Source organism: Chlamydotis macqueenii, chromosome 2 (genome assembly GCF_036417535.1).
Source record: "Chlamydotis macqueenii isolate bChlMac1 chromosome 2, bChlMac1.mat, whole genome shotgun sequence".
NCBI lineage: Eukaryota > Metazoa > Chordata > Aves > Otidiformes > Otididae > Chlamydotis > Chlamydotis macqueenii.
Window position 1 is genome coordinate 54,936,544 of NC_141557.1, and position 72,089 is coordinate 55,008,632.

At 39.5% G+C, this 72,089-nt stretch overlaps 3 protein-coding genes across 3 annotated transcripts in view; 2 read left to right on the forward strand and 1 right to left on the reverse strand.

The window, feature by feature from the left end:
• Window positions 1-20,409: 20,409 nt before the first annotated feature.
• Window positions 20,410-24,285, forward strand: YAE1 (YAE1 maturation factor of ABCE1). Its single transcript, XM_010122042.2, has 4 exons — window positions 20,410-20,518; window positions 20,965-21,278; window positions 22,878-22,999; window positions 23,443-24,285. Exons 2-4 carry the CDS (start codon window positions 21,039-21,041, stop codon window positions 23,870-23,872), a joined length of 792 nt encoding a protein of 263 aa, XP_010120344.2. The 5' UTR covers window positions 20,410-20,518; window positions 20,965-21,038; the 3' UTR covers window positions 23,873-24,285.
• Window positions 24,286-24,438: 153 nt separating this feature from the next.
• Window positions 24,439-42,730, reverse strand: LOC147601663 (mediator of RNA polymerase II transcription subunit 1-like). The gene is made up of 17 exons (XM_086741473.1): window positions 42,715-42,730; window positions 39,287-39,390; window positions 38,081-38,186; window positions 37,694-37,748; window positions 37,098-37,230; window positions 35,993-36,021; window positions 33,725-33,796; window positions 33,551-33,625; window positions 32,464-32,534; window positions 31,596-31,661; window positions 31,016-31,124; window positions 30,164-30,288; window positions 29,690-29,802; window positions 27,750-27,945; window positions 27,315-27,410; window positions 26,776-26,884; window positions 24,439-25,706 (listed from the first exon to the last, which is right to left on the reverse strand). Exons 1-17 carry the CDS (start codon window positions 42,728-42,730, stop codon window positions 25,346-25,348), a joined length of 1,836 nt encoding a protein of 611 aa, XP_086597599.1. The 3' UTR covers window positions 24,439-25,345.
• Window positions 42,731-69,634: 26,904 nt separating this feature from the next.
• The window catches only part of RALA (RAS like proto-oncogene A), a 9,986-nt gene continuing 7,531 nt past the window's right edge, over window positions 69,635-72,089 (forward strand). Inside the window, exons 1-2 of the mRNA XM_010119010.2 lie at window positions 69,635-69,791; window positions 70,577-70,785. Coding sequence (XP_010117312.1) covers window positions 69,678-69,791; window positions 70,577-70,785 — 323 coding nt within the window. The 5' untranslated portion in view covers window positions 69,635-69,677. The remainder of the gene's footprint in view (window positions 69,792-70,576; window positions 70,786-72,089) is intronic.

Here is a 72,089-nt window from a genome sequence, read left to right on the forward strand (position 1 = left end):
AAGTATGGGAAAAAAGGAAGACTTTAAAAAACTATCTTACAGCCAGTATATTTAGGCTCAACCCTATGGGTCAAACACTATTGTGGCTGTTCTGTGGCAAAAAGGGCCTAGCCCCTTGAGCAATGTGGATCTGGGCCACTCTCCTCTGCATGGCTGGTGGGCCAGGGAGGCTGGGCAATGTGAGGCCAGTGCCCTGGGCAATGTAAAGCTGCAGAGTTGGAGGCCCCTCTAGGCTACACAGATGAGCCCCATTTACGTCCTGTGGGGTGGTGGAACTCCTGCCACTTTGGTGACCTGCAACCAGAGGGCAGCCACTGCCTCAATATCCGTTTTAGTGAGACTTAGTCCATTTTAGTGAGATTTAACCTGAACTATAAAGGCACACTTAATTTCTTGCAGTTTCACAGGCTCCTTGTCATGTGTCTGTGCCTATTACTATTTTGTAAGTCACTGAGATGATCTTTGTTTCCTAAATGACAGCAGAAGTTTTTTTTTCTCTCCTTCCATCTATGCACATAAGAAGACACAAAAGAGGCACGATTCTCCTCCTCCACTGCAAATCATTCTCTACAGAGAATCACTCTTCAGTCATTTCCCACTCTTAATACAGCACTTGTATAAAGACAACTCGGCATCTGATCCCCAGCAGTACAGGATGCAATTTCATATTCCACACAGCTCTCTTCTACTCTGCAAGTACGTATGCAGCACACACACATGACTCACTGATGTTTTCACATCAGAAATCTTCTCTCCTTTCAGTGGTAATGGGTCCAACCCAATCCCCAGTGCCTAGTGCGTTGTTGCTTTGAACCTGAACAAACCAGGAGGAAAAACAGAGCCCTATACATCACTGTACATAAAACAGGTGTGTCCTTTTGCACCTAAAGCAACAGAACTTTATTAGGAAGCTGTCAGATTCAGGAGATTACAGCTGCATAGGTCAGTGGGAGAGAGCAGCAGTAATAAAGAAGACAGATGATCTGCAATACTCTTGATTCTCACTGCTATACCAATGGAGGTGCAAGTGCTTCTACCATACCTGGAGAGGCTAATACCTTTGTCCTGGAGGTATTGCCTGGATGTGGAGTTACACTGCCCTAGACAATGGCACTGTGGGGTGTAGGTGAGGACAAATGTGCCCATTAAAGTCTCTCTGTCCCACAGAACTTCCTCATCCTTTGTGGTGCAGCAAGGACCTTTTTGCTGCTATAAAACACTACATGTAAAAAAAAAAAAGTGTCATAGCAAGCATTATGTGGTCACTTACTGCTAAGATCAACCTCTTTTATGCTCAGTTAGAACATCTTTTGCTATCCCAAGAGTTCTGAGACACACACTGTAATCAAAGACTATTGCAAAAAACTTCTCCTTTAATAATGATCTTCCTTCCTTTTTTCTGCTGTCCTAACATGAGGGAAGTGACATTTTTCCTTAATAAGAAGGATTGGAAGGGCTGAAGCAAACCAGTTCCCAGCACCATAGCATACTGCTGCTGCTGTTTCAGTGGAAGTTTTGTCTCATTGACAGTTGCTGTCACTAGCATCAATAATTTAAAGCCACAGACACTGTGAAGTTGTAAATAATTTAAAAAATATAATTCATGTCCATTCTTATTGCTGCAGCTCAGTCAGGATCCAAACTTTTTTATACTTGTATTTATAGAATCATAGAATGGTTAGGGTTGGAAGGGACCTTCAAAGGTCATCTAGTCCAACCCCCCTGCAAGGAGCAGGGACATCCCTGACTAGGTCAGGTTGCTCAGAGCCTCATCCAGCCTGGCCTTGAACGTTTCCAGAGATGGGGCCTCCACCACCTTTCTGGGCAACCTGTTCCAGTGTTCTATAACTCGCATCGTAAAAAAATTTTTTCCTAATTTCTAATCTAAATCTACCCCCCTCTATTTTAAAACCATTACCTCTCGTCCTATCGCAACAGGCCCTACTAAACAGCCTTTCCCCATCTTTCTTGTAGGCCCCCTTAAGGTACTGGAAGACCGCTATCAGGTCTCCCGGGAGCCTCCTCTTCTGCAGGCTGAACAGCCCCAACTCTCTCAGCCTGTCCTCATAAGAGAGGTCCTTTATACTAAGGAGCACACAAAATAGCAGCCTGCAGCAGTTTCTTCAAAACAGCTCTTATTATTTTTATCTAGTTAACATTTCAACATTATGTTCTTGAGGGCAGAGACTCTGGCACACTGTAGCATATTGGAACAGTAGGTTCTGAAATTCTTTCTGTTAAAAGGCTCCCTAGAAGAATGGGAGCACCTTTAAGTCATGGAAAACCCTTAAATAAATAATAATTTGACAAAAAAAAAAAAAACAAACCCAGAGTTCTTGCTGCTTGCCAGAATGTTATATAAAAATATATTGAGTCAAAGTATGATTGAGATGTGCTGCGCCTAACAATTCTTCCTCCAATAAACATTAAAACAAACAAAAACTACAAAAAAAAAAAAAAAAAGACATCTCTCATTCTAAAGTTACCCAGGACTTAGAAGAGCTCTACAGGATTTTTTTTTCACTCTTCATGGAATAAGAAATAATGCTGGTTGCAAAGAAACCTTGTAAAGTTTTCCTTAAGGACAATGTTCTAACAAGCACCCTTTCCAATGACTTCAGGTTTCTTTCCTGATATGAAGCATTCATAAATCAGATGCTAATTAGTTACCTGACTTTAAAAGAGATGCGGCTGGGTAAGTCTCCTGAGTGACAGGTGCCTTTGAAGCACAGACATTCCAGTACTATTGAGAAATATTGAGGGATTGCTTCTTGTTTTGTAAAAGGAAACATCAGGAATCAGTGCAGGTGTTGCTCATGAGAATATTCCTGTCAACAATGTAATTTACATGCATTAATATTTTTTGCCTGTATGGGTAAGATTGCTTTACTGAGTAAGGCTGTTGAACTCAATTACTGATACGCCGCTTTTTCTGATGAAGATCATGAAAGTCTTCTGATATGGGCCTCATAGGGTTCAGGAAAGGTTTTTCTTATTTACTTTTTTTGTTTATTGTTTTCCTTCTCTTTTATAAAAGGAAGAAAAAGTTGTGAATTTTTCTAAACATTGACGCTATTGCTTTAATAGGCTATTCTGTGGGGGAAAAAAAAAACCCTTGTCTCTGGCAGAAGTCTTTGTTGCATCTCTTTTCAGTCGCAACAGTAAGTTTCAGAGCCTGCAAAAGAAAAAGTGGCTTGTGTGCTGACTAGCTCTAAAAAAGGTAAATTAAAATAGTTGCAAGGGCACAAGAAATCCCTAGATACAGAAAGGAAGAAAAAAAAAATATATTCAAAGTCTCTAAAGAAGATTCAGTCTTTATTTTCTACAAACTTTTTCCAAACTCTTTTCATTCCACTTGCTCTCCCAGCAGCCTATGTAGAAAGCTGTCCCTTGTCACCAGTAACATCTCCATCCTAAAGAAGGGTTGCCCTAGACTCTACCTAGTGGGATCAGATTAGATGATGGGGGATGTCTAGATATAATTTATTAGTTTTGCTCATTTTTTAAAACAATCTATGTTCTCTGTTGCTCTTCCTGCAATTTAATCCGTTGTGTGGCCTACTCTAACTAGGCTGTTGTAACTCATGCAAAATTCAGACATAGTTTTAGGTACAGAAACATTCAGTAAGATTCACATTATCCAGCCTTCCAGCTTATTTTTTTAATGCATTCAGACTTCCCTCAAGCAACTGGAAATCTTCCTAGTTATTTCAATGTATTGGATCAAGCTTTTGTGTTTGGTTTATGTGAGCAAATGCAGGTTTACCTCTGGAGCTAATAGTCTTGAGCACCTTTAGAGTCAATGGAGGAAAAATGGACACTTCTAGGCAACAAATAGCTGTGTCAAAAATAATGCCTTTAAATTGTCTATTTCTACCCAATAGCTATAAGGGGACCCAAGGATGACTTCTTCAGATGTGTAAATATCTACAAAGAAGAAACATAAAGTTATGTGAAATGAGTCATATTGTGTTCCTGTCATTCTGAAGGACATGGAGATCTTCCAAGGAACAGAACAAAAAACATGGTTTAGACGCAGCCTTCAAACATAGGCAGAGCACAGTATGATTCCTGGTGTCACTCACACTTCAACAGCAGATGGACAGGCAAGACCTCTTCATTCAGCCAGTAGTAGTCGGTAGTATGAAAAATAAAACTCTCTACAAATCTCAGACTTCTCTATATCAGAATGATTAGACAACTTTGTGGGTGCACCCAGAACTGACCTCAGATCTTCAAAACTTAAACTAACACATTTTTCCATTGGAAATTGTGGATAGTGTCCTCATTTCTTGCTGGTTTAGAATTACAGAACTGATTCTGAGCAGCTTTTGCTGCCTTTGTCTTCAATAGCAATTCAAGCATGGTGCCAGCTGCACAAATCACAGTAAGCTTCAGGCACCACTTTCTTACCAGACAATCCACCAACAGATTGAAATAGGAGACCACAAGGTAAACCCCACCCAGTTTCTTCTACTAGCACATAATGTCTGGCAGACATACACTACTATCTGTGAGGGAGGTGTCTTAGAAAACAGACAAAACTATCATCATCTCTTAGCACACGTCACTCTGTGTGTTACAGCTGACTAAGGGTTAAGAGTCTGGAGTAAATGCATGGTGAAGTAAATGCATCACTATGTAATGTGATCAGCAATAAGACCGTTACAGAGCATGAACTTCCAAGCTTCATTTAGACTACTTAAGGGTTTTTAAATATTTGGATTAGAAAGGAAATATCCAGGTATTGAAACTGGATTTGAAAATCTACTGTAAACATCCCTCAGTGCTTCCAAATGCAGCCTTTAGCTTCTTACAGCTACAGAAAAGCTAAATCCTTTATTTGACGTAGCAAGGGTAAATAATAATGTTGAGTGAAAGAAGCCATACAGCTCCAAGAAAAACTGAGTGAGATCTCTAGTTGCATCCTAAAACTCTTGCACAAGATTGTATCATTATCTGGAAATACATGAGTAAATTAATATATAAATCCATGTGTAACAGAAAGGTCTAGGGTCTGCAGTATATATTTGATAGGCCTTTTTGATTTAGAATTACTAAAGCCTGGTTTCATGCTGCAATAACTAGAAATCATTAAATTAGATCTTTCTGTAAATGAATGTCTACAGCAATAAGCCTAGAAATCTTTTACTAAGTTATCTAGTAAACCAGAAGAGGGGTTCATGGTTCTAACCAAGGATTCCATTTTTACCACCTTCAGTTCTACATCGTAAGTCAGATGTTTTTCAAATTACATCAAATATTTTTTTACCATTTCTCCTCACCTTTGAAGAGAAAAGAAGACTCAAGACAGAAAGTTACCAATTCTAACTAACTACATGGCTAAATCTTCCTTAAGTTATCATCCTTGTTGCACTGCACATTCATGTATTGGATATAGAACTTTCTTTTTCTAGTCAAATTTTTCAGATAGTTATTAAAGGGAAAGCTTTAAACTGACATTCCCAAAACTGTTCCGAAGTGCTCACTCTTTTACATGTTTTACAAATGTCCAAGGCTCCACCACCTCTGTCCTTGATGAACTAGAATTCCAACTGAAACTTCCACTGGAGGAAATTATACTCTTTCTAGAAATCACAGTAGCTGAGCACTGTTCAAGCAGAATAGGTGTTGAACTCTGTTGACAAAGTTGTTTGTATAGCAGCAGTAGATTAAATAACATTTATGCAAGCAGTCTATTAATGTGATTTCAGATGCTACTGTATCTTATCGCTAATGTGAAACTGGCCTAGTTTTACCCCATGTGACTTTGTATATTCACCTTGAATGTCATGTTGGGACTTCATTGTTCGTTTCCGCTGCAGCTGGAGAGAACTTGACATCTTCGGTGGACCAGTGTCCTCCTGGCAATGCTTGAACATTGTATTGATTATACAGGGTGACAAGATTTTTAATTTAGGTGTTCAGGAAAGGGCTTGACGTTAGCCTGGGTAAATCTAAGCTTTGTTGTCCTTAACAACATGTAGGCAACATAGTATGAAAATTGGTATTTGATACTACTAGGTTCCTTAGATGTTTTCCTAGTATTCACTGTAGCTTCATCCTGTGGCCTTGTTACAGCTACAGCCCACCACTCCACTGCCTCAAAGGGAGGAGGAACATGCTGCTCTTTCAGTCTTTTCAGTCACTTCTGACTCTTATCTGAGAGTGACAGATATTAAGAATAAGCAAGAGTGAGAGGGTTGAACAGTGGTATCAAGACAGGCAAGTTCAGATTTGGAGGCCGCAGGATAAGACTAGAGAAAAATGGTTTTTCATCTGAGAAACCTGAGAAACTTCACCTTTGGAGGCAGAGAATGTGCAGTGAAATCCTTTACATTTTATATACACTGGAATAGTTTCTCCACTTCCAAAGCTTCAATAAATAATAGTACTTACTTAGCAAGACCATTGCTTTTCGGAAAGTTATTTCATGTAAGTAGACTTATATTTATCTATTTCATCCATATTCTGACTATGACACCTACAGGTCAGAGGAGAGCTAAGCAAAAGAGTGAAGATTATTTTTAGGAAAAAAAAAAACCACTTTTTTGCCCATTCCATTGCAAGAAAATATATTTATGTTTATATACCACTTACATTACTGAGCTAATAACAGTACTAAATTCACATGCTTTTCTTTTTTTCTTTTAATTTAAAGGGAAGCAAACCACTGCTTTGGTAAATCTCTCCAAGAACATCTTTGAAGGCATAACTGTAGATTAGTGAGAAAGAACTTTACAAAAGAATCGTGTCATTACTGAGAAGTCTATTCACTCTGAATAGCTACATTGTTCCATATAAGAATGCACAGATATGAAAATATAGTGGTGTTCACCAATCACTCTTGAAAAATTACTGCCTGAAGACAGTTGTGACAGTTTTTATCTTCCTCAAATTGAAAGCGGTCAGGAAAAAAGAGAATGTTTGTAACAGGGCAAGAGATGCTGTAATTTCTGTTTGCCACCGGGTCATACGAAAACAATGAAATTGAGTTGCCTTGGGCTGGTGAGACACGGTGCCCAACCCAGCTGTGATTACAGCTTCAGTAGAGACTCTACAAAATGAAAACTTGTTCAGGAGAAGAACACATGGGAAGGGAGGAAAGGTGTCAATACAGAATCAAGAAACAGAAAAGGCATGGTAAAATTCTATCTGCGGAAAGTCAGAGATATCTTTTCAGAAATGTCACCAGTCTTTTTGCTGTGAGCTCCTTAAACTTGTGTTACATTACTGGGGAAACTACTTGGATAATACAGTACACATAAAAGCTAGAATAGAAAAGATAAACTTGAATTAACACCAACCACTATCTGCTTTTCAGCTCTTAAAAATGTCCAGTATAGACATACTACTGTCTTAATCAGTCATCAGAGCTGCAATCCATACTCCAGATACACCAACACTTTTGTTCTTTTTCTTGTGCATGGCAAAATATCTGGTGTCTGTTTCCAGGGTTTGCAAATCTCCCAATCTTTGCTTGCTTTGTCCTCCCACTCTTCCTTTCACAGAAGCATTTTTGATTCTTCCTAGGTACCCCTGAGTACTTCCTAATGAGAAGAACTATATCCTGGGTGAGAAAATATGAAGTTTATTTTAACCTACTCTGTGAAAGACGTGGAGACTCCAGCCAAAGCTCTATTTATTTTAGAGAAAGTCTTCTAACCATGACTGCTGTTAATATTGCCATTACCAAGTGACTTAGGGAGACAGATTTAGAGGTTATTTATTATCTTTCACTACCAACTCCACCTACCATCTCCTTTGGTCACTCTGGATTTAATTCAGTTTAGCATAAAACAATTTTTCTCTCACAGTATATACCAAGCTATTGGTACCACCACCTCCTATTCTTCACTGCTAAACTTTAACAAAGTGCTGTAAATAATTCTTGTTTGCATTGTCTTTGTTTCAGACAATGATCTATGGTCCCAAACTCAATTTATTTTAGTTTTCTTTCAGGTTCATGTCTCAAGACTTATGGATTCACAGTTGAAGGAAAATAATTCAGTTAGCTTCATGACAGAAACAGAAGGACTTATGGAGTTAGTATTTGTGCATCATGGATTTATCTAAGGCTAATCTCTGTTTTTATTCTCCTTATATATATTTATGGAACTGTATTAGTTATATTTTCATTTAACTTTGCATGAAGAGCATATCTGATTATTAGCTGAATTTTGCAAGATTAACAGACCCAGGATTTTTTTTTTTATGCCAGTTTCTACATTTGTACATGGAAGGATTATCAGGGTATCTTACAGCAAGATGTCCTTATGCTGGAAATTTGTCAAAAGCTTTTCTGATATCTACTGTGGGAAAACACTTCCTTGAGGATGTATGACCTAACTCCTGTTCATAAAGCTTCAGCCATTAAAGACTGAAAAGTCTATTCCATTATCTGAAATTATGAAAGATTTTTCATGGGTTCCAAAATGTTGTGTGCCTTTCCTATGCCAGGAAGGGATTCAAGAAAGGGTGCAGGGCAAGATCAATATCACCCAAACAAACACCACCATAATATCAGTGTCCCTCCCTGGAAGCCAGGGGCCAAGATTTGTTTCTCACACAAGAAGCCAACTTGTAACATTGATCTCTGCAACACCCAACAGTGAGGACTGAACCTGGGCCCAGTGGATCTAACACGAACCAGTCTACTACTCTGAGGACATGGGACTGAAAGGGTTAAGTAGATATTGCTGCTTATACTGCTCCAATATTATGCTTATAATACAATGTTAGGCACTCTGGGCTTCTCCATGTAAACGTCTCGGGCAATGAGATTTTAATGGCTTGTTTAGAAGAAAAGAAGTCTTGCTACTAAAAAAGTTTTCTTAGAAACTGACCTACTTTACCTTTTTTCCCAACTTTAAAATCCCAAATTCAAGGCTAGGACTACAGCAAGATAGGAATTTTGGTTAAAGATCTTATCCTTAGAACCAAAATCTACATCACTTCAGGCTTTTCTCTCAAACAACTATTTGTTATCATAATCTACTTTGATTACCCTTAGCAATCTCTTGTCTTCTGTGAGGTTTAATATTGCTCAATTTCTTCTTTCACTTATAGAGCATCTTCATCATGCAGACACTCAAATTTGAGATTAAAAAAAAATTCCTAAGAAATACTATGATGAATAAAGACCATCTGCTAGGCATAAACATAAATGAGATGCAAACCAAAAATCTCAGTAAACACTGAATCACCATCAATCTAGTACCCATGCAAAGTCCCAAAACAACAGAATTATTTTGCAGTGAGTAATGTCTTGCCAGTGGGGTACTATGCACAGTGTGATTAATTTTCACAGTCTAATAAGTTCCCCCCAACAAAAAAAAAAAGCCAGTCCAAATTTATTTTGCAGCATCAGTCTTAAATTTCATTCATTCATTTACACTAAAGTACATTTGTTGTGATTTTTATCTATGCCACTATGTCGGGAAACGTGTTTCACATGCGTACACAAATTCTTGTTATTTTAGCTTCAGAATGTGTAAAGTTCCTTGCTTTCTGTTACAGAGGGGGAAAATGCATACAGCAGGAAGATAGTGACATGGTTAAGGTCAGGCCACTACTTCTGATCCAACAAAGGAACAACACATCAGTTACCCACAAAGATTCGACTGAAGGTTCTTTTTGTCACAGATCTAAAATGCCGCTGAACAACCCACACCTTACAACCCAACATGGAGGGCTCGCCTGTGCCCTGCGCTTGGCTGGGGCACATGGGTTGAAATCCTTGCCTACTGACTCAATGAGCTGTTCAATCAATGTCAGCAAAGCCAAAGTTTCACCGAAGGACCAGGCTTTGCTATCACATCCTGCTCCCCTGCTGTAGAAACAGGGCATTACAATTGCTGAAGGGATTACCTGGACTTCTTGCAAATCTGCTAACATCTAGCTGAAGGCAAAGAGACAACATTCTGGTACCTCCTGTGTACTCTCCTCTCAGGAGAAAGATTTAGAAGCCAGCAGCTAATCTGCCAAAGAAAGGGTTTATTCTCACTTCAAGGAATCTTTCTTTTTTCCATTCCTGATTCAGTGTTCTTCCATTTTCTCTTAATACTAACAAATGCAAAGAAAAATTTCAAAATCAAGAGTTTAAACCAAAGAAAGCCCATGAAAGTCCCCTTTCAAGTGTTTACAGAAAGAATAGGGGAATGGATATAATTTCAGGAGCATTTCAAATTACAGATAATTTTAAATTATTTATTGATATTTAATGAATGAGTGATACATGCTGTTACATTATTTAGGAGCAGTGTGCTCTTTTGAAGGGCTTTAGATTCCATAGATATTTTACACAGTACCTCTACTTTCCTTTTTTTTTTTTTTAATTACGAAATACTTAGGAAATGTCCACTGAATGGAGCAGAAACTGAGCATCTACCATCTACCTCACCTTTGTGACTGAGTTCAGCTACTTTGGATCTACTGACTCCTAACCAGGATTTGTCCCATGAACAGGAGAGACCTACCGGAAAGACAGGTTTTGGGGGATCTTTTTCCCACACAGTCTGCACTATGCTAAAAAGAGCATTAGGATCGTTGTGTGTCCAGTATTGAAAAATATCTGCTGTAGCACAGTACTCCCTAATATGTTACCATATCCTTCCCCCAATACTTTTCCCCAGGAATTGCATTAACATGGAGCCTACACCCTATGTACTATGTCCCCTCTCATATCATTCCTCCTGTTCTCTACAGGTAATCTTTGTTCTTATTGCCCCAAGTGAGGCAAGATTTTACCAAATTTGCCTCCTTGCTCTCTATTTTACACCACTTCAGTTGTTCTACCTTAATTTCAAACACTTTTTGGGCCCCGTTCTTGCAGAAGGACTAGTGGGTACCAGTGACCCTTCACCATTCTGAGCAGCTTATTTTCCCTCTCATCACTGCCTACATATTTGCACGTTGCATGCCACTCATGCACATGCTCCCCAGTCTCTGATTAGAGCTGGTTGGGTCATTCTTACAAATCATGCATTACAGGAACTCTCATCCTTTAGTGTTAAAATAAATTATTCATGTTCTTTACAAAATGAGCAGTTTTATTGCTGCTGATTAAACAATATGCCTAAAATACATTGTTTGCAATATTTTTTTGCCCATCAATCATTTCATGAATTATTCAGAAACATTTGCATCATGATGTCTCTGGTACTGGTTATTTGGAGTCAAGGAGACAGATAAATATTCTCTTAACATAGTCTCCCTCAACAGAGACTTGGACTGAGAGATGGGGGAGGTGGCGTGGGCTGCTTGCTATGGGTGTTGTGGGAAATACCAGAAGTTTTGTTTTTTTTTTTTATTTTTTTTTAAAAAAAGGAAGGTAAAATAAAAATACTAAGAGTAGATGCTTGTGATTCTAACTACAGTGTGACTTCTTTCTTTCCCCTTCCTTCTAGAGAGGGAAGGTTCTGCAGTTCAGTAATGAATTTGCTGTACACTGAATCCAGACTGAATCTCCAGGAGAGGGAGACAATGAATAGGCCATTCGGAAGGATTGAACGCTGATGTCAATAAAACCGAAACCATGAAATAAATGAGGGCTTTCAGCGGTTGTTCTTCACAGGCACTTCAGTTTGGTATGCAAGGGAATGCTGCTGTTTTATTGCAATAGTAAATTTCAGAGCACAGAGAGAGAGAGAGAATATTGGCATTTCAATCAGGGCAGCTTCACACACACATGTGCGCAGCCCACTCAACTCTGTGTTGAAAGCTTTATGAAAGAAAGCCTGTAGGATATCCAAGAGATTACTTACAAGATTCTAAGGGATGGATTTTTATGAAATCCTTATAACACAGCCTGGTGCCCTTGCTGAAGTGAATTTGAAATATGCCCCCGAGCTCCTCAGAGTCTGCAGAAAATGCTCATGGGTATCAGGGTATACATGCATACCTACATTTATTACAGCAAACAGACATACTCTTGTTTGAAATACAAAGAATAAGGTGTCAATCTTTGAGATTTTAAAAAATCAATGGTGTTTGTAGGGGCTACTATTAATTTTCATTGCCCCATCAGTCATTCAGGAAACAAGGTTTGTCTGTGTTGCTTTAGCTCATGAAAAGAGAAAACAGCCATTGCACAGGAATATGGGGGTAGAAGTGACAGACAAAACAAGGTTTTACATTTTCAAGTAATCACAGACTACACCATTTCATGCCTTAATATATTCTGAGAATTTTCTTGAGAAGCTAATATTGCATGAGGATAAAATGTAGTCCTCAGCACATTAGTAAAATATTTATACACTACTTTATTTCTTGCTAGAAAAAAGGGACCTATTCCAGATATACTAAGATGATTCTCAGAGGACCTGCAGATTTTCCTTGGCCAAATTATTAAATCATAGTCTCTCTGATAAACTGGAAATGCCTTTGCCAAACATTGTGATAAAGGGTGCTCCTCAATACAGTATGATAGTTCACAAAAAAAAAAAAGAAAAAAAAAAAAGTTACGTTATCCAGTGTCCTGGTTTTGGCAGGGATGGAGTTAATTTTTCCTCTCAGTAGCTGGTATGTTTTGGATTTTGTGTGTGAAGAATGTTCATAAACACCCTGATGATACCAGTTGTTGTGAATGAGACCAAGGACACCGTCCTGCTTTCCAAGTCTTGCTAATTTGCAGATGCAGGAAGCTGGGAGAAAGACAGACAGCATAATTGATCCAAACTGGCCAAAGAGAGTATTCCATGCCATAAACGTCATGCTCAGTATATAAGCGGGGGCAGGCGAGGGTGGGTATCTGCCTTCCTGGCATCCATCCTTCCTGCTTGTTTTTGCTGGCATTGTTCCCCCTACCTTGCTGGCTCCCTTTTGCTCCTTTGCTTGCTGCTCGGTTTTCTTTCCGTGATCACTGCTCGGGACGGGCTGTATCGGTCATTGGGACATCGGGTGGTGAGAAAACACATATTGTTCACTTTGTATATTTGTAATATCCTTATATTGTAGTTTTCCCTTTTATTTTAGTAAATTGTCTTCATCTCAACCCACGAGTTCTCCTTCCTTCCCAGTTCTCTCCCGCATCCCCCTGGGGAGGGGGAGAGTGAGCGAGAAACTGTGTGGTGATTTGGGCTAAACCATCACATCCAGGAAAAAAAAAACTAAAATGTGAAATCTTCATAAAGTTCTGGGAACAGAACAGACAGTTAATTTCAGTTTATATCATGTTTATAAATAACAGGAATAGACCCTGATACTAATATTCCACAGACTGGTGATACTCTAAAACCTTACAAAATACGAAGTGATCAGTTTGCAATTGCTACAGAGTTAAAATTATAACACAGTTCCCATTTTGAGATGTATTTTTCACTTCAGTTGAACTATCCAACCAAAGCTGTTGCTGTGAGATAGGTTTCTCAGAGGAATTTGTATGTGTATGAGAGTTAAAAAAAGAAACAAGTGAAATCTGGATTTAGAAATAAATAAAATTGGTGCCCCTTTCTATAGAGAGCTTTTTGCTATCTCTGTGCACAAATTGCCTCAAATCAGCTTCCCTCACACTTCATCTCCTGTAACTTAGGCTGCCTGTCACATTGGCATGGAATTTGATTCCCAGCCTTCAGGTGGTGGTGAATTAATTCTGATTTTGCTACGTAATTGCTGCATTACTTGTAAAATTGTTTAGTCACAACTAGCCATCTGATGCATTGAGTCAGTGGCAAAATACAATAGTTTTGTGAAGCTGTGACCTCATTTATTTCACAAAGTGGAAGGATAGTTCATAGCTCTTTTTTTCTAGTTCTTTGAAGAACTTTGAAGCTCTATTGCTATTTAAAATACAAGCCAAGCCTGCCTAACGTATCCCACTGAGCCACTCTACTTAACACAGCTTTTGGATGAGCAAAGAAAGGCGGCTTTGGACTTTGAATGTATTATATAATTACTCTGAAGTTGAGACCTGAGCTTGTAACATGACCACTGTGGTTCCAGTTTTCTTAAAGAGCTAGCAAGTCTTCTGCTGCTGAAAATTTGATGAGAAAGTTCACCTTCTCTCTGCGATCTTGCACGCTGAGAACTGTATTACTCCGAGTGCAAACCCACAGAAATCAATAACTACCTGAATAGCAATGTGCTTCTTGGCATAAATCAGGGTGACTGATACTGAGCACAATAATTCAATGAAAAGTACCTAGTGTTACTTGTTTAGATGGTAGTTTATTGTTGGGTCAGATGAACTGCATTTGTTTGTTCCTGAGCAAAATACAATGGCAAAGTATAGGCAGGTAACTGCATGTAAATGTATACAGTTAAGTCCTGTGAAATAAATTTCGAGTAACTATGAGTAGCCACGTTCAGTCTTTTCCAGACTAATGAGTAATATTCGAGACATACCACATGCAATGATTCATTTTGTTTAAATGTAAAGTTCCCTGTTCTGTTAGCTGCATGGCACCTGCAGTCGCTATTGAAGTTAGCACCTTACACTGACATGGATGATAATTGTGAAAGATGAGCATATCTGTACTTGCAGGTCTGAGAAAGTAATCCAGGAAAGCGGTAAGATCAGATTCAAGGGAAGGCAGGAGAATAAATTCCTGAGCGTTTAGCTATGTGCCATCACCTCGAGGTGGCTGAGCATATCTCGGAGCTGGAGCTGTAAGCAAAGTGATACTTGGTCTCCCAGTGTTGGTTAAGAGGCTAGGACTAAGAATGGGAGAAAGTCATTAGAAGGAAAAGTCACTGCCCAACTGCTCTGCCAAGGGCAGTGCAGTAACACCTAACACCCCAACTGGCTGCAGCAGCAGTTGTAAGGTAAAAATGGGCAAACAGGGCATAAATATTTTGCCATGCCCAGCAATATGCTGTCCTGTGCAATTTCTTTGCCTCACCTAGCAGGGCTCTCCTCAGAGAGCTCTGGTTGCAGTTTACAGGTGACAATGGCTCTACAGGGGACTGTAACTCCCTATGGGAGGGAGCCAGCCCCAGAGTATAGCTGGGTCCTGAGAGGCCCAGTGATGCCAGCTCACTTTCTTCCACAGCCAAGGGTATGAATTGCCCAGCAGCCTTTGTGTTAGCACAGCCAAACAACCAATTAAATGCTGCAGAGATGGCATACATGCTGTACAGGAATTGTTCACAATCCATATGCAATTCAAAAGCCACCGTTTAACTACCCTTGTCATAACTTCAACCTTTCTGAAGCTGTGCATTCTCACTGAAACAAGTGTTTCCTCACGGTTTCAGGTGCCAAAGAAATCTGTGCACTCCACAAGTTTTATGCCTTCTAGCAGTTCTATTCACTTCAGACAATTGGATCAGCATTGTACAGCTGCTATTCCTGCAGTTTTTCATCATTTACCTGAGTTTATACACGGGATAAAACAGAGAGGGCAATTCGTCTCTTAGGAAAAAAGGAAAAGAGCTGGCATTTCTCTCCCGTTGAAGCAATGCAACTGTGATAAAAACTGTGATTTGAATAGAGATGGAATTCGCCAGGGAAATTAAGTAGAATAAAGCATTTTCCTTGGACTGATTACATTTACAGTAATTATTTGCATATTATGATCAATTATTTTACAAACAAAAAGGCCAATTCTGCAGCAAAAGATGTAACCAATAGGGTAGAAAAACCTTACTGAAGGATATCTGAGTCACTTGATTTACCTATATCATCTGATTTACTGATGATATAAAACCAGTCAGATTCATCACTGATATTACAATTTCAGTAGGAACATGATTCAGCTAGAGAATTAAAATGTAGAATTTATGACATTTTCTTGTCCTTATTGACATAACCTTTTTCTGTTCATGTGGATTTTCACACTGTAAAAAGCTCACTGTCAACAGATTGAAGGCAATTAATAATATTCCTTCCTTGCTTCTCTGTTGCATATTCTAAAAATAATAGTGTAGTCCCATATTACACTCTGTTCTGTCAGCATTAATCTTGAGCTGGAATGCGTATATAACTCATTTTGATCTCAGCCATACCATCTTTTTTGCAATGTTAGAGTTGTTATTGCAGTTCCAGAATGAAATATGGACTACATCTGGGGACAACAAATTTCACTCATTTAAGGAGCAAATCAAGGAAAATGACAGATGGAGGGGAAGTGCGTTAGTGTTAATAAACTGTACCTGCTACTCTGTTTAGTAAGCAACAGTTCAGAGTATAGTTTTACAGACCGCAAGCCTGGCTTCCCTGGGGATGTTCAAAGCAAGCCTGAAGAAAGCAGGGTAAAAAAATAATATTCCTTTGCTTAACCACTTCCACTTACAATTCAGTACAAGCCAAACTGCTGGCAGCCCATGGAATATTCAGGAAAGGTTTCTTATTTTGCTAGGATCTGAAATAGTAATGATTCTGCAAGTAGGAAAACTGCCCTGTTGTAATATTTAACTATCAAAGTTCTGTGCTTTGGTAATACAGGGGAAAGAAGAGGCAGAAAACTATCCTTTCCCTTGAAAACACTTGTGTGAGATGGCAAAATGATTGTTAAGATTCCTCTGGTGCTTTGAAGTGAATATTAGACATTTACCCTTGATATATTCATAAATTTGTAGCTCTTTTCCATATTCTTCCATTTTCTTCTGACGCTAAATGAGGCATTTTGACCTAAGGTGTTGCATACTATTATTGCATGTTATTAAAGAAGAGAGAAGTGATTTCACAAAAATAGGGAAGTGATTCCTATGTATTACTTACCTTCATCACAAGAGGGTGATAGGGCTTTACTAGTGAAGTGCCTTAATATCCTGAATGAGAGATGTTATAGGAAAACACAGAAATGTATGTTTATTACCATGCCCTGGTAATAATCATTGATCCTAGAGGCTTATTTTAACCCTCTTGTTTAATTTAGGGTCATTATAGTCTCCTGGGCTGTGAGCTGTAATATTTAAAACCTTATTAAGCCTGTGACCTTGCAGTTAACCTGTTAGCTCACTCTTTCCTTCTCTGTGGTAGGTCTGGAAGCAAAGCATTTAAGCACTGAAGGTCACTGTGTTATTATTGCAACATTCAGCCAGCAGTAGACAACCCCACCACCTCTCACCTGAAGGAAAAATGAACAGAGAGCCAAGATCAGGAAAGAGATGTAGACTGCATGTGACCATGAGTATGTCTATCTTGTTGCTGTTGTAGGCAGTCCTACCAATGCCGTTATTCACCATATTCCAGGGAAACAGCCTAGAATCTGACCAGGCAGTCAAGCTGGAAAAGACTACAGACCTGACCACAGGCAGAACATGCATTTTGTGAGGGAATTATGGTTTCAGGCTCTCCAGAAAATTTGTGCAATGTTTGATGACAATGCATATACCATCTTTATTAAATATTAGTAGTTTTCATTCACCTCACATTTCAATAGATTACTCTTTTCCATTATGTGTTAGTCTTGTTTACTCCAGAGAACAAGTGAACAGTGATTTAAGTGTTCTTGAAATTAATCCAAATATAATTTAAGACCTGTGATTTCTTTAAAAGGATTATATTACTCACAAAATTAGATCCCATGTAGGTACATGGCAATAAGGATTGTATAAGTGGAGAATAACTTACGGTGTAAATAGTCCTCTGCCCTGGGCCCTTCACAAGCCTTAGCTCAACTCTGCCAGAGACAGCAGTACACAGCAACAGAAATTTATCTAGTGAGAATGTGATCATCCTGCCCCACAGAGTAGAGTAGCCCATACACAGCACAAGTCCTGGCTATGGTAATCAACCACCTTACAAAAAAAGAAAACAACCTTGAAACCTTGAGGCATCTTTGTGCATTATGACAAAATCCATTGGCTGCTCCTGTCAGTTTGTGTTTGAGGCGTTAATAAATGAAAGACAAGAGTGTGTAATAATGACCTGAACAGGAGCAATCCTTTATCTGAAGCATTACGTACAGTAATAAAGGTGTAAAGGAGCAGCTGATGCCACTATGTTCATATATTTTACTTTTTGTGATCACTCATGGCTGATTGCTCAACGGCAAACCTTACCACTAAGATGAAGCTGACAGGAATCCTTTGTAATGATCTCCTCCAATTCCCTTGGTAGTCCTAAGCTCTGCATAACCGTGTACTGGCCCGTCTGGAACCTCTCCCCAGTACTGCAGGTGTGCAAGGAATAACTGCTGAGCCAAGCATGTTCATAGCTCATTTACCTTTGGTATAACACATACCATAAGCCTAGAATTAGCCAGTTTTTAATCTTAGATATGGCAGTGACAAATTTTACAATGGGTCACAAATCAAGTACTACTCTGTTTTTCACATTTTCTTTATCCTGCAAAAATGCCAGAACTATTTTTTAGCCTATGAAATACTGTTCTCATGCTTTGATCCTTTGGCATGTATCATTACAAAGCATCACCACAGTGTGCAGACACTGCTTTATTTAGAACAGACATAGGTGTGGAAAACATCCACACCCTGAGGGACTACACTTTACGCTCAAGCCCTGCCAGCAGCCCTGTCAAGGACATCAGCATGCAATCAACTTGTCTTCAAGTTGCAACTGCTCTTCATAACCCAGCAATTTTGCTCTATGTATACATATGATTCAACAAATTATCCACCCACAACTACTAAGAGAAAGGGGTGGGAATATGAGATTTCTTCATTGTTTCTTGTGGTTATAAGAACTTATCTTAAACAAACATTTGTGTGGAATTATCAACTTTGGTAAATGTAAGACATTTAAATTGAGATAGTGTGAATTTGTGAAATTCATGGTGAGCCTGAGCCGTGACCTGTGTATTTTTTTCCAGAAGAGCAAGAGGCTGAGGGGACTGTCACGCTCCGATTTCAGGTGGGAGGAAGGCCCCCTTGCATTCTAGCCGACCTTAGACGAATCTGGGAGGCTAGGGGCAGCTAGACCAACCTCACACACACCGGAGCATGGTTTTGTTCGTATTTCTCGGGAACAGAATTAAGACTCAAAACGGAGTCAAGCGCCAGGTAACTTTATTAACCTGACAAGAAGTTCGCAAATGCAAGAGAAAGGAGGGAAAGAAAGGAAAGAGGGAAAAGAGTTTCAGTTGCAATAGCTACCACCACGGAGCTGCGGCGTCCCGACAGTCCAGTTGACTCGGTGGGGGAAACGTTCCGTCCGATGTTGGTCATTTCTGTCCTTTCATCGTTCGCCTTATCCACGTCACATATTCCAAGAGTGCGTTTGCTTGGCCGCACCCCTCACCTGGCGGTGATACGCCTGCCCAATACCGTCTCTGGGCCCCTCTGTTTTTCTGGCCTGGGTCTGGGCGCATACGTAGGGGTAAGGCTAAATTTTCCAGAATCAGCTCTGCATTCAGGTTTGTGGGAAAATAGGAGGAAAAAACAGGAAGCTTCCAGTCCTGTGGCTTGACTGGCTTGCAAGATAAGGGAATCATCTTGCAGGAAAAAACAGGAAGACTCCAGTCCTATGGTTTGACTGATGTACCATTGTTTAGGTGATGGTTTGACGCTTCGACAATGTTGAGACAAACATTCGACACAGTCTCTCACAGGGACAAAGTGCAAGACGATAAGCAAAGGGTTAACCTAGGTTTTGTAGTGCCATTATGACCGGTCATGAGTTTCTGTTGCTAGAAGGCTTTTTTGTGACTTTGCATTTGTGCATGCAGGCTATTTCCAGCATTGTTGCCTCTTTAAAAAAAAAAATGGCAGAGCTAGCTAAATAAGCCTCTACCAGACAGGAGGTGGAAGTGACAGAACTGGGCTAGGAAATCAGCATTCATGGACATATGTAGTAACTGCTAAGGAACAAATACGCACACTCCCAACGATCCACAGCCTCACAGCAACTACTCTTCCCCGCCCCAGCCCCCAGCCTCCCCCGCGGGCTCCCACTCTTCGGCGGGGAGGAGGGCCCACCGGCCCGGCCGTCCTGTCCCGCCTCCTTGAGGAGGATGCGAGGCTGGGCCCATACTCAAGATGGCCGCCCACCTCCAGTGTCTTAGACGGGCTTTGAAGCCATGGGGCTGCTAGTTAAGATGGCGGCTGTTTACCTGTCGCCTCCGCGGAGATTGCCCTCAGCCAATGTGGCCTGTCGCTCCCCTATTGCTTCCGACAGCAGCGAAGCCAGTTTGCCCTCAGCCAAGATGGCGTCCCACAGCGAGCGGCGGAGTGGCGTGGCCCGGCGGCTGTGGTGAGTAGACGGAGCGCGGGGCTGAGCGAGCAGCCGGGAGCGCTGAGGGGCGGGGAGGCTGCGCCTGCAGCCCGGCTGGGGCGAAGGAAGGCTCCCCGCAGCGCGGCGGCTTGTGGGGAGCTGGGTGCCTGCCGACCTGAGCGGCCGGCCGTGAAATGGCGGGTCGCAGCCTGGCTGGTGCCGGTGCCGCGGTGGGGGACCTGTGGTTTGGGCGGGGTGTGGGGACGGTGGGGTTCACCTCTGGCCCGCCGCAGGGAGGGAAGCTGTAGACTGCGAGGCTCCGGCCGGTTGTGTGGCAGGAAAAGCAGCGTGGGCGGGTGCGGGATGGCTCTTAAGGCCTTCAGTTCTCTAAGACGGCTGGTCCCTCTGCAAGAAACAGCACTTGAGGGTTGTAAGAATTTCCATCGGTGCAATGAACTGGTTGTGAGTGGCCTCTTAAGGTTTTCTTCAGTGGAAAAGATTAAATAGTCCAAATATCTCTTTCCTCTGGGGTAGAACTAGCTAATTTTTTATTCAAAATATAAAGGAGTATTTCTAGTCAGTATTTATAAGATGGTTAAGTATTTGGCGTAACCAGGAAACTGAAAATCGCTGTGAAAGTCCTTGTCAGTTATTAACTCTGCAGGCAGTTACCTATGTGTGTAACTTCATGCGCCGCGTGGAGGCTACGTGGGGTGTTCGTCAGCTGCTATCAGAGTCAAGTCATAAAGTTGTTTCTGCCTGCTGTTCGTGTATTAGCAACTTTTAGAAATGCTCCTTTGATGTGTGTATGTGCATCACTGCCATAAGAAGGGAAGAAACTACTGTGCTGTCCCGTAAATTACAGAAGTTGCTTTACTAGTGATGCTCTGACGGTCTTCTCTTGACAGATGTACCCTGATGGTAAACAGCATCCGTTTTACACGTGAAAACGAATCTACAGGATGAATAATCAATTCCATACATGACTTTTCAGAATTCACATCTTTTGCCTGTATTTCTAATCTGGCACTTAGCCAGAGGGACTTTACAGAGTTCTCTGTATTTTTTTTTACCACATAGAGAGGCCATAGTCATCATTACTGTTATGGCCTGGGTACGAGTTGCAGTAAGCCAATCCAGCGAGGATATATTTGATGAAGATGCAGATGAGATGTATCTACTACAGAAAGAATGGAATAGCACCATGAAAAAAAGATTGAAGGTATTTCTATAATAATTATTAAATAGTCTTTTTAATAATTTCAGATTTACTGATAAATACCTTGATATACATACGGCTCATTTAAAGGGAAAACTAAGAGTGGCTGCTTAAAAGTTACTGTGGCTTAGTTTCTTCTGAACGTCCAGAGAATTTACCAGGGATTTATGGAAACTCTATCCTAGTAGAGTATCAGAGCAAAGTACTGTTTTACCAAAAGACATTGGTTCTCTCTGTACAGCCATGTGCATTTGTAAAAGGCAGTGCTAAATTCTGATGTGAGCTATTTGCTTTATGCTTTTAGGTATACCACTAGTAAATGTAGGGCAACACAGCTAAGCAGTGCTAATAAAGACATATGAGGTGTTTGAGGTTTTAAATAGAGTTTTTCATCAGTCAGATTTAAGATGTGTGACTCTATGTGGAACCATAATTGGCTGTTGCGGTCTGGGTAGTTCTGTGGTTTATTTATTCTCCTAGTGAAACATGTATTTTATGAAAGCAGGTTTCCACAGCCTTTCCCTCCCTAGAATTCTATGGGGAACAAAACAAAGTAGGTAAACCCAGATTACTTCAACAGATACATTGTCGTTCAGAGTGGGGCCAGTAGTAGGGCTCGTCTGCTCACGGGTGAATAGTGTTTGGCTGAAGAGCACAAATGGAAGCTGTTGCATAGGCTGTTGATGAGGAAAGGTATTACAACAGAGCTATTGTGTTATTGTCCAAGGAAAAGTTTCCTGCATCTGAGTGCCTTGAAAAGACTTGTTTTCTTAAAGGGCTGTTTAGTGTTTTTACACAAATCCCTCTGGTATTTTAGGAGTAGATACTGCAAAATCATATAATGTTAGAGGTTGGAGCTGGTATGTTGGGCAAAATAAAGAAACATTCTTGTTCCCGGCTATTTCTCTAGCAAGGCCACCAGTTTTCTTCTCTCATGAGCAAATCAAAGTTTTCACTCTTAAAATTTGCAGTTTTGGTGTGAAAAAAAAAGTTAAGAATTATTCTACATTGCATGGTAATGTGATTTGAATGTAAAGAAATTAATTTGCATTATACTAGCTGTTTCTTACAGAAAGCAATCACAATGTTATGTGTATATGTGACTCACTCCCATCACCATCTTTTTTTTCCTCTGTAACTTGAATTGAGTAAGTGAGATCCAGCAAATAGAGTAGCAAGGCTCAATAATTAGTTTTGGGAAAACAGGTACATGGATTACAGATAGGAGAGTACCTCTGCTAAATGGGAGGTTTTGCAGTCTATTTATTTTTAAATGTTTAGAAAACTGTATGAGGTTATTCTTCAAGGAATTTTTCATAAGGGAGTTGGTAATCACAAAACCGATCATGTTTTCCTGCAGATTTGTGTTATTTTTTGATGTTTCTAAAAATACTTTTTTTCATTTTCTGACCTCTCTGGGGATCATTTTGGAAAAGAAGTGCATGTTTTGGTTGAGCAATGGGGGTGCAGCTGGGAGGGATGTACAAACCTAGAAGCTGTAATTTAAGAGACTGAATAGTTGTCTAAACTTTTTTATTAAGAAATTGTCATAGGTCAAATTTTTCACATTGTAAACAACCTGTTTCACTGCTTCTATTATAGGAAGGCTATAGGGATGGAATTGAGGCTGGAAAAGAGCTTGCACTCCAGGAAGGCTTCAATCAAGGTTATAGACATGGTGCTGAGCTGATGGTTACTTGTGGCCAATTGAGAGGAACCTTGAAGTAAGTTACAAACTTTTTAAGGTCACGTGCATGCGGAAGGTGTGTATGGAGGGAGCACGCATGCAGTTTTTGGTTTAGGTTTTTTGCAGGGGGAGCAGGCAGGTTGTGAGGTGTTGTTTAAATTAAAGAGTGCAGTGTAAACATATCCAAAGTGAGCAACCTGAGAATTCTCAAGTCTTGAATATAGGGAATTGCTTATCTGCATGTACAGTGATCATTCCTGAAAATCCTCCTTCAGTTGCTCTTAAAAAAATTATCTGAATCTACATTTTCAAGCTTAAGATTCAGTTGTGCTGCTTGAATTTCCCAGAAAATGTGATTGAAACATATATGCATTTATATGGTATAGAGACTTTGTCACATTGCTGTCTCCCTTCAGGCACTGGAAGTCTGTGTAGATACATGTAATCACTTCTTTGTTGTTGTTGTTCTTCACTTTTCAGTGCTCTCTTATCCTGGTGTCATCTTAATGGATGTGATTCTGCCTTAAGTAAGATAAATGATCTTCTCAATGCAATTGGAAAGCATGAAGATGATGTGCTTAAGTATCTGAATTCTACTGAACAACAGCCACATCTTGAACACCTCTTCGATTCTGTTGAGGACATGGACCTTAATCATACAGCTCCAGCTAGAACAGAGTACAGTGAAGTTACCACTGGAAAACACAAAGACCTTGGGAGCTCCAGTGAAAACATTTATAGAAATAATGGTGAGGTTGGTTCCTTGCAGTTTGGGTGCAGCAAGGCAAAACTCTGTGCAGATCCTGAAAGGTCAACCCTTGCTTGGATTAAAGAGGAGACTATTTGGCTAGTAGAGCAACTCAGCTTACCCCTGGATATACTCCATCACATGCAGCAACTGGAACATTAAATATCATGAGACAAAAATTGTCGTAACTGGATTTGATTTTCAGTTTGTGGACCACGTACAGGCTGTTCATCACTTATGGCTGGTGCTATGGACAAGCAGAACAAGCTGCTGTTGATGATATGCTAACTCTATGCAAAATAGAACAGGAGTTACTGCTGATTTCTAGAGTCCTGTGACTCTTAGTCACTGTATAAAAAGTAGGATTTTTTCACCTTTTGTCAAATTCTGCCTCTTAACTTTTGTAACTGTTATGTAGTGCACTTTCACAGTTAAACTCTCATTTTTTTCTATTTATTTCACTTTTGCTGAAAACACACCATTCTCTGTAAATGCAGAGTTACTGACAATTCCATTGTTTTACTGTTAGACCATCTAATTCTTAGACCACAGTAAACAGTTTTCATTCTAATGAACTTCCTTATGTTATTTTTGTTTTCATTTTGCTAGTCCCTCTAGCTTGAACTCTCTCTTATTCCCATAGTGTTTTTCCCAAACTCTTCAAGGAAGCCAGGCTTATTCACCTTCTCTTAGAAACACCTTTGTCAGCCACACATGCATATTTCCGACAACTTCATATTTCTGTGCCAACATGCTGCACTTGACTCCTTTTCCTGTTGCTTGCCTTAATTGTAGCTGCAAATTGCTCTGGTCAGGAAGTTTTTTCTTTGTGAATGCCTCTCTCTGTTTTACACTAATTAAACTAACTTACAGTAAGTTAGGAGTTTACTTTTAAGTTGCTTGTAAGTTTCCTTCATGTCTGAGACAAAGCAGGTCTAGAGAAACAAACTGAAGTTTTGAACAGCCCAGTTAACTATACTTAAAAATTAAATCACAAAACAGTTTTACACTTTGGAGCCAGAAAAAAGCTAAGGCAAAACTACTTGATTTTCAGATATTAAGTGCACAACTTACTTCTTTACTAAAGACTCAGTTATCCTGTCCACAGAGTTGGTAGACTAAGTTCAGCTGCCATTCAGTACTACTTCTGCATTAGGGGAAAACAGAACTGCAATTAAGAGTCTCTTCTTGAACTTGTTTCTGAAATAGTGGACAAATAGGGCTGTCTGCATTAATTACGCATGTACAAGGTTGTTCAAACAACTTTTTCTCAATTTATTTAATATAACGCTGACATGGATAACATAACATATACACTTGTAGAAAAGTAATGTTATAGCCTGTATCACATATGTTAGACAGAAGTTTCTTCCACACTGTGGTAGAATGTGATCCAGGCAAAAATAAAGGTTACTACAGCAGTATTAGACTTTGAAAATTTGGAAGTTTAAGAATGCAAATTCAAGAGTATTACTTCATATGTGTTTAACAGCATGCAAAGAGGAAACTTCATTCACAAATTACTAAGTAAACAGTGAGCTTGCCAAGTTCTCTCTAACTACTTCTACAAAAGCAATCTACATCAGGGAAAATATTTTCATTCTTGTTTGATTATCAAACAACAGATTGTGTGTTTTACTTATCTGTCATAACAGCTTCCATACTAGCTGTGGAATTACTTTCCTCTACTGTGCACAAAGTTTCCATGCTTACTGTGGGGTTACTTTTTTCCATGTTACCACCCAGAGTTTCAGATTTGACTGTGGAGAGATTTTCTTCCGGGCTGTCTGTAACACTTGTCTTGTCTGTCACAACCAAATCTTGCTGACCAGCCACTGAAAGACCTTCTTCAGGACTATTAGAATCCATAATTTGCTTACATGGTGGTTCAGGTTTTTGTTTAATGTCTGCTTTTATGTCTTGTGTTTCACTCTCAGCTTTCGCCTTAGCAGCATTCCTGAAAATAGCTCTCATGACAACTGGGACTGACATGCAACTGAAGGAGGAAATGAAACATTAGTCACAATTAGACTTCATCCATTCCTTGATGTACTTTTTTAAAAGTGTGTTTGACACCTGAACGATACATGTGGTGAAAAACAGCATTGCCTGCTTGCATCTTTTTGCCTTTTACAACTTAATAGGCATTACATAACTACAGTATAACTGCATGTACTGGAAACATATGTTGACACAAGAAAATCAAGTGCTGGATCTTTGAGATTAGCAGTGCAAAGAAGTTTTGCTAGAAAAAGTGAGAGGGTTTGGTAAAAAAAAAAAAAAGTCGTAAGGGTGCTTTGTAACTTTCATGTTTTGTATAAGACAGTACAGAGCATACCTACTCTAAAACACTGTCTACACTGGAGGAGCTTTCCCCCCACTACTTGCATTTCCAACAATAGAGTTAACCTAGTTCCTGGAATAGTATCTAGTATCCTGTGACTTAAGACAGGGCAGGCTAATTAAACAGGCCCAAAATCCAGCCTGCATTGATCTTGCTGTCATCAAATAGACAATAGTTAAATACTAGCTTATGCCAAATGAATTAGTGCTTTCAGTCCTTTCTCTAACATATGTTCATATATCGCAGCAACTTGGCTCTCCTGGAATTTGTTTCAGAAAACAAGCTAGATAGTGGTGTAGACATGCCATATATACCTCACTTTCTGAAAAGAAGCACTGATTAGTATTAGGCAGATGCAGAAAAAGGCCTTTCCATGCTATTCTAAGTTACACCAGTCATGAGACTGTCATCAGCTAGAATGTTCAGAAAAGCATGTTTACAAAAGAAAAAAAAAGTGCCTTTATAGAAGGTAAACATTTCTGAATTTGAGAGTTTTGCCTGCTAAACATGCTTTCTACTAGAAGGAAACATTTCCATCACTATTAATGTTTAAAATTTTTGAAAGATTGCGTTACTTAAGACACTTATTCTCACTATTATAACTTTTTACTAAAGTGAAGTTTTCTCGTTGCTGAGTTTATGGCATTGTGAATGCATGTGATATTTCCATTAAATAGAAATCTGAGGTTCATTCCAACTGTTATGAAATAAAACTACTTACCGCTTCATAGCTCTTGTTATAAAGTCATCACTAGAATTTAGAGTTGGATCTTGAGGATTTAAATGAAGGTGACATTGGATTTCTCTGGAGGTTATAACATCAATTGCCACTAAGAAAGAACAGAATGTAAGTATTTAAAAATAAACATTTTTATAAGCATTGGAAACCATCCTTTCATTCTGATGCTTCAAGAGAGGTAAGACTGAAGTCAATGCAAAGGGACTTGCAGCAATGCTCTTGCATAAGCCTTGCTTTTTCCTAGTATAATTAAATCAGAAATAGAAGTTACAATTTACTAATTAACTGCAGGCCAAGTCAGAATAGAACTTTAACATTTACTTTGTTTTATGCTGAATACTGAAGACTTTTTAGTAAGCAATTAATATACAAGTGCTACTTGTGTTTTTCAGTGTTTGCACACCATTGAGAATAGTCCTTAGAACATATTTGTAACAAAGAAGCATAGTGCAAGAGCCTAGGTAGAAGCAAGGCCCTTGTCAGCCCAATAAGGAGGACAGTATAGATTATTTCACACATACCACAAGCTAAGTTCTCTTTCACAGGATGAAGGAAGAAGACAGAAAAGCTGGTGTTCTTGTATGGTACCACTTCAAAGTAAAGCAGTTCTGAATCATCTAGAAATAAAATTACTGTTTAGTCATACCCACCCATTGAACTTAGACTCTTTTTGGCTGAATCACATGCCAGAATTTTAAAATTACTGATACATTAGAATCTAATTATTAATTACTTTGGCAATTTATTTTATGCTTATAGAAATGTCAGGCCTAGGAGATTAAAAAAAAATCAAAATCAGTGTAATACTAGAATTAAGGGATTTTTTTATTATTATTATTTAAAGTACTCCACAAGTAATGACAGCTTTGGCAAGGGAGCAGTAAATCTGTTAACACCCTGCTTAGAAGCTAGTTTCTCTCTAATACTCTGCCATTACTTCCAACCACACTATTTACCTTCATTTATATGCTTCTCAGAGATACAGCTGCTAATAAGAGTGTTATATGCTACTTGATGTCGAAGAATCTCTATTACAGCAGGCACACACTTCGGATGGCTAAATGGGATTTTACTGACGAAGGCTCCTGCTAAATCTGATTTTTCTGAGCCCCTGCTTATGAAGTAACAGTGCTTTGGGCAATCTGGAAGAGACTGAACAACAAATATGGTGATATTTCATGCACTGAAAACAAGAAAGTAAAGCTTGATGTTATCAGGCAACTGCAGAATCTGACAGCAAAAATAATGTTGGAAGATACACTTCCAGCATGTCCACTACATCTCTGCATTTCAGTAGAAATATAATCCTTAGAGGAAGCTAAATGAAATCCACTCTTCCCTTCCAAATGCATCCAAATTAGGCAACTATACCCAGAGCCAAGTGGTTGGGAGTTCAAGCGCTACCAGTTCTAACTACTCTTAAGAACCTTGTAGGCTGTAGAAATATTAACGACCAAGATCTTCTCTCAGAATATCATAGTAGTGCTGCTTGACAGTTGTACAAATAGGATAGCAGTTTTTCCTCAAAGCTCTTGAGGGCATCATATGTTGTTCCTCCCTCCATCCCTATTGCTTTTTTTTTGGAGAACCATGTTTGCCTGGAATATCTCCTGATGATTCATTTGAAGAGGAGAAGATGAGAGAAAAGTTTGCCACATGTCCAAGTTGACAGTGATTCTATGACAAAATTAGAAGTGCAGTATTGTGTAATCTGCTTCAGGATGCCAAATGGGAACTGTCACCTTAAGAACAGGGCAGTTAATTAGCAGATGTACATTAATAAAAGCTGAAGAGCAGAATAAAGAGCTTTTCCTCATGTGTTCATGGAGCAAAAGGGTTTCCCCTACACTCCTTTCAAGGTTAGAATTAAATTTAGTAGTTTCTCTCTAAAAATTAAATCTTTAAACACTGAAGCAAAACAATCTCCCAGCAAGTACTAATATTTTAGGGAATTGCTGAAGAGTTACAGAACCTTTTGTATGTATCTAATGGAAATGAAAAAATTAATCCCATCTTATGTGTTTGATAGAGGAGAGCTTTGCTGAGCCTCATTTTAGCATGGTGTAAACTTATTACTACTTTCTGAACCACCACCTCAAAGACCAAGAACTGCGTAGGCAATGAGGTCTGCTAACACTGCTAGTAGAAAAGAAAGAAGTGTCCTCTTCTTTTGTTACTGTGAATTGCAAAATTAATGTTGCCTAGCAAAAAAAAAAAAAAAGTAGCTCTTTCAAGCTTGTCTTATAGTTGCCCTTGTACATAAGTATGACAGAAAGCACCTTAGCCACTATTTTCTGTTATAAAACTTTTCCTCTACATCTAACTCAGCCTAAATTATTTTTTTTTAATAAAACAGTTACTAAAAGAGAAGCAGTCTGTTACATAGGCTCTAGACAGTAATTGATATTGCTGTTCTAACACTATACATTTTCCTTCCTGCCATTTCCTTTAAAAGGAATCAGTATTCTCAGTATTATCTCATCAATAAATCTTTTTTTTTTTGTGAAAACAACGTGACATGCAGCATGATAAAGACCTTGAGAAATCTAGGTAAGTACCATCTCAGGACTTGCTCCTCACACCAGCCAGTAAGTTTCCTTTTTTAAGGCATTAATGATAAAGTTCTGAGCAATTTTTCGAAGAGTAAATATTTGGGTTACACAGAGATAAATTAGTATGACTTCAGCAGCCATACACACAGTGTTTCATTAATGAGGATGAGAAGCTCACTTACATGGAAGGCTCTAATTTTGTAAGTAAACTTCAATTATTTGCTAAAGAGTATTTAAATACTATTGGGATTCTGTGAAGTCTGCATTGCTTGCTTATGGGAAAATTAATTCAGTGTATATTTTGCACAAGGCCAGAGTGTGTGTCAAACACACATTATACTCACCACAAAGAAACAGGATTTATGTGTAGACAAGTCTTCACTGCATTTTTCTTCAACGGTAGACTGAACAATCAGTTCATGTAGAGGAGCTAGTTTCAAGCCAGTAATCTGAATTCCTGAAACCAGGTGATTTTTTTTGAATTAGCATTTAGGTTATGACTATACATGAAAGCTAATATTAAAAACAAAACCAATGTTTGGAAAAGGCAAAAACATTTATCTCCTTTCTTATTCTCTTTTTTACTAATGGGAATTTGAGGTAGAACATTTAACAGCTTTGCCTGTAATTGTCATATCTTTCTTAGAACTTATGTTTTGCACTGATTGCTAAAATGTTACACTTGGGCTGACAGAACAGAACATCTTCTGCCCCAGAAACCAGTTTTTCCTCTTACAACATTAACACAGGGAAATAAAAAGCAAATAAGCAATGCATAGTGGCAGAAGTACTTAGTCTTAAAAACAACTATAACATGCCCGTGAGCCTCTGTATCTCTTCAATACTGGATGAGGACATAGGAATAGGCTGGTGAAACTTCAACACAAAAAAAGCTGGCAAATCCATGCTGAGTTCATCAGTCAATGGCAAAAAAGCAGAGTTGCTGGAAAGAAAAAAAGAAATCATAATGAAAGCTTATTACAGAAACTGACATAACAAGGACTTGTAATGCAAGGCCACTATCAAGTCCCTAGTTGTTTACTACATTCCATACTTTTTCTGTCCTGAGAAAAATCTTGCTTTATAAGCCCAACTATATACTTTAACATTTAAAAAAAAAGTTAATGTGGAGACTGGCTGAAAGGTAGAGTGAGCCACCAGAAATTGAGGAACAGCACACAAGGATGTTTGCTATAACTCATTCTATAGTTATATATTTTGGAGACTGACTTCAGACTTTCCCTCCAGCCTAGCATCAAAGTAGAGAGATGAGATGTCAGTATCCATGGTGGGATGATAAACTCTTCCATATAGTTAAGGTGTAATATCCCTCAATATATGTTTTATTTATTCTGAAACTATGCAGGAGTTGCTTGTTGAAAGCTAGGAAGTTACATTATATGATTCCAGTGGCTCCTTCTGGCTTCAAATCTATAAATAAATCCATAGTTCAATGCAATTGAGACAGTTAAATATAAAACACAATAACTTTAAAGTTCATTTGGGAAATCTTAAAAAGCCACAGGTTATAGAGGGTGTAGCTATGAATCCTAATGCCATCAATAAAACAGAGCTTCCTGTTTTAGTAGAGGCTAAATGTAAGTTATGCTGAGGTTAGTGCCAATGACTTGTAAATCCATTTCTGTATGGAGAAGTGCCCAGAGCCTTACCCATCCTCTCCAGCTTGAGAATCTATAAGCAGTGGAGAAAGAGGAAGTTTGTGAAGCGTATCTGTGCCTTCAATATTTACAACTGTTTTTGTTCCACATACCTGGGAACCTGAGGGAGAAAGAGAACTGCATTATTTTCCTCATGGAAGTGTAGATTAATCCTATGCATAAAAACCACACAATAGTAAGGTCTTTTAAAAGTCAGGTCCAACTGACAGCCACAGTGGCTTGGGCAGCAAGGAGAAGCCTGCATAGACCACACCCAAAAGGCCACAGTTGCCCAGTGCTGATAGCAGCAATAGCTTTTGGGACATGCATGTCCCAAACAGATCAAACAAGTACCAGTCATTTTCATGCTGGCTAGGCAGTTATTTTGTTTCATATCATTCTCACTTCAACTTGGGTGAACAGCTAAGAAATGGGACAGTAGTTGCTTGATGTACATTATAGTTGTGCTACAGTGCATCACATAAATCATTCTGCAAAACTATAATTTTATTTCTGAGTTTCATTAATTAACTTTGCTTAATGGAACAGGTAGTGCTGAAAAAAGTTATCACATTAGTTATTTCTGCTTTACCAGGATTTAGTTCTGCTTCCAAAACTTGATAGGGAGAAATGTAAAATTCAATGCTCATAGGAGTTCCTGAGGAATAAAAAAGGTTACTACACATGTCAGTAGAGGAAATATGTTAGCCATCTTGACACAAAGGGAAAAAAAAAAAAAAACAAAACCCAAGAGCAGTGGAGATTGGCAAAAGGGGATTCCTTATATAATTACAGCTCTTATTACAGTATATGTTCAAATCACAACATTTTCTTAGTCAGCATTTAACAGCTAAACCCTTAGTGTATAAAGTCACAGACATCTTATCTTTTCAATCTCTTGCACAATAATCTGTTGCTGAGCCTTAAAAATACTAGCTGAACTGCTAGTTTTGAGTGACTAGTCTGAAATTGAAGGGAAAGTTGTAATACTTGCATAAAGGACACTCACATCAACCTGTTCAACAGGATAGCAGTAGCATGTATTAGAAGTACTTTTACAAACTATAACACATTAACAGTTAAAACTCACTTCTGACAGTGTAGATGAGCAAAAAACTTATCAACTGACTGCATTTGCCTTTTAGGCAACATGAATTCTCAGCTACTACCACTGTCATCTCACAGTCACTCCCAAACTGTGGTTTCCCACATAACCTCAGAATATCACCAGCTTTGCTTTCAGGCTGCCTAAAAGTCAATGTTGTAGTAACTGATAAATCTCCTGGCCTCTTTGTATTTTCTCCTTCTGTATGTCTGTACACTGAGAAAACAGACACAGTAAGTCCCTACAGCATGTTTTATTTATAATGGAGAATCTTTACTGTAAACAAATATCAACTCAGTATGGTTTTTTATTACAATTCTTTGAATTTATGAAGGAGGAAAAAAAAAAAAATCACCTCCAGTTCTTGGCACCAGGTGTCCTACTTTTCCATGAAGTACTTCAGTAACTCTGTTTACATCCTGTGTTCTAGTTCAAAACACATCTTGATTAGTGTTTCCTGAGTTGCAGTGCTAGCTAAGCTAAAGTAAAGGATAATTTGCACCCTTAATCAAAGGGAGACTATGCTTTCTTGGAACTAGATTGTGTCTCTGTTTGTTATGACAGCTTCCAAAACATCATCATTTCACTCATGCATTGCTCCTAGGACTTGAGCTTCCAGTTTCATCCCTGTATCTGAGCCATTTCACGTTGCAATTTGATGTGCTATTTACCAGAAATGAAGTGGGATAAAAATATTGGAGTGGCAGGTTGAGTAAAGAGTGAGGAAATAACCTGGATAAACTAACACAAACAGAGTTAGTATGCTTCATAAGGGAACACTGTACAAAAAATAAGCCAAAGAGTATGCTTCAAGTTACAGAAGGTCATGCTTGCCCAGAGTACTTAATAGGCAAGATATCAAAAAAAGATGCTTCAAAAATCCAGAAGGAAAGCACCGCACTTAACTCTGATTTTCTGAAAAGAATGAGAATCATTGTACAATTACCAGAGGGTTTAGGAAAAATCTGTTCCCCATCTATCTGTAATCCTACTCTTTGAAAGGAGAAATGAGAAAAGGAAGGATAGGAGGAAAGCTAAGATCCACTGTCCCTGATCTAAAACCTGAGCAGAAGATGAGATACCAAATAGCAAAACCCCAAAAAGTATATTTTGCTTCTGCCACAGAGAGAGCAAAACATGACTGCTGACATTCAGATGCACTGTTTTCTCCTAGTGGGTGGTCACATGCACAGACACTCAAGCTCTACAACCAACCAGTTCCCCAGCAAGTCTCTTAGATAAAGCACAGGAGTTCAGTAGATCGTCTTGTTTGGCATGCCTGGGGTTGGCAAACTGTAGAAAGGCTTCAAGCTTTCTAGTGGGAGAAAACTCATTAGCCTTCCACATCCTGCTCTGTAATTAGATCAGGTAACTTGGTTTTTTTAGTGAAATGATGGGGTGGGGGAGGAGGGAAAGGAAGAAAGAGGTAGACTTCAAGTTACCTGTCTAGAAGATACATTGAATAAAGATCTTTTTCAAGGGCCTGCAAAGCAAAGTATCCTTTAGCCTTCATTTCACTGAGGGAGAAAGAAGAGAAAGCATCAATTTTTTTTTGTAAGTAAACAAAAGCTAGGCTATGGATTTTAAAAGTTTTTCAAGTAAAAAATAGTTATAACCTGTTTCCTGGAATTTGATACATATTTGAGAGGTCTTCTAGAATCTTTCCAAAGGCATCATAGTTCTCCATCCTACCAAAAAGAAACAATTGCTATCACATTCCTAAATGAGATGAATAATAAGTCTTTTATATTTAACTTGCTAGAAAAAGCACCATTTCAGAGTGACATAGGCCCCCCTCCTTATCAGATCTGGCAAGTAACAGTACTGCTTTTAAGTTTTCTTAGAAGATACCAGGAAATATGAATCCTTGGCTCTGTTGCAAAAAGCAGTATAATTATAGCTGACATTGGTTAACTATGCACTACTGAAAGCAATAGATGTGCATGATGCACAAATTTGACAGGTCATCAGCTGCAAAGCACTTTTATTTATGTTCCAATGAAGCCAGTCATGGAGTGACACTTCCCTAATACAATCCACTTGTACATTGTTCTTTTCATCAAAATATCAAGGATTGTATTAATATTGCACTTCACGGCACCACGTGAGGAAGATCTTAAATACAATTGACAGATACATCAAAAAAGAACAGGGGACAAGTGACTTGCATAAGTTTGTGAAGGAATGGTTCAGACTGCTCAAAACTCAGAATTCCTGCAGATTTTGACTACCTGTGGTAGCCCGGATCTCTGCCTGAACTAACCCACCAGTTATTTACTCAACTGCTTAAGTGGATTTTACAAGCCTTACTAAACTTTCTAGTGCTGCAGTCACACAGAGAGCTGTACTTAAGGCGACATATCTTCCCTTCTCATGTACTTGTTGGCTGCAATGTGGATCAGCAAAGAGACCAAATAAGCCTGCCTGCCTTTCACATTGGGACAGATCCTTTACAAACAGAAACCTAAACAAGTCACTCAGCTCTTCCATGACTCTTTCCAGCTGGACGAGTGGGGAAGCAGGGAAAAAGGAGACAAGCAGGCATGACAGACACAGCACCAGCCTATGAACCAGCTGGCTGGTTCATCATTATTTCATAGTTACTTTGAGTCTTACAGGAAACATTACACAAACTGCCTTATGACCAAATAAAAAACTACAACAATAGGTGTAGAAGGTATACTTGCACTTCATGCCAAATCCTAACAAAAACAGGAAGTAGCAGACAAGTAGTGCCAATGTTAACTATACACTATCACTCAAAGCCAAACTGCTGGCAGTTAACATTCATTGGGAGTCAAAAACCTAGGAAAATGCAAGTTAAAGCTTTTAGACATAGCTGTTTACCCCTATATAGCTAATATAACTTGATTTCTGAGGAAAGAGAGGGCTGGAAAAACTGATGATGCATCACAGGTCCAACTAAAAGAGAAATTAAATATGCAAGGAAAATGATTATTCTTTCTCTCTTTACCTTCCCTTTCAACTGTTCTGCCAAGGTATTTAAATAAGAATCCAATTTCTGAAATATACTTATTATTAGTAAAACCATGGACCTTGATCATATTGGCTGGAGAACTTCTAAATGGGCTTTTAAGGTGATGGCCTGACCTGGAATAGCAACTATCCAGCAGAACAAAATGTGGTAAAAAAAAATATTAGTGCCCTACTGCTACATGAGAAAAATAAAGTAACATCTCCACCTACACATTGGCAGAGAAAAACAGGCCATGTGATATCACCTTGCTCTCACTGCTGCGACTAAAGCCTGAAGGACATGTAGTCAAGACATTTCTGTAAGGACAGTACGAAGACTACTTAGTATTTGAGGGAAGGGTAGAAGTAATATCTGGTTTGGATCTGTAAATCTGCCAGTTCTGAATTGTCATCATCAGTCTATTTCCATGATTATGGGTCCTATTTCTATAATTCTTGCAATCAACACAAATGCCAGTATTCAAAAGCTGTGTTCAATTGGCAGCTAGAGCCAAGGTACTGGGAACTACTCTTCCCCCTCGCTCCATTGAAGTGGATGCAATTTAGCTGTTTTCAATAAAATGACTTGAGAAATAAGTAATGCCTGGAGTATCTTTTCAAAATCATATTTGCTGCAGTTTTAGCCTTGAATTTGAAAATTGGAAGTGCATAATAAGTTACAACAACCACCAAACTCCAATATGGAGCACTAGAACCAACTTTCCACATAAAATAAAACCCAAAAAGGTGTCAGTTCTTCTGTTTTCTAAATTTATATTTTTTTTCTTTTTCTCATCAGTTCTTACACTGAAACCATTCGAGTGTTGACTTCTCCACAACATTCAGAGAAACATAAGACTCCAGAATTCCTTCCCATTCAAGAAGAGACTCTGTACATTATTCTTTACCTTAAATACTGCGCCAAGTCATCACAAACCTACAGGAATAAGAGAGCAGTTACATGTTTCTTACCATCCTTTCTGAAACATCTCTTGCAAACATTTCATTGGTAATAAGATTGTTCCCTATTACTTCTAATTAGCTGAACGGTTAGCTTAAAAAAATCCAACCAACAAAAACCACACTAACATTACAATAGCTAAAACATAATATGAATACAATAATTAGAAGAACAAAGGCTCTGTGCAAGAGGGTAAAATTAACAGAAATAGCTTGTTGGTAAATTCTTCCCAGAAAAAAAAAAAAAAAACACGCCTCTCTGCCAGTTTTTCTTTTATTAGCAGTTACTGTGCTAAAATTCTCTGGATATGCATTTCTATCCTATTAATATTGTCCAGCACTCACAGATCAAGAGCCCTGTGCTGGTTAAACAGAACAACTTGAAATTCCTGGGCTGACTGCAACTGAAAAAGAGGGGTTAAATTAACTCCAAATTAATGCCACAATTTGTATGCTTACTGATAAAAATCAGAGTTTATGCTTCCCACCCACCTGCAACAGCTTGTTATATATTTGATCTGAAAGATTGTCTGTAATACTGAACAAATGCAGAACATGGTATGTGAACTGCAGAGTAATATTTTACCAATATCTTAATGAGAAATTTTGCAAGGAAAACATCTCCATTAGTAGGAATGCATATACTCCTAAAGCAGGTAGAAGGAAAAATAGATCTTGTAACAGCTTCAAGACATCCACTGGGAATATATAGTGCATGATACCTTGGTAGAAAAATATTTTAAGACCCTGTTATCTACTGTATATTGATAAGTTGAAGTGTGAGAATACAAATATTTATGCAGGGTACTAAAAATTCTTGGAAGGTGAGCATGTCAGCTGAGTTTTACCTTAATATTTAGTGCTACAGTACTTAATATCTGTAACAGAGTTGTAAGTTTGGGTGAGATTCAGGTACATAAAGAGGTAGCTAGTGTCACGTACATGTTGGCAGTTGTGACAAGACCAAAAGGAAGCCAAAGATTTTCTGACATGGCAGCTGGAGGCCAGGTGGGAGACTACAGGGAGGTGAGAGACAAAGAAAATTAACTTTACCACAGGAGCTTCTCCAAGGTGAGCCAACTTTACATCCATCACCTTTCCACCCCTCTCCAGCTGAACTTCTATATAAAACATGTTCGATGTTATGTAGCAGTCAGTCCCACTGGGGCTAACATAAGCATTAAGCCTGAGAAGATTAGAAAGAGAAAAGTAACTTAAAAAAAAAAAAAAAAAAAAAAAAGGCTTGTATATCTAAAAATTCTGTCACATCGAGAAAGGAAATGAGTATAGTTTACTTGGTTGTGGGAAGAGACAGAGATGCTTCAAAAATAACTCTTCCTTGGCTCAGCTTCTGGAAACTATCCAACCAGGCAATATATTTGTGCTCTGCTCTCTGCATTATCATGCTGGTTTGCTGAAAACTATTTAACCTCAGCTTTGGGACCTAGGCACGCATGCCCTCTCTTCACCCAACAACCTCCTCCACAAAGGGCTAATCAAAACAGGCAGTTATGCCTGTTCCAAGTAATACAATCCATTAGAACACTGAGCTAAAAAAAAAAAAATTGTTGACAAGCCATCCAGATGGTAGTCCTCACTGGACTTGGGGCCATGCTTGCTCATTTGCATTCATTAATATACAAACTTACCCTTTTTGTTTGGATAAAGATTCCAATCTGTTTATCACAGAAAACAGAGATTTAGCTGCAAAAAGACCAGAAATGTTATTTAATCAAGCTGGAATGATCAAGCAGAACCAGTATTATCCTGCTTTAAAGGGTACGATTTAGGTAATGAGAAAACAGTATCTCTTGCATGACAACTATTACCCTATGATTAACGAGGACTATGCTGGGTAGAGCTTATTCTCACACTTTGAGAATAGCTATAGCCTGAAGGCTTAGTCCAAAGATGAGTCACAAGTCTCTTGTGTCATATCCACCTCTGTTTGTACATTTGACCCCTGTTGCGCAGAACATCATCAATAGAAAAGGGTGGGTAGTTTCCATAGAATATTTAAAAAAAAAAAAAAAAACAGTTATCCAACAGCTCATTACCATTTAATGTCCTCTGTATCTTCTCCATGCAAGACAGCAATGGACTATCTGGAGCGTTACTGACAGGCCGCTGAAGTGGTTTATCCTAGCAAATTTGTGAAAACGAGAGACAGAAAAACTCCTTAAAGAATATCACTGCATGAGAGACAAAACACCAATGCCCAGTACAACAAAACACTAATTTATTTTTGTCAAACAGAGGTGACCTATGATTATACCTATCTCTAGAACAGCAGCACTGAATCGATTTGTGAAGACCCCATTGTGCGGTAGTTCTACATCAGAGGCCTTTGGAGCAGGGAGCAGCTTTCCATTCCCCTTTCTTTTGAGCTGAATACAAGCTGTGTCTCCTAATATCAGCTAATTTGACCATATTAGAGATCAGCTAAGAAAATACTTAGATTTTTCTTTTAGGAGGAATCTGCCTGAGTGAAAGGAGAGATCAGTAAGTGCCACAAGTGTCCTTGGTTAAAGAGTGCAAGTTCCAGCTGAAGATATTAACTTAAGCAGCAAGCAAACTCTCCCAGCTTCTTTTCTAGCTCTTGTCTGAAAACTTCTCATACTTCACACTTCAATTCACAAAGAACATTCACTGATTAAAAGTTTTCACTGTGTTCAAACTCAGAACATTGTTTTCAGAGTAAGGCTTTAGTTAATCGTTAATAAAAAGAAGCGTGGAAACAATGAGACTTTTTATACTAAGCTCACAGCAGTCGTGCTAATTTGCTTTTCATAAATATTATTCTTAATTCTAATTAGCTGCTGGAAGGGCAGGAAGCATGGAACAACTTAAGGTATATCACAGCAGGAGAGAGTCTAGATAGCAAGTTTCAGGCCAGTTTCTGAAAAAGTATTTTCTCCCAGCCCTACAGGTAAGAAATTGTCTTTACACGCTATGAATGTGCTAATGATAATGAATGGAAAATAGCCTAAAATATAGACAATCAGTGCTAAAGAGTTATAATAATACAAGAAACTACCTCTAAACTGTTAAAATAACACAGGAAACTTTTTTTTTAAATATACTGTTGTAAGAAAAATCAAGAGCCAGGCTATAATAGGCACCATGTGCGGGCAGGGGTAGAGGAGTGGGGTGATTTTTTTAAAGTCAAGCAGTTTTTGAACCATCTTGGCAACCTGCTCTTACATCACATATCCTTCTCTCACCTAATACGCAATTCTTACCATGCAAAAATGGACAAGTTTCAGAGTTTCAGTCCATGGTTTATGTCGATATTTTAAACGCAACTGTTCCATTAAAGCATTTGTAGAAATACCTGTCACAGCACCTGAAAAACATGTCAAAATGTTCTGAATATAACGGCATGTATTTACATTGGCCAACAGAAAAGTTGGATGAGGAAAAATACAAAAAATTGTTAAGGTCATAGGTGTTATGCTTCAAAAGAAGAGGCAGAAAAAAATGTTTTAGTTGAATTTTGCATACAAATATCTATTTTTTTGTAAGACTTCTGAGAGAAAGAAGTGCTTTTTGTACAGACAAAGCATTCTCCACATTAAATACAGAGCCCAGTCTTCAGCTTGTTAAACAACTAGGCTTTCTTTACCTACGCACAATCTCATATGTGTATTCTTAATAAATACCAAGGCCTTGCTATGGGTTTCAGGCATCCAGGTTTCTACACCCTCCTAGAGCTCATTAGAGCTAATTTTGATTAGAGATAATTTTTTATTATGAAAGTGGTGAAACACTGGAACAGGCTGCCCAGAGAGGTGGTGGATGCTTCATCCCTGGAAACATTCAAGGCCAGGCTGGATGGGGCTCTGAGCAACCTGATCTAGTCGGGGATGTCCCTGCTCCTTGCAGGGGTGGGGGGTTGGACTAGATAACCTTTCAAGGTCCCTTCCAACCTAACTATTCTATGATTTTGCAGAGGGATAATCTCAATGCAAAGTTGCATTTTTTTTTTTTTCTCTTATTGGGATAGCAAGGAAGGAGAACAGGGCCAGTCCCTCATCAGTTTCCTTATAAATACTCTTTCTGGCCTTAAACAGAATCTAGAGCCTCAAATAAAGCTTTTTGCTGAGACACAGTGCATCCATAACCACAAATTCCATCAGGAATAAGCCTAGAGCAAACTTCCTGATACATCAGCCTGAGACAGGCAGGAAGACTCCAGACTGATTAATAAGAGGAAATTGAGTTCCTGCAACATACCACCCACTCTGCTCTATCCCTTAGCACCAGAAGCAGCATTGCAAAGTGCTTCTTTGATCTAGAGGACACAATAACCACAGAGAATTGTCCCCCTTGAGCTAGCAGCACTACAGAGGGGGAGGAAGACAGACTAGGAGAGGAACATCTATACCCTTTACATACACCAAGCAGAGATGTTGAGCAGAGGCTGGCAGCATCATTCTCCTGTTGGGAGGATGAGAAAGCAGAAACCACAGTGCCCTATAAAGCTGGCCACCTCAACTAGCTAGAGAAAGGGGAAGCAGCAGACCCCAACCAGCTCTTGCAACCACCCCTACTGGGCAACATACACCCCACTAATGTTCCCAGTCACCCATACCTTGATGCCTACAGGAGGACTGTGGCCCACCCTGTAACTCCATCTCCAGCCATACCAGAAGAAACCAGGGCTCCTACTTGTAGCACCTGCACCACAGCAACCACAGGTGCTCCCTCACAAAATGGTCCCCAGCTGTTAGTGTTTAAGCTTGAGAAGCAAAGCATCATGATTTCTCAACTTGGCTAATTTTTAGAAGCAGTGAGACACTCTTGTCAGTTGTGCTCTTACACATCTAAGTCCAAAGGAGAAGGGATAATGCTTGTCCCCATTTTTTCAGAAGCTGTAGCACTCTCAGGAAAAGACTGAATTTTACTGTGGAAGAAAAGCAGGGGGAGGTATGATAGCAACAATCACTCAGAAAAACAGGGAAGCACTCCATAAGGGAGATTTTAGTCTACTTCAGCAGTAGAAAAAAAAAAAAAAATACTACAGCTATCTATAATGTTTGCATTGTATTTGTGCATCCTTTTGTAGCCACCTTATGTTGCTAGTCTCCTTGTACATAGGAATCAGGGTGCAATGGAAGTGTGAGGTTCAGGGTTTAATCCTAGACATTTGTACAGGCACTAGCTTGAAACTTGGTCACTGGGGAATGCTAGGTCTATAGCAAGAAGAGTGTTTCCTACATGAACCCTGCATGGCACAGTTCCAAGATGTTTTACGGCATGCTTTCTGTTTTCAACTGTCATCAGTCATGCTGCAGTGCCTGAAACAGTCTCATAACATGTAAAAGAGATGATCTTGGACTTGTATGTAGGCACCTGAGTAGAAAGTAAATAGTCTGGTGGCCTCACTAAGATTACGGAGAAGACTACGTACGGACCCAGGAATCCCAGAAGTATAAGGTATGTGCCAAAAAGTGGTATTTGTCTCCAAACAGACAGGTGCTAAGCATATTACTTAGGGAAAGACAATGCAGCTAAAAGAGTTTTAAGTATGCTTGCATTTCAGCTTTTACAAAGGAGGGGAAAGGTGATCAAGTAAACTGATGGAGTTACAGGGTAGGGCACAGCCCTCCTATAGGCATCATTCCACACCTGTGATAGATCAAATTTTCCTAAAATTAATAGCTTGGCTTATGCTATTAAATATTCATTTATTTGTTTAAAACTGACATTAGAAGTGACTATAGGTATAATCATAAGCTTTGCATGGGACTTGGTGCATCCATTTAAAAACACGTTTTCAGCATTTCAAGAGAGGCACTTTTGGTTAGGTTTGCTTGAACAATGTATTGAAATGCTTTCTGCTTGGTAAGAACACATATTATGGCCCATGTAAAGTAAGTAGATTGCCTCAGTCCAGATCTTGTGAATGGGTGTGTTCACATGTGACATACCACAACTTAGTAGTGTTTAATATTTTTGTAGTAAATGTTTGCCATGAAATATTTTTCATAAATGTTTGCCATGATCCTGAGCTCACTGGAGTCTCTGTGATCTTGCTACCAACTCCAGTGGTTTGATCATGGCTTGAATAAGCAGAAAAGTAAATTATTCTCTGACCATCTTGAAGAGAATATTTCCAAAATAACAGAGGGAAACATGCCACTGCTTACCTTGTCTGCACAATAGCTGTTTTGTAAATAAACAGAGGACTTTAAGTTAAGTAGCCACAGTCTAGCACGGCTGTTAAGCCTAAAATTCACTTTAATTTTTAAACACAAAATAACCTTTTATATTGTGCTCAAATGAAGGTGTTTAGGTAGATGAATTTGCATCATTTTTCCAGGATAGGGACAGTGCCAGATTTTCATAACAAGACAATATTCCAAGAGAAGTAGTAGCCTTCATACCACCATAAAATTGTAACATTGCTTAAGACCATACATGAGAAACAGCAGCTTAAGCATTGTTAGAAAGCTTGGATCAAGGTGTTGTTTCAGTATTCAGAACTGTTATATCAAATTACCACACTCAAGAGAAGAGTTAAGAGTGTTGAATAATTTAAAATGTTCTAATTATAGCATCTCAGGCATATTAGATACACAAATGTTTAACTGGGTCAGTTCACAGGAAAAAAAAAAAAAGCAACAGGCCAAGCATTATCATCAGTATACAAGATAACAGGAATTACCGTATGAATCCTGCATGCCCACCTGCTCTACATTACTCTCTCTTTGCATGTTCAGCAAAAAGTGTTGCTGGAAGAAACTTTCATGTGCACAGTTACAAAATAAGTTGTCCCCAGAGAAAACCATCTCTTGCTCTCAAATATCTTATCCCCTTTTAAAGGGTTAAAACTGGTATGCTCCTTTAGGGACCTTTTTAGAAATTCATTATTATTATTACTACTTTTTGTAGTTTATTTTTGTCATGGTTTTCTGCATCTTGCTGAATTCCTGACTCCGTAATATGCTTCACAATGCATGCCCTGGGAACATTGTGATTAATATGAAAATAATATTTTGTAATTTCATAGTTCTTCCATTTCTGATGATTTTTGCATTTCACTGAATGATACATTGTTCTTCTGAGACAGAATCAATGTATTTTCCATTCATATTATTACATGCATTCAAGTAAACTCTTTGTTTCAGTGAAGATACTCTTAGACTTAATACAGAACAAGGGAAAACTTTGCATACTGTTGATACATTTTAATGATAGCAGTCTGGAAAAGATTCCAGGAATTCCATATTCAATGCAACATTGGTATATTTTCTTGTTTCTGGTTTCTTTTGGGGGGCTGAGGGTAGCTTTTTTCTATTAATCTTACATCCAGTCTTGATTTTTTTTTTTTTTAATCTAAAGAATTCCAGTACCTCAAGGGGGCCTACAAGAAAGATGGGGAGAGGCTGTTCAGTAAGGCCTGTTGCAATAGGACAAGGGGTAATGGTTTTAAAATAGAGGGGGGTAGATTTAGATTGGATATTAGGAAAAAATTTTTTACAATGAGGGTTGTAGAACACTGGAACAGGTTGCCCAGAAAGGTGGTGGAAGCCCCATCCCTGGAAACGTTCAAGGCCAGGTTGGATGAGGCTCTGAGCAACCTGATCTAGTCAGGGATGTCCCTGCTCCTTGCAGGGGGGTTGGACTAGATGACCTTTAAAGGTCCCTTCCAACTCTAACCATTCTATGATTCTAATTAAAACCAGAATAAATCACCAGGAATTTCTTCATTGGCCTGCTTCCAGCACTTTCTTAGAATTGCATCTTTCCAGAAGCCCTCAGCTGAACTGTTGATGAGAGAAAACAGGGCAGCCATTGGAAACGAGTGGTTCCAGTTAGAACTGCAGGATGTGTAAGAGGTGTCGAAGTGAATATCTGAATTGATACCCGGTCAGGAGATCAGAGGTAATATTATGTTCCTTCCAGAAGTGCCATGGGATTTTAGAGTGATCATCAGTGACAGAGCTATAAAATGGACATGTTACTGGAACATGAATCAGTGTTTATAAAAAATGGTGAGCATTCTCAAACAATTTGTTTATCTATCCTAGGTGCTCTTCCATCTAAGGTAGGCTAACCCCAGTGCTGCTTAGCTTTTATAAATCATAGCTTAGTCTGATGCAGTCTACAGCTTATGGCTTTACAACCCATAAATACTACAATATGTTTTGTCATCTTTCCTTCACACTCCACATCATCTCCACAGTTATGGAGTGTAAATATTTTGTTCCTGAGAGTAACATCAGAATGTTGCTGTCTGCATTTTATTTCACTACAGTCATACAGACCGAACCAGTTTTACTTCAGGACTCACTGAATAGCCCTTCTGGCACTGTAGTCTGAGGCACTTAACACTGGCAGGCTTTGACTGTTTCCTACTCCTTCACTGAAAGTTATTAAGATCCTTCAAAGCCAAAGGCTGTATAGACAGACATCAAAAAAGTAGGTTCATAGCAAATGGCCATGTATGTAGAAATGCATTGGCACTGACAGGGCATATCTTTTCCTCGGAGCATAGTCAAGATATGACTAACATTTGATTGCTGCTTGATGTTAGCATTATAACATCCAAGGAGTTCTTGTCTAAATCTTTTCCCAAAGGTACTAGAGACATGCGACCGTGATTTAAATAGCTTCATGAATGAACATGGGAGGGCTGGCTTCACATGCGCACATTTTCCCTTTACAAGGATTCAGAGGACACTGTAACTGGTGTTTATAACTGAAAATTTCTTGCTTATCCCACAGCTCTCATCTTTCTAAGACTCTTCTGATCATTTTTATAACTGAAATCAGGTGTTGCACCACCATTCATGTTCTTTACTGACATCAGTCAGGTAAAATCAATGGAACCCATCACTTAAGAGCTGCAACAGCTCTCCTTCAAGATAGAGATAAAGTGAAGGCAGCTGGCACATAATCTACAGAATATGGCAGAATTAGTAATAACAACAGTATGTTGAAGGTCCACATTGAAAATTATACTGTTAGAAGCTGGGGAAGAATGGGAGCTAAGTGTTAGTTAAGGAGCTGAAAATCATTACGAGCATTGAGGAGGTAACTGAGGTAGAGAAGAGGTGAAGTAAAGAAAGAGAATAATTGTGCTTAAAAAAGCTTTCCACCAGTATGTCTTAAAGCTAGCCACACAGGAGAACAGCTTAATTATCTTGTTTTCCAGATGGGGAAACAGAGAGATAGGGAAGACGATGTGACTCCTGAAGCTGGCCACAGCTGCAGAACTAGAAACCAAACTGCAGTTTACCTGACTTTGCTATTGCACATCTCCAGAAGTAAGAAGAAAACCTTCAAAGAAAAAGAGATACGGGGAAAGAAGCTAGAGAAACACAAAGGCTGTAAAAAGACAAGTAAAAACCATGAAGTAAGTATGAAACCATACGAAGTATGAAAAACAGAAGTAATAGAAAAGGAAGGATATAGAAAGCAGAAAAGATACAAAAAGGAAAAGATGAGATAAACAATTACATAGACAACTCAAAGATTAGGAAAACTGTTTTTACAATATTTTTTGTGTTATTTTCATGGCACAAAAGTGAAATTACTTCAGGTCTACTTTGAGCTATTTTAAACCAATATTGGCTTGGAGATTATTGTTAGGCTTAAGTGTTCTGATTGAATATATATCAGGATATGGGTTATATAACATGCAGACTAAAAAAAGAAATAGCACGCAGTGGCAAATACTGATTTCAGTAAAATAGTATGTGGGAAGGACGCATTTTTCAGGAAAGACAATACCATAAAGGAGCTCAACAAATGCCAGCTCGTTACACCAGTGCTATGTATTCAGGTACTCTACATAAACTACATATTTTACATAATTCTATATTGGTTAAGCAATTTGATATTGCTTCTCATACCTTATGTTTTAAAATAAAAACTAATTAAACTATGAAGACTTGTTATAAAGACATGCAATAAATGTTGTATTATACATGTTGGTGCTTGTACATTTTTAGAAATTTGGTAATTATTTAACTATGTTCTTGATAATGTTTTTTGTCTGTTCTAATATCTCATAAACCAACTGTGCTGTAACCCTTAAGTTTCAGATTTCCAGATTCCTAGTCACCTCCTAGAATGATGCAATTTCTTCTAGCTCTGTTGAATGACAAGATGAATGACTGCAAACTCATCAGTACTCTTGGATTCATTGTTATTCAGGTCACCTCACTGCACTTTCTCTATAGGGACAAAATATTCAGAGGTGGATCATCTTTTCAAAATGGTAAGAAAGCTAGGAGTGCTAAGCACGATGACTAGTTCAGATGGAGAAGTGAGAATAATGTCATTTGGACAACTAATAGAGCTAAGCAAATGCAAGTATCTCATTACCCAACAGTTTACTACAGTAATCCCGCTATCTTGATTTTAGGGGGTATGTATCTGTTTGCAAGTGTAGGGGAATATCTGTGACAGGTCTGGAGGCAGTCACAGATGATAGGAAGCTCCTCTGTCAGCTGACAGATTAAGATGTCCTTGCATTGAGCAAGAGTAGTAGAAGCGACTGCCCACACAACATTTGTGTGTGTATGTTGATGTATAGTGTTCATAATCTGGACTGGATTGCTTCATTTTTGAGAATAGCTGATGTTTATCTGTGCACATCACAAAAATATTCCCTCTATTATATGTGTTGCAAAAGCATAGAGAAAGACTATTCCTACCTTGTAGAGCTTAACCTCTAAATACAAAAGGCAGATGAAAGTTGGGATGGGAAATGGAGGGACAGTGCACTGGCCAAGATCAGAGCAGAGTAGTGACACTGGGAGAGTATGTCGTGGTTTAACCCCAGCCAGCAACTATGCACCATGCAGCCGCTTGCTCACTCTCCCCTTGGTGGCATGGGGGAGAGAATTGGAAGGGTGAAAGTGAGAAAATTCACGGGTTCAGACAGACAGTTAAATAGGTAAAGCAAAAGCCATGCGCGCAAGCAAAGCAAAACAAGGAATTCATTCGCTACTTCCCATTGGCAGGCAGGTGTTCAGCCACCTCCAGGAAAGCAGAGCTCCACCATGCATAATGGTTACTTAGGAAGAAAATTGCCGTAACTCCGAATGTCCCTCCCCTTTCTTATTCCCCCACCTTTTATTGCTGAGCATGACATCATATGGTATAGAATATCCCTTGGTCAGTTGGGGTCAGCTGTCATGGCTGTGTGCCCTCCCAACTACTTGTGCACCCTGCAGCCTACTCACTGGTGGGGTGGTGTGAGAAGCAGAAAAGGCCTTGATGCTGTATAAGCACTCCTCAGCAATAACTAAAACATCCCTGTGTTATCAACACTGTTTTCAGCACAAATCCAAAACATAGCCCTCTACTAGCTACTATGAAGAAAATTAACTCTATCCCAGCCAAAATGAGCACAGAGCAGAATTATAATTGCCCGAATTTCAATCCAGTAGGCTGTTCTCTGAGACCTACAGCTGTACTGCCTAACAGCAGGCACCAAGATAAGCTTTGTCACATCGGATTCTCCTGCTAGTTTTTAGAGAGAAACAGGCACACTCAGAGAGAGATTCAACTCCCCAATACATGCACCACCCTCTCAAGGTAGCCATCGCGCTCTGTTGCATAAAGTGGGAGCTACGTACCAAGTCTGCACTTGGGCATGCCACTTACATACCTCAAGCCTAGTGTGTCCCTAAAACCTGACTGTCGCTTATGCAAACACACATAAAAGCACACAGAGCTACAAACTTGGGAAGTATGACTATGCTGGTAATTAGCCAAGCAATAGTTTACCATATTCTTTACTCATTGTTACTTATGGTTTCTCACAGCTGGTACAAACTGGAGGCAGGTGAAAGCTTCTAGCACTTTCCCTTTGTCGGGAAGGTGATTCTCCCCAGAATACATAGTGGATTTCCGCTGGGTGGTTTCTCCTGTTCAGTCCTGCTACTTAGAAACTCCATTAAATCACAAAAACATTTCATGCATCCTTATACATTGGTAATAAAACGTTGCCTAATAAATTCTAATATAGTTGTGCTACCACCATCAAAGAGAAGAAATTACCCATACTACCAGGAAATCCTACCTCCCTGTATTGATTTCAGTTCAGCAATACTTCACAACACAAAGGTCCACACACCCACAGACCCAGCAGATACCAGGCTAATTGATTCTGGGCTGAAATAGGAGGTTGCCCTCAAAAACCAGTAAAGTGGTTTTGTTCCCTTTCTATTTTGTCCTTCAAAAAAAAAGGAAGTCTCTCTCACCCCGGAAGATTTATTGAGATCTTGAAGAAAGAATAGATGTTTTATGTATGACAAAGTGGTTTTCCAAAGCAGGTGGTTCATTCATTCATGTCAAGAAAAGTCTAAGATAAAATTACTGTGTTAAATGATGCATACTGTAGATATATATTGTGTGCTAAAAAATGTGTGCTGAAGTAAAGGGAACAAGTATTTTTTTGTTCCCTGGGAAAGGAAAGTTTGATGTTCTTCCCCAAGATTCAAACATGTTTTGTCTGACATGTCCACTGTATCTTTAGCTTTTTAAAATAAATGAAATTCCTGTCAGTATCAGTTGATTTCTTAGTTGTATTACGGTACATAAGGGAGCTACTACTAGCACACAATTAATTACATCTCTGCTTAATTACACTTTGTAATTTTTCTCTGCAAGTATTTTATGTGCAGAGCTGTACTGGCACATATGCTAAAACATAACAAAGGACAATTGCTACATACATCCTTAGGGCCACATCGCAAATGTCTACTACAGTGTCTATATGGTATTAGGTGCCCGCTGCAGCATTTAAACATCAGAGAGCAGTGAGCAATTCAAACTTGCTGCTACCTGGGGCTGCACAGCCCTAAGTTCCTGTGCAGTCTGTGCAGTGGAATAGTTGCAATAACTACTCTCCTCTGAGCAGTTGCTCTCTTATGCTGAGGAGCCAGAGGCACGCCCTAAAACCTCATGGATGCAAGAGAGATGCTCTCATTGTGGTCACTTGCTAGCAATTGCATAGGAATTATTAGTGTAACACATTTTCATGGAAATATTTCTGTTAGTTTTGAGTTAAAGAGCTCATTTTTTCCACTTGGTTTAGGCAAGGTGCCAGTGGATATTTCACAAACCGAGGATGAAAGGTTTTTATTACATTATGATATGCAGCTTGGGCCATGGGACACAAATTCAAAATAAAATGACATTTGTTGTCTTAAACAAGATAGCTCCAAAGGGAGATCAAAAGGATGAAGGCCATGTCTATTAGCAAGCAGCATGGTGAAAAAGGGGCATTTCCACGGAGTGAAACATTTGGTGTCAAGGTCCTGGCAACCACACCATATGTATTACGGGAGGAGGTTATTCTAGACTTGCTCTAGTCTGCTCCTGGACAGAACCCCCATTAGCAGTGGAAGTGACTGAGGCACACTCCTGCAGCGCATTTCGGTGTCCCATCCTACACAAATCCAGTTTGCCTTTTCCAAGACCATTCTACAATACAAATCAAAGCAGAGTAAATCAGGACAATCGACAGCTTAGTTTCAGAGGTGTGCTCCTGATCTGAGCCATAATACTAATGACCGAAAGAATGTATTTGGTACTTTCTAGGCATGATCCAAACAGCTATTAAAATCTGTACAAAGACTTGATTGATTTCAGCAATGGAGCTTCCCTTCTACACAATGTGAAGGGAAGGGATACGATTACCGGTCAAGAAAAGATGAAGGGAACAAGAGAGGGAGAACAGGAGCGACTGCACGCGTATTTTGTCAGTCACCAGCGACACCTTTTCTGCAACTAATGCTTTTTAAAACCACATGACTTCAGGGCATGATTGAATGCGTGCGTTGAAGACAGGTAATAATCATTCTTGGCTTCCCTGTGCACGAGGAACTATTGAATGCCTGCAGACCACAGTATTAACGACACCTTAACTATGACTCAGACACTCTTCCAATGGAAGGGTTCTGGAATACGTGTTAAGTAATAGATATAGATACTAGAAGTATACAGATACTCAAAGGGCTGCAGAAGTTGGGCCAGGATTTGTTGAAGACCCCTGATTCTTAATATACACAGGGTCTTGCTAAGACTATTCCAATATTTTCATGGTTTCGTGAAAAGGCTAATCATAGCTAGCATGCCAATTATTCCCTGTCATGAAATATCCAAAATGTTTTGAGTCTTATTTTGGTTGATCTGATGACTTAGTATTACCAGCTTTCCTTTCACTCCCCCCTTTTCCCCCACTCCATTTAACAGAATCCAACATTTCTTTGTGTAAATGAATGTATTTTGGTATTTTAATCAGAACCAACTGCATCTGGATTGCTTCTTCATTGCTATCAGTTTCTCTCGCTCTGTGGAATATACAAAAAAAATTAGCTCAAGCCAAAATGTGAGGCCAACGAAACTAAATCCTAGAGGCAGATGGACTAAACACTGGGTAAATGTACAAGATGTCAAGAATTGCAGAGAACTGAGCACAGAGAACAACAAAGAAGATTTTAAAGTGCACCTGCTTTGCAAATAGAGCCCAATGGCTGCATGATGTGAACACTGAGTTTGAAGATTTCCAGCCAAGGTGATAAAACCTGGAATTTCCAAACTTAGAACCACCTTCAGCAAGTAATTGTGAGGAGGAGGGTAGAGGTCAAAACAATTTGTGTCATCCCTTAATGGTTACAGCCTGATAAAACAGAAAACCATACCACAGGCAGTCAATTTCTGTATTATGCTGAGGTACCATTACATCACTTAGATTACCAGTTTAAATCATGCTGTTGTTTACACAATGCTCCCATTTAAGTCAATGATTTAATAGTGAAAGACAGTTATTAAGGCATCATTACTATTTGAATTATTGTTATTAACATGGAAACTCTCCTATCTCTCTGTTTTGTTTGGCATCTATAAAACCCTTTGTGCATGAAGTTGCCCCTGACTACAAAAAAAACCCTCCTAACAATCTCAGTGCTTCATGTTCCCTTCTGCTAGTGATAATTCCTCTTAAACTCTGTATATTAAATGTTCCCTCAGCTTGTAGTTGTCCCTCTAGGAAAGCTGATGTTCTGCTTTCACCACTAAAAATTATTGTGTTTATAAATCTAGCGACAGATGTCAGGAACTTATCTCCTTACCGTGGCAGAACATGCCTCATCTATTCGCCTGATCAAGGATTAGCTGCGGGGGAAGGAGCTATGATGTTTGTATCACTGTCTGGCTTAAAAGATTCGGCTGACACAAAGGCAGACAGGCAGGCACTCTGCCACCATTAGGCTCCCGAGTTAACGTGCCACTGGGATGGGTGGGACAGGACCCCCAAACCGGGCTGACCTAGGCAGGGGGCCCGTCTCCCGCTTCGGAGAGCAGCTGCTGCCAGGCGCAAGCCCCGAGCTAATCTCGGACGTTGGTTTGGAAGCCCCTTCCCATCCCCGGCCCTCTCCCACCGCCGCCGCGGCCCAACGGCTCCCCCAACCGCAACCGCCCGGCCCTGCCCAGCGGCCCCGCCCCGCCGCCCCTCCTGGGCGGGGCCCCGCGCGCCCGCGCGCGCTCTCTGCCGGAAGCAGCTGTGTCCCGACTGCCCCGCCTCCTTCAGGAAGCGGGTTCCGCCCGCGCGCGCGGGCAGCAGCGGCCTAGGCTTCCCGGCGCGCGGCCGCGCAAGCACCGCGCGTGCGCCTTCTGGCGCCTGCCGCCCTCCCCCGCCCGGTGACGGAGGGGCGGGGCCGCGTCCGGCGGCCGCTCCTGCCTCTGCGGCGGCGGCGGCCGGGGCGGAGCAGCCCGCCCCGCTTGGCCCTGCCCCTCCGCCGCTAGCCGCGCGCGCGCCGCCGGCTCTGCGCGCGGGGGCGGTGCTAGGCGGCACCAGGGCTCCCCCTCGCCCGCCCCGCCCTCCCCACTCGCTCCTCCGGCGGGCAGCGGAGCTTACCCCGCCGCCGCAGGTGAGGTCAGGGGGCAAACGCGGGCCGGGCCGGGGGCAGCCGCCTGGAGCCCCACCAGCGGCGCTGAGGAGGGGGAGACCGCCTGGAGCAGGGACCCCTCCCCGCCCCGCCCGCCGCCGGGGGAGCGCTCCGGTGCGGGGGAAGCGTGCGGGCGGGTTGAGGCTCCTCGCCGCGGCGCCGCGCGCGCCGTTCTTCCCCACCCGGGGGTCGGCTTTGGGACGCGGCTGCCGCCCCTCCGCCCTTGGCCGGCGGTTTGTGCCTGCCGGCCCCACCCTGGGGTGCGGGGAGAGACGGGCGCGGCCGCGGGTGGGACCCGGAGCCTCCCGCGGGGGCCCGGCGGCCGGTACCCGGCCTCTCCCTGAAGGTTACGGGCGTCCACCTTGGGGGCCTCCCGCCCCGGGCCTGCCGCTGCCCGCTCCCCGGGTGCTGAGGGGAGCGGGGAGGGGGACGGTGGCAGAGCCCCCGGGGTGGGACTGCGGCGGGGTCCGGCCCCCTCCTGTTGCGGCGGCGGCGTGAGGCAGGTGCGGCGTCCCCGCCGCGTCCTCAGGGGCGCGGAGTGACCGTGGCCAACGCCCGCACCTGCGGAGGGCGGAACGCGGCGGCGGCGGCAGCGCCTTCACCTCGAACAAAGGGGCCGCACCTCGGGGCCGGCGGGGCAAAGGAGCCCGGGCTCTCATCCCACGGCCGAGCCTACCCGGGATAGACTGGACCGAGCCGGCTGCCGCCGCGGCGGCGGCTCCTGCCGTGGCAGCGGCCGGGTGCCGGGGCCTCCGTGCCTGCCTGTGTGCGTGCGTTGCAGGGTGAGGATGAGGATGAGTAAGAGCAGGGTTTCTGTAACGATTAATTGCTGCTCGCTCTCGTGTGTTGTTCTTTTCTGTAGTGGTACACGTTAAAAGGCGTTAGCTATAGCTTGTGCTTGCCTGCAACAAAAGGAAGAAGTACAAAGTATGCCTATTAAGTTCACTAAATAATAAGAGCCTTTCGATGCTCACGTATTTGGTTTCGTAAATAATTTGGTTTTTACCTTTGGGTTTCTTTTAAATGGAAGATAATAGCTTCAGCTTCTTCCCCTTAATTGAGTCTCTTTCAAAACGAATGTGTTAAGTGGGCCATACGTATCCCAAGAGTCACCCGGAGAGAGATTTTTATGTGTGATCTGTGTCTGCTTTGTAGCATCGTTGAACTGCCTTGGCAGAAAGACTCTCAAAATGTTTTTTTTCAGACTCAAAATGACCCTAATGTTTTGTTTCAAGTTTGCATTTCCAGTTCTCCTTGGAAAGAGACTTTGCGTTCTGCAGTGTAAGCCATTACACTTCCACAAGTGGAAGTAATGCATAGCTCTGCTGGCATGTCAGTGTCTGGAGATAGGTTATAGAGAGGTCAGCACAAAAAGCTATGAGTTGTTCTTTGTCTTTTCCTGTTAGTGATAATAACTGGTTTCTTAAATAAAAATCTTTCTTCTTTGCAGCTGACTTATTTGTCTAATAGTATGTACCTTAACATTTAAATCATGGGAAATTGTGAGCATTCTTAATAGAAGAACAACTACGTGATGGGTAAATCTCTGATGTAGATTTAAACCCTTTAGTCTCTGCTTGTAAGACAGCTTTTTGTGAAAACCTCCAAATGGTAGAAGTTACAGGCTTCGCCAGTGCTAGTGATGTTTGCCCTTTTTTTTTCTTTTCTGTAAGAATGGGAGAATGTAACATACACAAAACGATCAGAAAAAGCTTTCAGTCCGCTGCATGAGAGGTCAGCTGTGGGGTTAAATAAGCTGTGATACTAAATAGTGAATGTGCTCCTTTACTATTGTAGATTCTTTGATCTCAATCTTCGCTTTGTCATGTTCTTCTGAATTTGAGGAAGGGAAAAAATAAAACCATTTCAAGGTGAAGTCAGTATTTTGAGTTGCGTGCACTTTGGTAATGTTGTAATCTTTTTTATTTATTTATTTTTTTTTCCTAGACCTTAAAGAGAGAATCTTTACCATGAAAGAGAAAGCTAGAATGTGTGATAGCTGTGCGTTTGTTATCTGTGTCGCCTGTGAACATGTACTCTTTACATAAATAATCCTGAGAAATAGTAGGCTATTTGGGGGGAAAAAAAATGTGAAGGAGGGGGGCAGGGAGAGACGTGGCTGTGAGGATAACGCAGTGCTGGCTAAAAGCAACCAAGGAGGAACACAAGACTGTTAAATAAGTGTTGCTGGAGACCTTGCAGTGGTCCATGTATCTTCTGTATTCAGGCTGACTTCCATAAGAACAGTTGTGTTCTTAACCTCAGTTAAGTAATGCACTGACATCCCTACTTATACTTTTTTGAAGGGACTGCCCTGAAACAGGAGTGTTCTAAGATATGCTTTTACTCCTGTTAAATTTCAAATGCATCTGACTTGAAAGAAGGTAATTGCTGAGGTGAAGGGTGGTGCTGTCTCAGAAACTGATGTATGGCAGTATTTAGTATCAAAGAATGATGTAGGTACAGTGTCTTGTTACATAAAAAGTTATTTCGGCAACTGCATTTCAGCTAATTGCCAAGAGCATTATTTTCCCTGCAGTTTCACAATTGAGGAAGAAATATTTGTACAAGAAAAATCGTGGAACTTTGTGGTTAGATTGCTTTGTTTTGGCAACCTGGCAAATGCTATATGATAAAGTGGTCCTGGGAATAAGTCACTGATCGCATGCATGGTGTGTTCTGGGAACTCCCCACCCCCTTGAAGGTGCTTACAGACAGCTTCCAGTAAACTTTAATTGCTCTAAGCTATTGAAATTACTTTGCATCTAAATTGAAATCTATTTTAAGTGAACAAGGTAGTTTGGTAGGCTAGTGACAGCATTCTTGTGAACATATAGCCTGCCCACATCACACACGAAATTATGGGACAACTGTTTTAAGTCTCCTTCCTACCTTATGAAGAATTGATGTAAGGAACCAAGAAAATAGAACAGTTGGTGTAATTACTGTACATCCACTGGATGTTCTGCAAAATGTTTTACATTTTGTAAATTACTGAGCTGGGAAGAAATGCTTGTATGTTACTAGTCTGTTGCAGTACTTAAAATCAACTCTCAGGGTAGTTCTAAAATGTTATTGGTAAGTCTTATTGTATGTGAAATCTGAAATTGTTCCCAGTCCTTGTGGATGTAAAGAACTTGGAGTCACTTTAACTATAGCACATGTGCTTTGCAGACAGACCAGGGAGTTACTAAATCCTGTTTTGCTTCTTGTGTTTTCTTAAGTATTGTGAGTCAGAGTAAGCACTTACCAACCAAGAGTCTGTCAGTGGGCATAACTTCTTGTCAACTCTCTTTGGTAGATGTGCAATCCACAACCATCAGGTTAGGCTTATACTGCTTTTACTGAGGAGCTCTACACAGCAGCAAAAAAAAAATAATCAGAAATTCCTACAGAAAAAAAAATCAGTACTGGATTTAGGAGTGGGAGCAAGTTGGAAAGAAATGTTGTATAAGCTAAGTAACACTGCCTTAGAAAAACCCAATGAGAGAATTGATTGCCTTTGCTTAAAGGGTGGCTTAGTCTCATGTTTTGTTTAGGATTAGTTTTGTGTCTGTCAAAATTCCTAGCACCTTTGGAGCAGTGGATTGGCAACACTGAAGTATCCAAGGTGTGCGTAGAGGGGAAGAAGGGAGAAAGAGGTATGTAGGAGAGTTAGAAAGCATAAAGAGAGGAAATGTAATGAAAAACACAGTTACTATAGAGCATTCAAAATAAGCTCTGCTGTAATCAGTTTATAATGGTAATATGGAGAGGAGCCAAGAATGCAAAGAAGGTAGCACAAACAAGAGATATGAAGAGAGTTGGTTGTGTAGTAACTCTGCAATCGTTACTTCAGTGGAACTGATGATGCTTATTTTGTGATACTGGCTCCTTTTAGTATAGAAGCAGGTAATTACAGCAGCACTTTCCCCAGTGGAATTTATTTCAGACCTCAAAATGAAATGAACTATACAGACAGGAAAACAACGTTCATGTGACAGACTTCTACAGGCGTGCTGTGTCAGTCACAAAACCCACCCTTGACTGATGAGGTCACACCATGGAAGATGTTTGATTAGATGGACCCGAAGGCCCTGCTCAAAGCAAGGCTGATGGAAGCTCATCCTTAACTATCTGTCGCTGTTGTCCATGAAGAACAAAGTAAGCAAAATCAGATACTGAATTAAAGTGGTTATTGTGTGGAAGAGCTATTTTGATATGACATCACTAAATTATAAAGTTTTTACACATTTAACCACCTAAATTAATTCTACCTTTGTAACATGCAAATAAAGCTTTATTCCAATCCTCGGAACTCTTGTATTTTAAGAAATAATGCTTTAAATTGCACACTCTTAACACAGCAGGTTTCCATGATGTAAAATTTGTATTTAACAGTATCGAAGTTAGAGTTCATTGCAGTGCTTCAGTGACTGGTCCAGTACGGTCATGACTCATAGCTCAGTGCACCTGATTGCAACTTGAGTTCTCTGAATTTTTATGTGTTTACATTTTTGAAGTTGTCACTGATTTGAAAATAAATATGAAATTTGTTGTACATTTGGTATAGTTCACATTGTGAAGTCAGTGATGCAGCACTGGTCTATATGGGTACAATTTATTAAAGCATCTTTCCTTTGTGCTCTCCAGGTTAGTTATTTTTTGTCTGCTATTGGTCAGGCATGATGGCTTTGAGATTCCGGTTCATTCATATGCACTGGAAGTATGGTATGTAATAAAATGGGAAAACTTAACCTGGAAAGAAAACACTGCACTCTGGACTCATTCTCTATACAGTCTAATATTGTCATTCAGAATTTAAAGAGCAGATGCTTTAGGCTAAGTGTCAGAAACCGCTTTCTGTTAAGCGAGTTCACCATTAAAATGTTTATTAGTAGTGTTGCAGGGAAGAAAAGATGGGTATGCATAACTTTTGTTGTGAAAATCAGTGTGGTCTGCAATGAGTTGGAGTACCCCAGTAGGAAGATGCCGACTGTAACTTGAGATGCATTGAGTGCTAGTACTTGATTGTTTTTCCCTGTTTAATGAAGACTGCAATAAGAACAATAATGAAAAATTAAAAGACCATGATAAAGAACAATAAGAAAGCTGCTAGTTTGAATTATTAATTTGCTTTGTGTCAGTACTCATTTTGTTTTAGTCTATAGTATAACATAACGGACTTCTTAGAACAATTAATGAAAATATACAGGAGCATTTGTTTTAGAAATGTTAAAAAGGGTGAAGTTAAAGTTGTTTTTCTGAATGCAGCATTCTTTCTGGGAAGAACTTGTCTCACCTGTGGGTGTGTAGCAACAGCTCCTGCTTAACTGTTGTTGCCTTTTGGACTTGGAGAAGTTAAATTCTAAAACTTAGTCCAAGCTATGTCTCAGTCCTTATTTTACATCTTGTTTTGATGATAACTTGTTATCAGAAGCTTTTGCTCGCTGCTTCACTTGGTTACCCAGATAGTCTAAAATGAATGTTATGCTTGCTTCTGATTTTCACATATATTGTATAAAGAGCATTTTTTAAAATAGCTTGTTCTGTTAAAACTGGAACTTATACACTTAGGTTCTTGTAAGTCATTTAACAGTTCTGTGGTGTTCTCAATTATCATGTACATGGTAAGAGTTGTAAGAATTCAAATAGGAACAAAAAGCAATTTTTAAAAGTTGTACTACTTTACATTTGAGAACATTTAATTTGGAAGTGTCTTCTGTGGTACTGCAAGAAAAGTGTGATCAGCATTTTAAGCAGGCCAAGATCAAAACCACCTTGCACTGGCACTTAATGTGGAAATTGATAAATTTACTTGAATGTTAATAATTTCATACTAAGTTCATGAACTGAATACCGTCTGTTTCTAGTCTCTGCATGTTTTAGGCCCATAATATGTGAAATAGCCATGAAGCTCTACCATGTATCATATGTTTAGCAAGTATATATTGAACTGAAAATTAATTGCCCGATTAGATTGTCTACTAGATTGACTATACCAATTTTACAAATCGTAGATCTCGTAGTTTTAGAATAAACAACATCCAAAAATGGGAAGGGGTCAGACTAAACAGTGTTTCAACTTTGTGAATGCTTTATTACTGTGCAACATCAGGTCTATAACCACTTGTGTCCTTGACTCACCTACTCAAAAGGTTAATTACAAGTCTTTGTGTATTTGCAAACCAGTCTCATTCAGCGAGTCGTGCATATGAAATCTTTCCCTGAATAAAACAAAAATGGTTAGGATTTTAGGAAGAGCAATTTGCACTGCATAGAATGTAAACAGGAGAAGTTACGAGAAGAAAATACAGCTACAAAAGTAAAGCTATTAAAATAATACTACAAAAGAATACTTACACATTTGTAATTGGGTGGCAAAACAGATGGCAAAGCCATAAAATGAATGAAGTGACTTACTTTGCCAAGTCAAATTCCACTAATGAAATTTATTTGCTACAGCTAGATTCCTTGGAGGAATAAAAGGAATTTTTTGAAATGCAAAATCCAACATGGTCCTATTTTATTAGGCTCTGTTTGGCTGGTGTATTGATGCAGTCTGCCTGTGGGAAGAGAGAATGCTGTGGTAGAGGAGAATTTGGTGGCACCTACCTCTTGATGTCTATTGCTGATGACCTGTGTTCAGTCTTGTGTGTTTGCACCATTTTGTACTGTGGCCTTTGATAAAAATGTGCTTGTGCCTGCTAGAGCACTTGTTCCCTGCATCCTTCATTGCAAGGAGCCAATTAATGTGAAGGGTAGTGTATTTTGGTATTCCTACTCTGCTTTTGTTGAAACTTCAGCAAGCTAGGCACTGACCACACAGAAGAAGGCAGTGCCTGCCTCGGAAATGGTTTATTTGAAAGCTTAAACTTTTTCTTTGTCAAGAATTTCATAGGAGCGTTATTCGAACAAGGCTTCTGTGTTCATTCTGTCTGTGCTAATACCTTGAAAGAATTTAAGGGTGTTGATGTGAGTTTTCACCATAATACTATATGCCTGGCTAACGAGGCAAAATAAGTTTGTTTTTTTTTTTTTTGAGCAGGATAAACTCCCTGAGCTATCAACATCAGAACTTGTCTCACTGTGAAGTGAGATGCCTGTAACACAACAAAGCTGCTTCTACCAACCAGAATACGTGGATGGCATCCCTCCTGTAGACCCTTTAGTGTTGAGTGAAGCCTGGCATGAGCCTAGGGGGAACTTATTTTTGCTTTGCAGATACCATTTGTTTCTAGATTTCTCTGTCACAAGTTAACTTTCCTGCCTATAAAGCAGTGAAACTGTTTGAGTAGAGTTTTGGGTTTAGTGACTGTGGATTTTAAGTCATCCTTTCTGACTGTAAAAATGACAATATGGATATTTAGTTTTTCTAGAAAATGCACATCTGGTGTTCTGAACTTCTAACTAAAGGGTTGCTAACAATTAATGAGATACTTGTGTTAGAGGAAAACTTGACTTACGGACTTGTTCTGGCAAATCTATATTTTTTCCAGTATGTATTTTGGAAGCCTTTTTCAGACTTGTTTAAAGAATTTACTTTGTCAAGCCAAGTCAAAATGCTTACATTTAAATCTTCCTTAAATTTCTTCCTTGAATGTCAAAACGTAAGCATACAGGGGCAAAAAGGACACAGTGATGTGGTTGAGATTTCTTTTGAAGTGTAGTTGGCAAAAAAAAAAGCTGGTTTTATGATAATAAGCTCTGAGCAACTTTTTAAATGCAGAGCTCTTCAACTGCTTTTAAAAGTGAGTTGCTGAGGCTCATGCTGCAAGCTCTGGCATGGTGCCTTCAAGAGAACTCCCTCTTTGTGGCTTTCCGGAATAGCTGGAAGCAGCAGCTCTGTGTGAATGTAAGTGATGCCTGACTTATCAGTCAAAAGTTAGCTTCCAAATGTGATTTCTTGCACTTGAAACACAGGGTGAAAATGGCTGTAGCTACTATGTTATAAGCTTCAATGTGTCCTTAAAGTGCTTCCCTCAGTCCTTAGTTGAATAGCACTAACTTAAGACTCGGAGTTGTTGACCCGATGTTACTAAAGCTCATCCTTGTAGTCTATGCCTACCTATGCCCTTTACGTTTTATGAAGTGGGGCAGGGGGAGTGTCTTGTATATCATTAAATGCTGAATAAAATTCAGTAGTAGCAGCTGCTGTGAATGCATCTCCTGTGAATGTAACTTGACTTGTCAGGAGACTTGATTATGGATATTCGGTATGGGAGCCTCTTCTGCGGATGTCCTCCTCCTTCTGTTTCAGGCTTTCATTCCTCCCTAGTTTTTGCTTGTGCTAGAAAATTGGCTGAGGTTCCATAGTACCTGTTTGTCTTCCAAATCCATGCAAGTGTGGATAGCTTTGACAGGCTAATGACATGTAGACGTGAATGTAGTTGTTCATTATTCTACCATGACTGCTGTTACTGTTAATTTTCTCTTCATAGTATATAATGTTAAATCAATACAAAATAGATGTCTAATAGATTAGACCTCCATGTTTAGAAATTTAATCTAAGGGAAGACATGACTCTTATACTTTGGGTTAAAGCAGTGTCAACCTCAGAAAGCTAAGTTCCCTCAGTGATTAGAAGAGACTGGGATAGGGCACCAGTCACGTAGTGAACTTGAGGAAGCAGAAACAGTATTCTAGACTCTCATGGAAGCGTATATGTAACCAAAATAACTTCACAGTATAACTTCAGTCTATTGAACTATGAAAACAAGCTTGCTGTTGGTGTTAACCTAGATGCTGTGCTTGAGTTTGCTTCTTTTCCCACTGATCTCTGGATCAGTTCAGATAAACCATTGCAAGTATCTGGAATTCTTCCAAATGTTCCGTAATAGCCATTGCATAACTTACAAAAAGTGAGGAATCTTCAACAGATGCTAAATTGTGGTTGAGGAACCTTGTAATAGTTGTGTTGTTTTTCCACAGTGTTTACAGGCTGGAGGTGCTGCAGTTCAGCTTTCCTCAGCTATGTGTTTTTCTGGTTGATCTTCAGTGCCAGCAAGTTTGTTTAGGTAGCTAACCTCTCTGAAAACCATTATAGGTTCGTTTTTGTCTAGAGCGAATTCTGAACTGCTTTGCCACCTAGTTGTTGCAAACACCAGTCTATTGGAAGGAAGGATATGGGAGTATCAGACTGGCAGGTTCAGACTTGCAGATACACACAGTTGGGCTTGAGTGTTTTGTATTTTGTCATCTCTTTATGTGGACAATAATGTTGCAGCTTCATTTTCTTTTCAGTACACTGCAAGGTTTAAAATCTTAAGACCTTGAGTTTGTTCCAGACTATTTCTGCTGTTAATTTTGTCAGAGTTTTCTTCTGCTGTTCCATATGGGTTTCAAGAAATTTCTTTATGGAAGTGTCTCCCCAGAAGTCATCTTGCAGGATGCCAAAGAAGCTTTTTGGTAACAAAATGCTGAAAAGATGACTTAAAACAGATGGATTACATATCTATTAACACTTCAGAAGCTGCTGCATAGTTCATGGCCGTGCGCAGAAGCTGGCACTGTGGAGCCTCAAGGAGACTGCCGGAAGACTGAACTTGTTTACTGTTTGCTGGTGATGTAGTGACTTCTTGTTGGAAGGATCTCAATTCCTGCAATGATGTCTTAAGAGCACAGAGCTGTAGGCATGTGGGGACCAGTGTTCTTTATAGCAGCATGATATTATTTATAGGATGGATGGCATCTCTGTTACCTGGTGAAGAGTTCATTGGTTCACTCTTCCAGTTTCAGTGCCTGGACGTGGTTACAGTTCGAAGTACCTGTCTCAGGAAGCTGGGAAATGTGGGTCTTTTGCCTGAGGAGATTTGCTGCTGCAGAACTTAGGTCTGTTTTCTACCCTTTACTTTTCTTGCTAGATGTGTAGTCACCTTAGTAAATTTGTTTTGTGGGTGTGGGAGAAACAGGTACCTTTTATGGTGTGCGCTAGAAAGCTTTGGAAAGAAGGATTCTTACCAAACCTTGAATGTGGCTTAACTACTTGTTAAAGTCATGGGAAGCTATGAATCCTAATTCCCAGTTAAACAGGTTTATGTCAAAGGATTGTTTTCAGGAGAAAGGAAAAGACTTAATGTGAAAACGTTTCTAACTTGTTCCGAGATTGAGGTTCAAGTGGTCTGTTTTATTGTCTAATGAGACTAGTCATTTCTAAGACAGGTTTGAATATTTGAGTTTGATTTCCTCTTTCTTAGACTACTACTTAGAATTTATAGTGATTATTTAATATTTGAAATATTTATTCTACCTTAATAAAATACTGGTTACTTTATGCAGAGCTTGGCAGATGTTGCATGTTTGAACTGTAATAAAAACACCAGTCAAACTTGAGACATGGGATGACACTTAGTGCAGTAATGTTGATCTAACCTAAAAAACTTCCTTACTGTCCAGTTCTTAAAAGAGCTGGCATCGTGTATCCCATCCTATGTCCTCATGTATTCTATCTATTTCTGGGTCATAGGGTGTTTCTGCTGATCTAGTTTGAATATTGTAATTAGAAGCAGCTGTTGGGAGGGTTAGGCTCTGCTTGCCTGGAGTTGCCTCCCTCCTTTTCCAGGAACACTTTTGTTGCAGGAATAGCTGAATCATTGCTGAGGTGTCTTCCAGATACTTTGCATCTAGTATGCTGGTCTGTGCTGATCACTTCACAATACATTCTCAAGCATAATTTGCTGTTAACCAAACTGAAACTACTGAACTCAATAAACAGCGAAGTAACTGGATGAAATTGTGATCTTTTAGTAACAGATAAGATTATATTACTTGATGGTCCCTGGAGACCTAAAATATGTTGACACTTTTAAAAATTCTTGGTCCTGTGCTTTTTCTCAGAAAGCTGAACTTGTTATTTGTAGGTCATGCAAGGCAACAAAGTTATGAATCATTTTGTGAAATTAAGAAACTTTGGATAATATTCAAACTCACTTTAGAAGGTGGGGTTACTGTCAAATAATTACCATAAATTTTCACTCCAGAGTGAGATAAAAAGTTGTAGGTAATGTGTCTGGAGTTGATGATTATACTAAGTGTAAAGTACAGAGTAGTGCAGTTACTATTTCGTCAAGGAAAAAGAAATGATTGAGTTATTTGTTGAGAACGACATGAGTCTCCATTCTAAATATTGTTTGATTGTTCGGTTAGTGATTGATACGCTGCTTTGCCTTTCTGGAAGTATTCTGGTCAAAGCATACTAACTGTAGTTCTTAATATTGTGCAGGTAGCTCATGTGTTTCAATTAAATTATTCCTGTTCCTTCTAATGTATTAAGTTCTAACTCAGTTAAAAAAAAAAACAAAAAAAAAAACCAAAAAAACACCAAAAAAACACCAAAGTAAAAGCAGGTGTATGAGCTACTGGTTGTAATTGATGCTCATTACATAAAACAGTCTTCAAGGAAGAAAGTTACCCATCATAAAAGTGAGTGGGTAATGAGGTTAATATGACAGTCTTGCAAATCTTCATGTAATCTTCTCTTAAACGAAGGGAAACAAAAGAACTGGAATCTAGTTTTGATGTCATAGTTTTATGAAGGCTATAAAAATAACAATATAATTGTTTTGTAATTGAAGAAAGGCACTGTTGACGCGGAAGTAACGGACACTGCTGACGACCAATATGATCAAGCAAATGCCAATTTATTGTTGATACATCCCGGTTAACATAGCCCTTCTAATTCCGTATCATGCGCAAGCTCTCTACTAATTGGCTAACTATATCATGCACGCGCTCCTAGCTAAAATATGATTCGTTAAGTCTCTATGTTCACGCGCACGGCTCTCTCCACCTGCACCCTGCTTCACGTTCAGCCCCCAGTCACGTATGCCAGCTGTTTTCCTTCTTCTCAAGGTTGCTTTGTTTACTTTCTCACAGGGAGCTTCATTACTTTCTCACAGGCGGCCTCATTATTTTCTCACAGGTGGCTTCAGTACTTTCTTACAGGCAGCTTCAGTACTTTCTCACAAGCGGCTTCAGTGATGTCCTTGAGGCCTGCTGCTCACAAACATAACAATTCCATTCGGTCTGGATTGTTCACTAAGTGCCCCTGATACTCCAGGTATCCAACAAGGCACCACTATCTCTACGTATTAACTAGAATCTACTATACTAACTGTACTAGTTGTCTTAAACACAAAGCTATGTTTAACCAGTCCCCTTCAAACAAATGCCTGCAGCAAATCAAAGTCCTCCTGTTAAGGACAATTGCATTTTCACAAAGCCTGCATTCAGCTTTATGTATAGCACTGCAGAAGATGCCAGCTGAATTTGTGCCTGTAATGATGTGACTTCGGTGTAATGCTTCTCCTTCCCTGGTCTGCTCCCATGAACATTGCATTTACGAGACTCCAGGGGATCGAAATAGACAGTCGCTTCTTGACCTCTTTTAGTCACATTCTCTAAGAAGATGACTCTGATAATATGTTCTAGTCTTCCTTAATTTTTGGCTTATTAGCCACTTCTGGATACATTTTGACAGAGATTTAGGTGTCTTGGATATGATTGTTCCCTTAAGTTTCCTGAATATGTGCTCCTGGCTGAAGAGGGAGAAATCCGTACCAGTGCTTCCTGTGAAGGAAAGGAAGCAGTCTGAACTGGATGTCTGTTGCCCTGTCTGGCCTGGTACACAGCTACTTTGTTGGCCACTTTTTTGCTCCCTTTTAGTGTGTCAACGTTGGGATTATTGTATTGAGGGATGTAGAGGACAAATGGCATAGGTATGTAAGGAAGCATGCTTTGATTAATTGTTTTGGACCAAGTTAATCTGTAAGAAAAAGTCATCTGAGAGTTGGGAAAATTTAAGAGAAGTCTTAGATAAGCAGTATGAGTGAGGAGATGAAAAGAGGATAACATCCCCCCCTGCCCCCCCACCAAAAGCATGTTTTTAGGTCTCAATTTATTGGGCTGAAGAAGTAGATGGGAGGACAAAATAAAGTCTAATGTAGTAGGGAGACTAAAGATTCCTACTTTTTTTTTTTTTTTCTCCCTACTGTGTATTTGCAAAGATATGTTCGTTGAAAACACTGTTCCTGGAGATGAAAATCTTTTATTGCTGACATCTGATCATCTTACCCATTCATGTGGATCTGGATAACCACACTGTACTCCAAGTCTTTATGCAGAAGTTAACATGATCTTTGTCCAAGTCCTGTTAGAGGAATATTCTCCAGCTTGCTCCTGTATTGGGTGGAGCTGAATGTTGGGTTTGAATTCACGGGGGCTAGAGATAACACATTTCTTGCAGACATGATCCTAAAAGTTATTTAGCTACATACTCTTCTTCTGACCAGATTTCTAGACTATTGAATAACATACCATTGCTGAGGCTAACATGAATTATAATTCCTACTCCTGCAGTGTTTCTGATTTAGTCTAATCACTCTCTAACCTGGCTCTACAAAAATGATCCTGGCTTCAACTGGAAGCCTGCCATTAAATGAAGCATAGAATTATGGTGGTGGTTATCTGCAAGCAGGCAATGAGTAGCTGTAGGAACTTTGAGAACTGCTTACTTTGGCGGAGCAGCCACTGAGATTCATTTGTTTGTGCCCTTATCTGTTCAAGCATGTTGGAGTTTCCTAGGAGTTTATCTGCAGCAAAGGTGAGGAGTGATCCATAGCATGGTGGTTAGACAGTGCTCTTTCGCTTTTGAGTGGAGGCAGTATGTTGTTGACCCAGCTAAGCTTTCACTTCCCTTCCAACTTGTTGGGCTACAAAAAGAGCTGTTTAAAAATAAGCTTTCATATATGTCATCAGCTGTATTACTGTGATGGGGATTACCAGTGGGTGTGGTAAAAAGCTGACCTGTATAAATGAATAATACAGCTATTGACAACACCCTGCTTGGCTCTGTGTGAACCTCTCTGCTGTAGGGTGACAATAGGATTCTACTGCAGGATAAGCCTGTGTTTATCCTCTGACCCCCAAACAATTTAGCACTGTGAATGTTTAAAAAAAAAAAAGTGCACATAATATGAAAGTATGCTTTTTTGAGTTTTGTAACAGGAGGTTCTTGCCACAATCTGCGTCATTTTTATAGTAATTATAAAGTAGGATAATTCAGAAACTAGATATGATCCAAGCTAATACTACTTATGAAAATAAGTCAGACTACATACATTAAGGGTGAGAAAACTTAATTTGCGTGAAACTTCATCTCAGGTGCTTTACTGTTAAAATTGGAATCTATGCTCCTCTTTGCTTTTGAAAGACTGAAACAGAAATATGTGGCAGTAGCTTAAAACTTGTAATTTCCAACATCTTTCTCCTCTTTGCTAAAATACTTGCTCAGAAGCAGTCTCAGCTGGATTGAGTGTTGTTTGCACAGTATCAGACTGCACTTGCTTTGTAACTTATTTCTTTCTTTTCATATTGTCTACCATTCAGCAGGCCTGAATTTTGCAAGCATTATATCTTTATTGGATTGAGGAAAAACTTGAGAGCAAACTGACCTCCCTGAGCCTCTTCCCACTACAAAAAGTGACAGAGTGTTTATGACAAGCTTATCTTCAAGATTTGAAATCTGTAGTAGCTGAAGTTTTGCTGTCTTCAGTATCTTACTGGAGTGTTGTTCACTGACAGTTATTGATGAGTTGATGACTCAGGATGCTGCTTTGACTGGTTGGTTCAGTTTTTTTTAATTCAGAGTTACTTATCTTTGACTCAGTCTCTTATGTTTCTGAAAATGATTGGCTACCATAATATCTTCTTGGTTAAAGAATTTTCAGTGAAAAGTAGCATCATCACTAACTTCATTATTTATAAGGAACTTATTGGTTGGACATTGCTTTGACTTTTCAAGTATGTGTCAGCTGTTGCACAAAGTACAAGAAGTGGCAACTTCTCTTTGTCACACTGGAACACTATTTGCTGAATTGGAATTTCTGTAAGCTTTCTATGTAAACTTCTATAACTTTCTATATAAAATATGAATTTTCACATTGCTCAATCTACTTAAAGACCGTAGGTTAATTTACAACAAATGATACAGTGAAACATTACTGTTGTGTATTTGATTTTTTTTTTTCAGATTTTGCACAAACTGACCTGTCAGAGGTCCTGCTGAAGTTGTTTGGACTTGTTCCAGTATTGAAGTGCTTATAGAAGAATAATCTGGTTTGTTGCTTAGTAAGGTTAGTATAGCCGTATCCAGGTATACTAGTGCTTCAGTTTCTGTGCTTCTGAGAATAAGTGTTGTAATCTAAACTTGTCAAACTGAGCTGTTGTCAGTTGATGACTGGAGTTCAGAGAAATTTTCTTTTTATTACTTGTCGGAAATAGATACTAAAAACAAGTAGGCATAACTTTCGGGACATGTTTTTCCTTTAAGAGAAAAGTGCAAAGACTAAACAATGTGTAGTTCTTCAAAATGCAATGTAGTAGGTTGAAAATGTACATGTAGCTTAGAGCTATTTTTGTGTTCTTGTACTCCCTCTTGAGTAAAAAGAAAGCAATGGTTCTTTTTCAGTAATGATGGCTGAAACAAATCTTTTTTTGTTCTCATCCATCTTCTTTTTGAAAGAACTGGTAATGTTATTTATATTTTTCTGCTACATCTCTGTAATTACTCATGTTTATTCACTTATATAACCTTTCTGGGGAAAACAAGTTAAACTACTTAATTTTCAATTGCGTTTTCAGAGTTCTTTGACAGCAGAATGGGTACTGTTACTGATGTAATCCGGAGTTTTTCACACAGGTTGTGGGTTAACCTTTGTGGGCAGCTAAGCACCACACAGCTGCTTGCTCACTTCCCTTCTGCCAGTGGGGTAGAGGAGAGAATCAGAAGGGTAAAAGTGAGAAAACTTGTGGGTTGAGATAATGAGAATTTAATAACTTAAAAAAAAAAACAACAAACCAACAAACAAAAAAATCCCCTGAAAAACAAGCGATGAAAATGAAATAGTTGCTCACCACTAGCTGACCAATGCCGAGCCAATCCCCTGAGCAGTGACAGCCCCAGCAAACTTCCCTGCCAGCTTTTATTGCTAAGCTATGACATGGGATGTCCCTTTGGTCAACTGTCCCAGCTGTGTCCCTCCCAACTGTTTGCCCACCCACCCCCAGCCTACTTGCTGGCAGGGCAGCGTGAGAACCAGAAAAGGCCTTGACACTGTGTAAGCACTGTTCAGGAACAGCAAAAACATCTGTGTGTTATCATCACTGTTTTAATCACAAATCCAAAGCATAGCACTATACAAGCTATTCTGAAGAAAGTTAACTCTATCCCAGCCAAAACCAGTACACTTTTTTATTTATTTTTTAATTCCAGGAAGGTTTGGTTTAATCTCTAATGAAGCTTCGACAGCATACTTTTACACTTAACTGCCTCACTGCTAGGAAAACCTTAGTGCAGGTCATCAACTAGGGATTTTGATAGTTTTAAGAAAATTGTCATGCTTCACATTCTGATTGTTTAAGCTGCACCAAGGGTGATTCATTGTGCAAGAGGATGTAATTTTAGTGTGAGATTGTCAAATGATCATGATGGGAAGACGTAATGAGGTAGTGGTGTCTCATTACTATGCTGTATTATCTGATAGTTCTGTGTATAACTAAACTGTGGTGCCATGTGAATGTACTCCTTTTGAGCTTTCTAATTAACAAAATCTAAGTTACATTTGGTTCTTAGTTGCTACTATAGATATCTCTTGTGTTTACGTCTTCTGTAATGTAGACATTGTGGTTTTTGGACATCAGAGCTTGTTTCGACCTTAAATCTCTGGAGGATGGTACGTTCTGTCACTGTGCAGTGACTTTCCCATGTCTTAAGAACTATGCAAGCAGATAAAGTGTTGTCTTCGTATAATCCAAATACTGTTATGTAGCTGTTGTGATAGGTAGGGAATGAAATGAAGGTGTGGGAAGATAGTAGTTTGAAATCTGCTAAAACTATAACATGATTTAAAAAAACTAAACCTAATGGAATTGTTACTTTTTGTATGCATGCACACGCGCATTTGACTGTATGCGAATTAACTGTTGTAGAGCCCTCTGGTGTTGGTGAGGTGCAGAGATTTGAGTTGGAGCAAGCAGTTGTGAACTGAGACAACTGTTTCAAATATACAGAATAACTGCATTTGTGGCCTAGGAAGGCAAATTGAATCTTTCCACTCTGCATAAACTAAATTATTATTTCAGTTCCTGATTGACTTACTGAAAAATTAGTATTTTTAGGTCTTAAGTGACACATTTGCTTTTCTCTGAGAAAGTACACTAGCTAATCCTTGCTGCTGCTGTGTTCTGGTGCCTGCTGTTTAAGCTGGAAATTCCTTCAAATATCTGTTTTCTTTTCTTTGCGGCTGTCATGTCTCATGTTTTTTTGAATGGTGTTGACTCACTGTGGCTTCCTTTTTCAATTATTGCTTAGTAAACTAACAAGATTTCTTGATGAATACTGTGTCTCTAAAAGAAAACCCTACATACCAAAATGTAAATATTTTCCCTTAATTGTTCTTGGATGCTGTGAACTCACTTGTGCCCTTTCCAAATGGTGAAGGCTTTCATTGCTCATGCTACAAAAAAGAAGATGAGCTTGGTATGCTTTCTGGAATGACGTCCAGTGAAAAAGCAGATAGCTTTCACTGGAGATAGCAGAACTGAAATTAAGTCCTTAGATATGTAGGGCTTTAAAACAAATTCACTTTAAACAGTGCCTGTGGAAGAAGGAAAACTAATGAAGCAATATTTTTCTTCTAGATTTTTTTCACTTTGTACCTGTGAATTTTCTGCAATCCAAAGATGGCTGCAAATAAGCCTAAAGGACAGAATTCACTGGCTTTACACAAAGTCATCATGGTGGGAAGCGGTGGTGTAGGAAAATCTGCTTTAACACTACAGTTTATGTATGATGAGGTAAGGATCTGCGCTAGAAATTATCTCAGATGTCTGCTACATAGTGTTATTTAAGCATTCATTAGTACAGTTATTTTCTGGGAGAGTCTAAATGTGGTATGAAAGTCAGTATTTAAACTGAAAAAAATATTTTTTGAGATTAGTGATTTGTCATCTAGTGATACTTGTGAAGGTATCATTTGGCGTTTTTTGGACTTCCAATGAGTTAGATGTTCTGTCATATTATCAGTACTTTTTGTCATTGTTCACTAGACCTATTAGAACCTATTTAGGTGTTATAGCTCAAAGCTTCTTCACTTAGATAAGTTGCATGATGCCTGAAATTATGACCAATTTTTTTCCATGTTTTTTATGCTGTTGTTGAAGACAGGAAAGAAAATCTAGTTCTTGTTTCCTTCTTTTTGATTAAAAGGCAAAACTTAGGGCTTCAGTGTTTTTTGAATATATTTAGTATAATTTTTTTAGGTCAGGACTGCCTGATAGCCTGATGGAACATAGCCAGATGTGCTTGACCAGAAGCACTTGGGTAGTGCACAGACATTGATGTCTTGCAGTTACCTCTAAAATTACCTTGTATTGGCTGAGGAAAGCAAAAACTTATGAACTGTTTGGGCTGATGGAGAAGCATGCTTTAACTATGAATCATTTGAGTATTTCACATAGCCTGGACACATGTATTACTAGTTACTGTAACCATATAAGATATTTGTTATATCCTTATATGCAAGTAGAATTGTTTGCCTTGTACAGGCATGATTGTATACCATGAAGCTTTTTTTTTCTAGTTTGTTGAAGATTATGAGCCCACCAAAGCAGACAGCTACAGGAAAAAGGTGGTTCTCGATGGTGAAGAAGTCCAAATTGATATATTGGACACAGCAGGGCAGGAGGACTATGCTGCGATTAGAGACAACTACTTCCGGAGTGGAGAAGGCTTTCTTTGTGTCTTCTCTATTACAGAACTGGAATCCTTTGCAGCGACTGCAGACTTCAGGTAAGTTACAAGGACGGATAATTGTTCTAATGACAGTGAGATAATTACAGGTGATTTTTTTTTTGTTTTGTAGTATCCTTATGATAGTCCAGATTGGATGACACCTCTTACTATAGTTACATAATGTTTTGAAAAAATGGCTAGCCATGCCTTTGCTATCTGTACCTCTTCAGATATCTTTGCTGCTGTGTTTCTGAATGCCAAAAAGGCTGTTGCTACAAAGCAGGTACATAGCAACGTTCAGAAGGCTTCTGCCCTTTGTAAATCAGTGTTGCTTGGCACTTGTGCTAAGAAGCAGTATTTGTGAGTAGGCGTGCTGCTATCCAAAGTAGTGAATCTGAGAAAAACTGCTTATAGATGGTATGGTTGCAAGTAGTGTGTACAATACCACGTACACCTCAGAGTTGTCTTTTTTAGTTCTTGCTTCATGTAGGGGATTATGTTGTGTTTCTCTTAACTTGTCAAGCACCATCTGGACCAAAAGGGCAGCTTGTAGCATGTCTAGCTGTTTTATGCTAGAATACTTGATAGTTATAAAGATGATGTGACCATATTCCAGGCAAAAACTACACAGAACCACCATGTATGATGATGTCTGTCTGCAAAGTCTTAGGTGATGTGAAGTATTCTGGGAGAGTGAAATGCGTAGTATCAACAACACAAATCTTTCTACCTCTTGAAGATGATTTTATGATCAACAGTGATAAGAAATATCTGAATATTCTGTAGTAGCCATGCATTTTCTATAAAGGCTGTTATAGTTTGCCTGCTGTAAATCTGTCCATTCAGTCTTGCTTGGGTGGGATTTTTCTCTGTAAAAGATACAAATATAAATTTTTGAATTTACAAGACAAAAGTTCTGCATAGAGTTCTGTGTAGCATTCACCCTTGCCATCAAAGTTAGTATTTTACTTAATAGGGAGCAACGTGGTAAAACCAAAATTTGGAGCCACATTTTTCTAGCTTAATAAAGATTTAACAGGATAAGGTTTTTTAAGATACTTTTCAGGCATGCAGCATATTAAAACCCTTATAAGGGTAAGAGATTGTTAAATAGGCAGCATTATATTACAGGTGTCTAATTTTGGCTGAGAGAGAAAGCTTATTTAAATCACTCATTACTATATTAAAGAAAGGACAAAAGAGACCAGAATTTTTTTTTAACCAGTTTAAATTATATTGAAATAGGAGAGGAGATAACCTTTGATATAAAAGTAAGGAAACAAATATAAAAATAAATTATCTGCATCCCACTGAATTAAGGCTTCTCAGAGATGCTGTCACAGTTCAACTTAATTAGCACT

Bases quoted from the DNA above. Each gene is read 5' to 3' on its own strand.
- YAE1 (XM_010122042.2), top strand. From the start codon at position 21,039: ATGACTTTTCAGAATTCACATCTTTTGCCTGTATTTCTAATCTGGCAC. The intron at 21,279-22,877 runs GTATTTCTATAA...CTTCTATTATAG, and splicing joins CCATGAAAAAAAGATTGAAG to GAAGGCTATAGGGATGGAAT. The intron at 23,000-23,442 runs GTAAGTTACAAA...TTCACTTTTCAG, and splicing joins CAATTGAGAGGAACCTTGAA to TGCTCTCTTATCCTGGTGTC.
- LOC147601663 (XM_086741473.1), bottom strand. The intron at 29,803-30,163 runs GCATGTTATAGT...ACCTGGTTTCAG, and splicing joins AGAGATACAGAGGCTCACGG to GAATTCAGATTACTGGCTTG. The intron at 27,411-27,749 runs GTAAATAGTGTG...TTTTATTTCTAG, and splicing joins TGAGAAGCATATAAATGAAG to ATGATTCAGAACTGCTTTAC.